The 72,089-nt window shown below is 40.9% G+C and overlaps 1 protein-coding gene across 1 annotated transcript; it reads right to left on the reverse strand.

The window, feature by feature from the left end:
* Positions 1 to 26,010: 26,010 nt before the first annotated feature.
* Positions 26,011 to 44,751, reverse strand: chst1 (carbohydrate (keratan sulfate Gal-6) sulfotransferase 1). The gene is made up of 2 exons (XM_061887401.1): positions 44,497 to 44,751; positions 26,011 to 27,717 (listed from the first exon to the last, which is right to left on the reverse strand). The coding sequence occupies exon 2, from the start codon at positions 27,669 to 27,671 to the stop codon at positions 26,394 to 26,396; it is 1,278 nt and encodes a 425-aa protein (XP_061743385.1). The 5' UTR covers positions 27,672 to 27,717; positions 44,497 to 44,751; the 3' UTR covers positions 26,011 to 26,393.
* Between the last annotated feature and the right edge of the window lie 27,338 nt (positions 44,752 to 72,089).

Here is a 72,089-nt window from a genome sequence, read left to right on the forward strand (position 1 = left end):
GGCGTTTCCTGGCCTCTGTTAAAAGTCGTGCTGCCGCGTTCTGGACTAACTTCCCCCCTTTTATACACTGTGAGGAATATAAGTCAATTGTGTGCGAGCCACGCACCTGATATCGCTCGTAGCCGGTAGCCTATCCCCTCGGTCATTGTCTCCGCCTCCTCGCCGCCATCTTGGGCCGGGCTCCAGCGTGGCCTGCCCCGCTCCGCCTCTACACAAGTTGCTTCTTGGCAAAAACTAAACGCTTATAATCACATCTTTAGTTTTTCTTTTCAAATAGCCAAATTTGTCCTGGTATCATCGTAAAGTAAAATGAAACCGACTGATCCTGTCACGTGTGGGTCGCATTTTAATGCGGGATGGTTCCTCCAACGCAAACATAGACACTCCGGACAACAACGTAAAGGTAAGAATGATTTAATAACAAAAACACTGGTACAAAAACAGACGAACAGAAACGCGTGGCGAAAGCACAGAAGCTAATGCTAACACTAGCACAGGATCAGGTGACAAGAAATCTAGTAAATACCAACAAAACGGTTGCATACCGCAAACAAGGGACCAAGACCGACTGACGGGACAAGGCAGGCTTAAATAAGAAAGCAATTAACAAAATCAGGTGTGCGTCTGAAACCCGCAGCAGGTGAAATTAATAAGTTACCATGGTGACCAAACTAACTCACAAGGTACATAAACAACAAAGGGAGTCCAAACTAACAGAAAAGAACTCAACTAAACATGATCCAGACTACGGATCATGACAGTACCCCCTCCTCAAGGACAGATACCAGATGTCCATAAACAAAAACAAGCAGGGTCAAGAGTCACGGGAGGGCGGAGGGAGGAATTGGCGGTGGGTCGCCAGGCCAAGTGTCCCCGAATCCACCGAGGCAAAGTCAAGTGGCGGCGGCGAGTGGAACGCCGCTGCAGCAGGCGAGGCGGGCGACCAGGGAGCGGCCACATCCGTGGTCGACGTGGAAGTTGGCACGTCGGCGCCGTCGTAACAGGCGTGGACGCAGCAGAAGACGAGCAGTCGACCAAGACCGACTGACGGGACAAGGCAGGCTTGAATAAGAAAGCATTTAACAAAAACCGGTGCGCGTCCGAAACCCGCAGCAGGTGAAATTAATACGTTACCATGGTGACCAAACTAACTCACAAGGTACATAAACGACAAAGACAGTCCAAACTAACAGAAAAGAACTCAACTAAACTTGATCCAGACTACGGATCATGACGGATCCAGAGATATCACAAAAAAAAAAAGTCTTGCTTCTTTTTCCAGGGTGACTATGAGCTCACGGCGGCTCATTTTTGTCCGCCTGTGCGTGTCCGCTAATCTCATTTTTTTGGTTTTTCCGGGCGCTGCCGAGGGGAGAAACAGCGGATGGAGCCGACAGCTGACCAGAGTGATGCGGGTGAGCACCACTCACCAAGCCCGTGTCACCATTACGTATACACACCTACACACTCCTTTGCACGTAGGCATGAACCACCAATACTTCCTCAGTGTGTGTGTGTGTGTGTGTGTGTGTAATAGAGTGCACAAGAGCGAGTGACCTATGCTTGCCAGTAGCAGATGTCGCTCCCAATTTGAAAGGACACCGTGCCATGTTTGTCCTCTAGAAATCTGTTATGCTGGACACTGTAAACCATGGGGGTCAAACTCTGGCCCGCGGGCCAAATCTGGCCCGCCGTGTAATTTAATTTGGCCCTTGAGGCAATATCAATTTAGCATTAGAGCTGGCCCACCGGTGTTATACAGCGTCGGTGCCGCTAATACTCATACTTGCCAACCCTCCTAATATTCCCGGTAGACTCCCAAAGTTCAGTGCCCCTCCCGAAAATCTCCCGGGGCAACCATTCTGCAGAATTTCTACTGATTTCCACCTGGACAACTATATTGGGGGCGTGCATTTAAGGCACTGCCTTTAGCGTTCTCTACAACCTGTCGTCAGGTCCGCTTTTCCTCCATACTAACAGCGTGTCACATAATATTTGTGGCTTTTACACACACACACACACACAAGTGAATGCAAGGCATACTTGGTCAACAGCCATACAGGTCACACTGAGGGTGGCCGTATCCATCCATCCATCATCTTCCGCTTATCCGAGGTCGGGTCGCGGGGGCAACAGCCTAAGCAGGGAAACCCAGACTTCCCTCTCCCCAGCCACTTCGTCTAGCTCTTCCCGGGGGATCCCGAGGCGTTCCCAGGCCAGCCGGGAGACATAGTCTTCCCAACGTGTCCTGGGTCTTCCCCGTGGCCTCCTACCGGTTGGACGTGCCCTAAACACCTCCCTAGGGAGGCGTTCGGGTGGCATCCTGACCAGATACCCGAACCACCTCATCTGGCTCCTCTTGATGTGGAGGAGCAGCGGCTTTACTTTGAGTTCCTCCCGGATGGCAGAGCTTCTCACCCTATCTCTAAGGGATAGACCCAAACTCACTTCGGCCGCTTGTACCCGTGATCTTATCCTTTCGGTCATGACCCAAAGCTCATGACCATAGGTGAGGATGGGAACGGAGATCGACCGGTAAATTGAGAGCTTTGCCTTCCGGCTCAGCTCCTTCTTCACCACAACGGATCGGTACAACGTCCGCATTACTGAAGACGCCGCACCGATCCGCCTGTCGATCTCACGATCCACTCTTCCCCCACTCGTGAACAAAACTCCTAGGTACTTGAACTCCTCCACTTGGGGCAGGGTCTCCTCCCCAACACGGAGATGGCATTCCACCCTTTTCCGGGCGAGAACCATGGACTCGGACTTGGAGGTGCTGATTCTCATTCCGGTCGCTTCACACTCGGCTGCGAACCGATCCAGCGAGAGCTGAAGATCCCGGTCAGATGAAGCCATCAGGACCACATCATCTGCAAAAAGCAGAGACCTAATCCTGCGGTCACCAAACCGGAACCCCTCAACGCCTTGACTGTGCCTAGAAATTCTGTCCATAAAAGTTATGAACAGATTCGGTGACAAAGGACAGCCTTGGCGGAGTCCAACCCTCACTGGAAATGTGTTCGACTTACTGCCGGCAATGCGGACCAAGCTCTGACACTGATCATACAGGGATCGGACCGCCACAATAAGACAGTCCGATACCCCATACTCTCTGAGCACTCCCCACAGGCCGTATGAACAACTTTTGTCATGAGGGCGGTTCTCCTGTCTTTTTTTTTCCCTCTTGTCTCTCCCTGGTCGTCAGGTGCAGGTGTGCTGTCAGCCCACCTGCACCTAATCCACGACCTGACTTAAGCCCTGGATCTCCACCCAGCCAGTGCCAGTTCGTCTGTTGCCTGTGGTACACTCTAACCTGAACGCTATCATTTTTGACCTCTGTCCTGAACCTTTTTTTGATTCCTTCCATTTTCTACCGCTTATTCCCTTTTGGGGTAGCGGGGGGCGCTGGCGCCTATCTCAGCTACAATCGGGCGGAAGGCGGGGTACACCCTGGACAAGTCGCCACCTCATCGCAGGGCCAACACAGATAAACAGACAACATTCACACTCACATTCACACACTAGGGACAATTTAGTGTTGCCAATCAACCTATCCCCAGGTGCATGTCTTTGGAAGTGGGAGGAAGCCGGAGTACCCGGAGGGAACCCACGCAGTCACGGGGAGAACATGCAAACTCCACACAGAAAGATCCCGAGCCTGGATTTGAACCCAGGACTGCAGGAACTTTCGTATTGTGAGGCAGACGCACTAACCCCTCTGCCACCGTGAAGCCTTTTTTTGATTCCTGTTTTTTGTATTTCCTCAGATGCTGAAGAGACTTTTGACCCCGCCTTCCTGGAGCTGAATTTTTTGTTACTCTTAAATTATTTCTCCAGTGATTTTTTTGTTATTAAATAGACTTTTTACTAATCCGCGATTGGATTCCTTCTTGAGACCGTAACAACTTTAGCAGTGTTATAAATATGCGCCACACTGTGAACCCACACCAAACAAGAATGACAAACACATTCGGAGTGAACATCCGCACTGTAACACGACAGAACAAATACCCAGAACCCCTTGCAGCACTAACTCTTCCGGGAAAACTTCCAGTAAACCGACCAATAATTAACGTTTTATTCATGCATTTTCTCTTGCTACTTCAAGGCTTGAATGTTCGGTTCATTCATCCATCCATCCATCCATTTTCTACCGCTTATTCCCTTTTGGGGTCGCGGGGGGCCCTGGCGCCTATCTCAGCTACAATCGGGCGGAAGGCGGGGTACACCCTGGACAAGTCGCCACCTCATCCCAGGTATGTAAGGCGATGAAAGTTAATGTTCCCAGACTGATGGACAGAAAGAAATTGACTTAAATAATGGCTGTGATAATTAGGAACAGGTGCGGGACTGAGGGCATGGACGTGACTAGGAGGGCAAGGTGAAAAGCAATGAGTTGTCATGGTAACAAAACAAACCAGGAAGTGAAAAAACGGAACAAGAGTCCAGAAAACCAAACAAAACATGATCAAACATAAAACCAGATTTACAGACGTGACATATATAACGAATCGGACCATCCGTTTTCTACCGCACCTGTTCAAGAAGTTGCGTTAATGGTAAGACGTTATTTATTTATTATTGGTTAGTGTGGAGCTTGCCCTCCTGGGGGTTCTTCAGACCCCCAAGCACCAACATGAGAGCCTGTTTCAGGGTTACAATATTGTTTTATTTTTCAATAAGTCTCTCATTTGCTTTCCAGCAATAGTATTTCCAGCCCCAACCCCCGTCTGTCCTCCTGGCTGCTGCTTTTAACAGAGCGACGGGTGATTAGATAACAAGGCCCAGCTGGGCCATCTACGTACCTGTCGCTGCAGGCCCGCAGGCCACTCCCCCCTCCACAGTTAGCTTCAGAATAACAATGTTACTACAAAGAATAAGAGACCTATATGTTGTTCTTACTTAAAAATGCACGTGTTTAGTTGTGTTCAGTGTTAAAAAAAAATATTATATGGCTCTTACGGAAATATATTTCAAAATATTTGGCTTTTTGGCTCTAAAGGCCAAAAAGGTTCCCGACCCCTGCTTTAAAGGAATACATGTTAGAGTGTGCATATTACAGAGAATATTTCATTTTTGAAAACGATCTCCAAGCTGCTCCGACCATTAAAGCGACCATGATTTCTTGGATCTTTTACTAACGACCCGACTGTTATGCCTCTCCTACAATGACCCGCTGACAGCTTCAATTAAGCTGCTCACAGCAAAGCTCGGCTCGCACATCCCCCCCAGCTGCCATTTTACCAGCAATCAAGTGGCAACGAGGCCAACGAGGACACTTGAACTCGGCGATACGTTACGGTTCTTTACTTGAATAGTTTTAACGATACTTCCTATTCATGACAATCAGCCAAATGACTAACAGGCCTCATCTGTGGCGAGATTCGGGACAATGAGGATACGAATGATACGCCGCCTTTGTCCAGCATGATGAGTTTTTAAAATCTCAGCCTTTTTTTTTTTTACAGCTAGATAGTATCGAACATATTTTATATCACAAGTTTTCTACGAGCACAATGTATTCGTGTTCATTTTAGAACACTCAATGAGAAGACCCTTATTGGTAGACTATTTTGGTTTTAAGGGTCTAAGTACAATATGTCAGCTTAGTTCCGGCTTTTTCTATTTCTTCATTTTCTCCTTTTTTGCCATGCGGTCACACGAGGTCAAGTTATTAAGTAGGCGTGTCCCGGGAAAAAAAAACAAAAAATAAATAAAATATATATATATATTAGAGATGAGCGGATAGGCAATTATATCATCCGCAACCACATCACTAAAGTTGTCATCCACCCGAACTAACATTTCATCAAAGCCACACCCACCCGCCTGTTGTTATATATCTAATTTAGACGATGCAAGGCATTAGTGAGGTTAGAAAGTGTAACTCCCTCCAAATAGCACAAACACAATGGACATCTTGAACTGATTTATTTGAAGGCTTACTTTCCCTTCAAATTCACCGTGAAAACTGTAATAAAATCTCTAATATATATACATATATATATATGCAAACGTTTTTATATGTATGGTAAATGGGTTGTACTTGAAAAGCGCTTTTCTACCTTCAACGTAGAAAAGCTGTCAGGTTCGTCCCTGACAGTTTGGTTATGTTTCAGTTTTTTCCTCTGCATTTGTCTTTGTTTCGTCTGTGTGTGTAGTATTTCCCGTCAGCGCTCTTATTTTGTCCGTTTCCTGTGTCTCTCTCCGAGCGATGTTTCCCCTCAGCTGTGGCTGAGTGGCACCTGGCCACACCTGGTGTCAATCAGCCCGCTGCTATTTTAACCTGCCTTCCCATCCAGTCTGTGCTGGATTATTGTCGCTCCTGTCGTGTTGTGTCTTGCCATTGCAGCGTAGCGGTAAGATATATTTCGGTAGATGTTTGTAGCTTACTGTCTTTTGTTCCCTGCTTCCGTTTTGTTTTCGTACTACAAGTAATGACTTCTGTTTCCTGCTAGCTCCCATGCTAGCTCTTTTAGTTTGTTATCCGCCTCGTGTGCGCTTTTTGCTAGTACCCTTTTTGTTTGTTTCTGTTCTAGTATTTTAATTAAATCATGTTTCCCTCCTCAATTCCTGCCTCCTTCTCTGCATTTGGGGGTTCGTCACAAACTAACTCTGACACAAACCGCTTTGAGACTATTTCCACATTTACACACACATTCACACACGGATGGCAGGAGCTGCCATGCAAGGCCCTAACCACAACCCATCAGGAGCAAGGGTGAAGTGTCGGTAGGGTTGGTAGAAGGTGGGGATCGAGCCAGGAACCCTCCGGTTGTTAACATGACCACTCTCCCAACCAAGCCACGCCGTTGGGAGGGTATATCTGTATCTGATTATCATGGCTATCAAGTTTTGTTTTTTTCCTGGCCCCGGACTGAAACTCCCCCATAGGAGTTTATTTTTGTTTACTTATTCCTCGCCCCCTTTTTTTAATGGGCGCCGACTTAGTGACGACCCATCAGCGTTTCGTTTCTGTCACCCTGTACAGTTAATGTATGTATGTATGTATGTATGTATTAGTGTTTGTTATGTTATGCAGAAGGGAGATGACGACACAGACACCAGGGCGTTTGTAGCTCTAAGATTCATTTTATATATAGACCACAAACATCCTTCCTTCCTTTTTTTTACTGCTTGTCCCTTTTGGGGTCACGGAGGGTAGCTGGAGCCTATCTCAGTTGCATTTGAGCGGTAGGCGGGGTACACCCTGGACAAGTCGCCACCTCATCGCAGGGCCAGACCATATATACAATTGAATGCACTACAAATTTTCAATTGAATGCACCACAAATACAAGATATTTGATGTTCAAACTCATAAACTTTATTTTTCTTTGCAAATAATAATTAACTTAGAATTTAATGGCTGCAACACGTGCCCAAGTAGTTGGGAAAGGGCATGTTCACCACTGTGTTACCTGTTCCCAATTAGCCTGCACACCTGTGGGGTGTTCCAAATAAGTGTTTGATGAGCATTCCTCAACTTTATCAGTATTTATTGCCACTTTTCCCAAATTCTTTGTTACGTGTTGCTGGCATCCAATCTTAAAGTTAATGATTATTTGGAAACGATTTTTTTTTATCAGTTTGAACATCAAATATGTTGTCTTTGTAGCATATTCAACTGAATATGTGTTGAAAATGATTTGCAAATCATTGTATTCCGTTTATATTTACATCTAACACAATTTCCCAACTCATATGGAAACGGGGTTTCTATACAATAATCACACAATACTAAATATACTAACTAAGGAAATGGAGCGTGACAAAATCCAAGATTGGGTATGGTGTAAGACAATGTTTGTAGATCAGCTGTTGAGTGTTACCATAAATGTTGAACGAGAGACAAGGAAGTCCAGCGGAGAGAGAAGTCTACAGGTCCGAATCCAAAGAGCGGGAAGTCAAGGATCAAGGGAGCCAGTCAGAAACCAGAGGGAGATCCAGGGAAAAGTGAGACGCACAGCTCACTTTCAAGGCGATGGATGGTATGTACGCGAACAGAAGGTTGTATTCCAACCTGGGATGGCAGGTTGTGCCGGCTTATGAAGGCAGCTCGCTCATCACGGACAGGCGCGCTGATTGCAGATTGTCTGCAGGTGCGAGGAGGCACGCCCGCAGCGGAGAGAGAGCGCCTGTGGGCGTGGCCCGCGGTGCGCCCGTCAGGACGCAAAAATGAGGGCGCATTGGAATGCACCCTGGCTGTGACAGTGTTGTCCTGATACCAATATTTTGGTACCGGTATCGGTACCAAAATGTACTTTTCCATTCTTTTCCAAATAAAGGGCACCACAAATAAATGGCATTATCTGCTTTTTTTTTTTTTTAACAAAAAAATCTTACGGTATATTAAACTAATGTTTATTTTGCTATTTTTTTCCTTAAATAAAATATTGAACATACAAGAAAACTTGTCTTTTAGTAGTAAGTACGCAAACAAAGGCTCCTAATTTAGTTTACTGACATATGCAGTAACATATTTTCTCATGTTCCATTTTATTATTTTGTCAACATTTTTAAGGACAAGTGGTAGAAAATGGATTATTAATCTACTTGTTCATTTACTGTTAATATCTGCTTACTTTCTCTTTTAACATGTTCTATCTACTGTTAAAATGTAATAATCACTTATTCTTCTGTTGTTTGATACTTTACATAGTTTTGGATGATACCACAAATTTGGGTATCAATCTGATACCACGTAGTTACAGGATCATACATTGGTCATATTCAAAGTCCTCATGTGTCCAGGGACATATTACCCAAGTTTATAAACATAATATACATTTTAAGAAAACATAAAAAAATATGTTGTGATGCTAAAACATATCGATGTAATCATAGTAGTAACGGCTAAATGCGCTCCTGTACTTGGTATCATTACAGTGGATGTCAGGTGTAGATCCACCCATGGCGTTTGTTTACATTGTGTTGCCTGTGAGCTACGGTGTGTAGTGAAGCGTGTTTAGCTATTTCTTATCTTGCAAGGATGATACTTGTAAGAAACGTACCGTATTTTTCGGACTATAAGTCGCAGTTTTTTAATAGTTTGGCCGGGGGTGAGACTTGGCCAAACTATTAAAAAAAACGCGACTTATAGTCTGAAAAATACGGTACTTTATTTGTCGCCATGGAGGCCAGGATTAGTGATTTAGAAGTAGCTAAAACACTGCCAACTGCGGCTGGACTTTAGCCGCTAGCTAGCTAGCCATGTCTTAAAGCACAAACAGTTTTTTTAGAACAAGATTTCTCAACGAGCTATTGCAAGGAATTTAGGGATTTTACCATCTACGGGCCATAAAATCATCAAAAAGTTCAGAAAATCTGGAAAAAATACTGCCCGTAAGCGATGATAACACGGATTTTGATCCCTCAGGCGGTACTGCATCAAAAATCGACAGCAGTGTGTAAAGGATATCACCACATCGGTTCAGGGACACTTCATAAAACCACTGTCAGTAACTACAGTTGGTCGCTACATCTGTAAGTGCAAGTTAAAACTCTACTATGCAAAGCCAAACCCATTTATCAACAATATCCTAAAACGCCGCCAGCTTGGATGGGCCCGAGCTCACCTAAGATGGACTGATGCAAAGTGGAAAAGTGTTCTGTGGTCTGACGAGTCCACATTTCAAATTATATTTGGAAACAGAGGAAGTGGTGTCCTCCAGAACAAAGAGCATAGAACAAAAATGATCATTCGGATTGTTATAGGCGCAAAGTTCAGAAGCCAGCATCTGTGATGGTATGGGGGTGTATTAGTGCCTAAGGCATGGGTAACTTACACATCTGTGAAGGTACCATTAATGCTGAATGGTCCATACAGGTTTTGGAGCAACATATGTTGTCATCCAAGCAACGTTATCATGGACGCCCCTGCTTATTTCAGCAAGACAAGTGTTATAACAGCGTGGCTTCGTAAAAAAAGAGTGCTGTTACTTTCCTGGCCCGCCTGCAGTCCAGACCTGTCTCCCATCGAAAATGTGTGGCGCATTATGAAGCGTAAAATACGACAGCGGAGACCCCGGACTGTTGAACGACTGAAGCTCTACATAAAACAAAAATGGGAAAGAATTCCACTTTCAAAGCTTCAACAATTAGTTTCCTCAGTTCCCAAACGTGTATTGAGTGTTGTTAAAAGAAAAGGTGATGTAACGCAGTAGTGAACATGCCCTTTCCCAACTACTTTAGGACGTGTGGAAGCCATGAAATTCTAAGTTAATTATTTTTTGCAAAGAAAAAACAAAGTTTATGAGTTTGAACATCAAATATCCTGTCTTTGCAGTGCATTCAATTGAATATGGGTTGAAACAGATTTGCAAATCATTGTATTTTGTTTATATTTACTTCTAACACAATTTCCCAACTCATATGGAAATGGGGTTTGTAGATGCTGTACAGTACTGAATATGATTCATTAATATCGCGGTATTATACCAATACTGGTATACCGTACAGCCGTAGTATGTATGTATGTACAGTATGTAAGTATGTATGTCTGCTAAAATGTAATTTAGCTGCACTTGTCCAATCACAATAAAGTGCTCTCCTATCCTATCCTATCCTTACAGTTTATTCATGAGCATGGTAGCCATCCCACTGACATTTCGAAACAACACTACAGAGTGTTGCTTAGATGTTAACGTGTATTTCAAGACATTTCAATTTGTGGAAACAACCAAAAATTCCACGACCGCCCTTGCAATAATTTTGCTGAAATGTTCTCAATTATCAAGAGATTCGTGACAATTGCCACTCCCCTTCACATTAAAGACAGAATAAGTCCATTCCAGACGATTACTATGAAAAACGTTAGGGCTTTTCATACTTACCATGGTTCTCTGTTTGACTCTTTTCACTTAATCCACATGATTCTTGCTGATACTGTATCGGATCAATATCGGTATCTGCCAGTGCCCCAATATCGGATTCTTAGTGGAAGTGGAAAGGTGGTATCAGGACAACCCTTGTTATAAGGTTGCATGACGAGTGGTTAAGACTGAAGGGCGTATGAGAGAGGCAAGGAAGGGGGAGGGGTGCTGGACGTTCTACCAGAGACTTATGAATTATTTACCCCTGACATCAGAGGGGTAAAAGCAAAGCCCAGAACCCCAGCAACAAAGGCGAGAGTGTGCTCAGCTCCCGCAGGAAATACGCACAGTGTGTAAGTGGGAGCTTCAAAAGGTGAGCAGGGTCCTAAACATGCTGACTGTGGGGGAGAACAGCATCTTTGGACTGGTCGCCATGTGACCAGAAGGCACATACTGACCAATACAGTAGAGTACAGTACAGTACAGTAAGTAAGTAATGGACCATAGGGCGAACCGGATTATCAGTCGCACTGCCGATTGAATGGCTCTGTTCAGGACTTTTTTCATACAAAAGGCGCATTAAAATGGTCATATTGTGATTTTTTTCTCTATGTAAAACCCTTCCTTGCGGTCTACGTAACATGTAATGGTGGTTCTTTGGTTAAAATGTTGCATGGATTATGTTTTACGGATCATCTTCCAGCCACTCAAGAAGATTTCAAATACAAGAATGTGCATGTGTGTGTGTGTATGTAAAAAAAAAAAAAAAAAAAAATATATATATATATATATATATATATATATATATATATATATATATATATATATTTATATATATATAATAAATAAATAAATGGGTTGTACTTGTATAGCGCTTTTCTACCTTCAAAGTACTCAAAGCGCTTTGACACTACTTCCACATTCACACACTGATGGCGGGAGCTGCCATGCAAGGCGCTAACCAGCACCCATCAGGAGCAAGGGTGAAGTGTCTTGCTCAGGACACAAATGACGTGACGAGGTTGGTACTAGGTGGGAATTGAACCAGGGACCCTCGGGTTGCACATGGCCATCACCCTGTTTAGTATTTGACGTCCTTAGTTCCTGGTGGCACTTCCCGTTTTGTTTCTGTTGCCTAGTTACGCATTTAGTGTCACCTGTCTCTTGTTTGTCGTCGCGCACCTGCTTCCTAATTTTCTGTCCCTACTTAACCCTGCCCTTTTTGTTCCTTCGTCCATATATATTTATATATATATATATATATGTATATGTCCAGGGTGTACCCGCCTTCCGCCTGATTGTAGCAGAGATAGGCACCAGCGCCCTCCGTGACCCCCAAAAGGGATAAACTGTTAGGGTTTGTTCTCTCGTGGATGCAGTTGGATTGGACACAGCGTAAAGGTAGGAATGATAATATAGTCAACACTACAAAAACAGACTACGAACAGAAAACACTTGCACAAGGCGCTAAAGAAAGAACAAACAGAACTAGCACGGGAGCTAGAAAGAACTGAAAGCGCTAGCATGTGAGCTAGGTAAACAAGCAGAGGAATAGCATGGAAGATAACGAATACAAAACGTTTTTTACCACAATCGGGGATAGCAACGTCACCTGTTGCATCGGACAGCAAACCAGACTGCGAGAGCGAATGAGCAAAAAGGGCAGGCTTAAATGGGGGAGATAATCACAGAGCAGTTGCGCGTAAAAAAAACACTAGACCGAGGCTATGGCAACGGAAACAACAAGGAAGTGCCACCAGGAACTAAGGAAGACAAAAACCAAACAGGATGTGATATACAAACAGAACAAAACGAGAGTATGTCATGATCCGAGCCGTGGATCATGACATAAGCGGTAGGAAATGGATGTGTATATATATATATATGTATATATATATATATATATATATATATATATATATATACACATCCATATATATATATACACATATGTATATATATATATATATATATATATATATATATATATACACATCCATATATATATATACACATCCATGGTAGGAAATGGATGTGTATATATATATATATATATATATATATATATATATATATATATATATATATATATATATATATATATAAATGTATATATATATATATATATATATATATATATATATATATATATATATATATATATATACACATCCCTTTTCTACCGCTTATGTCATATATATATATATATCCATCCATCCATCCATTTTCTACCGCTTATTCCCTTTTGGGGTCGCGGGGGGCGCTGGCGCCTATCTCAGCTACAATCGGGCGGAAGGCAGGGTACACCCTGGACAAGTCGCCACATCATCGTATATGTATATATATATATATATATATATATATATATATATATATATATATATATATATGTGTGTATATATATATATATAATATATATAATATATATATATATATATATATATATATATATATATATATATATATATATATATATATATATATATATAGATAGACACTAGACCGAGGCTATGGCAACGGAAAAATTAGGAAGTGCCACCAGGAACTAAGGAAGACAAAAACCAAACAGGATGTGACATACAAACAGAACAAAATGAGAGTATGTCATGATCCGAGCCGCGGATCATGACATAAGCGGTAGAAAATGGATGTATATATATATATATATATACATATATATATATATATATATATATATATATATATGTAGTTGTATATATATATATATATATATATATATATATATATATATGTATTTGTATATATATACTGTATACACATATATATTTGTATAGATACACGTGTGTTTATGTATGTATATATGTATATGTATATATATATATATATATATATATATATATATATATGTGTATGTATATATATATATATATATATATATATATATATACATACATATATAGACAGTATATATGTACAGTATCTTAAAACTAGATCTTGAAGAAAAGGCAAAATCAGCAGAAGATGCAAGCCAGGAAGGTTGTCACCCCCCATGAACTCAAGACAAAGACAGGACGAGCCACAGCATGGAAGAGATCATGGGGAGTCAAGGGACTGATTGGCTGACAACGCAGGAGCACCGCAGAATAATCAATAGAGATTAGTCACTTCCGTTAATAAACTAAACACCACAAAGCCTGCAAATGCAAATCCTCACACATGTGCTCAATCCTCGCTCTGCAAAAGAAACACTTTCATAAGGTGCAGCACTCTCAGCCCATCCAGTCATTTCATAGGAGAAGTGGAAGAAACTGAGCATGAGCGCTAAAGTAAAGGAAAAATCCCCCGAGACTTGGAGCAAAAATGGGGTGGACTATGGAAAAACAGAAGGAAGAGAGAACTTGCCTGCAGCCTCAACGCTGAGGAGGATCAAAAGGTTTGTGCTCTGCATCTCAACAGACATTGGGCCACCAATACTGATGAGCATCTATTCATAACCTGTATTGCTATTAAATTCATGGGCATCACGCGACCTGAATACCTATAATAATATAGAGTGTGCTGATGCGATAATGATACCAGCCCAATATCAACAGAAAAACAAGTATCGTAAATCTTCAATAAAAGGCTACGATACACGTCCTTAAATGTCCTCCAATAATCACACAAGCGTGGTCTTTTTTTGTATTTTAGTCAAGTCATTTACAAAAGGTCAACATGATAGGCTGTTAGCTACTAGGAGCTAGCTGCTACACAACAGCTAAGCACATAATAGCACACAAGCTAGACAAATAAAGTAAGTGTTCTTGATTTGACAATATAGTGGTCTAAAACATGACGTTTGTCAATACAAACACCTTTAAAACCTAATAGTTGCATACCACTTACAGATGCAAGGCAGAACCCCATCAGAACGTATCCAGTAACAAATGTGTCCGCATCATTCAACTTACTGCGTTAAGAGTTTAATTATTGTGTGCACTGTATACTTTAGTTCACAGTCCCTCCAGGAGATAAGGATGTTGAATATTGTGCCAATTCACTCAAATTCAAACAATCCCCATGAATTGTGCGTGATCGCACAATTGTGTCCCATCGGCATTATTTTTGCCGATTGAATTTGTCTCAAAAAGGCACATCTTGTTTGGAGCAGAAACACACACACAAAAAAAAAATATATATATATATGTGTGTGTGTATGACCAGCGCTGCCTGCAGGAGCAAAGGTCACCGCCTCAGTCCATGGTGTTGAGGGCAGAGCACCATCAGATCGCGAGACACAGCTAACAGGTGATTAGATTTCCCAGGTGGTTCGAGTTAATCTATTCATCTGCTGTCTTTAACAGTAAGCGGCCGGGAACAGGAGGAGGAAGAGGTGACGGAGGTTGACTGAAAAGTCACGTCCAGCTGTAGAAACTTTGAGAAATTATACTGTATGTACATTAAAACCTTGCTAAAAACACTGCACGCGTGTCTCCTGTGCCGTGTCTATACACAAACCCCGTTTCCATATGAGTTGAGAAATTGTGTTAGATGTAAATATTAACGGAATACAATGATTTGCAAATTTTTTTCAACCCATATTCTATTGAATGCACTACAAAGCCAAGATATTTGATGTTCGAACTCATTAACTGTATTTTTTTTTGCAATTAATAATTAACTTAGAATTTCATGGCTGCAACACGTGCCAAAGTAGTTGGGAAAGGGCATGTTCACCACTGTGTTACATCACCTTTTCTTTTAACAACACTCAATAAACGTTTGGGAACTGAGGAAACTAATTGTTGAAGCTTTGAAAGTGGAATTCTTTCCCATTCTTGTTTTATGTAGAGCTTTAGTCCCTCAACAGTCCGGGGTCCCCGCTGTCGTATTTTACGCTTCATAATGCGCCACACATTTTCGATGGGAGACAGGTCTGGACTGCAGGCGGGCCAGGAAAGTACCCACACTCTTTTTTTTATAAAACAACGCTGTTGTAACACGTGCTGAATGTGGCTTGGCATTGTCTTGCTGAAATAAGCAGGGGCGTCCATGAAAAAGACGGCGCTTGGATGGCAGCATATGTTGTTCCAAAACCCTGTATGTACCTTTCAGCATTAATGGTGCCTTCACAGATGTGTAAGTTACCCATGCCTTGGGCACTAATACACCCCCATACCATCACAGATGCTGGCTTTTGAACTTTATGTCGATAACAGTCTGGATGGTTCGCTTCCCCTTTGATCCGGATGACACGATGTTGAATATTTCCCAAAACAATTTGGAATGTGGACTCGTCAGACAACAGAACACTTTTCCGCTTTCCATTAGTCCATCTTAGATGATCTCTGGCCCAGAGAAGCCGGTGGCGTTTCTGGATGTTGTTGATAAACGGCCTTCGCTTTTCATAGTAGAGCTTTAACTTGCACTTACAGATTCAGCGACACACTGTATTTAGTGACAGTGGTTTTCTGAAGTGTTCCTGAGCCCATGTGGTGATATCCTTTAGAGATTGATGTCGGTTTTTGATACAGTGTCGTCCGAGGGATCGAAGGTCACGGTCATTCAGTGTTGCTTTCCGGCCATGCTGCTTACGTGGAGTGAGTTTTCTAGATTTTCTGAACCTTTTGATGATATTATGGACCGTATATGTGGAAATTCCTAAAATTCTTGCAATTGCATTTTGAGAAACGGTCAAAAGACTCCGGCCTATTACTGATTCCTAGAGCCCAAAAAAAGTCTGCGGGCTATAGAGCGTTTTCCGTTCGGGCTCCAGTTCTCTGGAATGCCCTCCCGGTAACAGTTCGAGATGCTACCTCAGTAGAAGCATTTAAGTCTCACCTTAAAACTCATCTGTATACTCTAGCCTTTAAATAGACCTCATTTTTAGACCAGTTGATCTGCCGCTTCTTTTCTTTTTTCTCCTATGTCCCCCTCTCCCTTGTGGAGGGGGTCCGGTCCGATGACCATGGATGAAGTACTGGCTGTCCAGAGTGGAGACCCAGGATGGACCGCTCGTCGGGACCCAGGATGGACCGCTCGCCTGTATCGGTTGGGGACATCTCTACACTGCTGATCCGCCTCCGCTTGAGATGGTTTCCTGTGGACGGGACTCTCGCTGCTGTCTTGGATCCGCTTTGAACTGAACTCTCGCGGCTGTGTTGGAGCCACTATGGATTGAACTTTCACAGTACCATGTTAGACCCGCTCGACATCTATTGCTTTCGGTCCCCTAGAGGGGGGGGGGGTTGCCCACATCTGAGGTCCTCTCCAAGGTTTCTCATAGTCACCAATGTCACTGGCGTCCCACTGGATGTGAATTCTCCCTGCCCACTGGGTGTGAGTTTTCCTTGCCCTTTTGTGGGTTCTTCCGAGGATGTTGTAGTCGTAATGATTTGTGCAGTCCTTTGAGACATTTGTGATTTGGGGTTATATAAATAAACATTGATTGACTGATTGATTGATAAACTGTTTGACTATTTGCTAACGCCTTTGTGGACAAAGGGGTGTACCTCGCCCCATCCTTTCTCGTGAAACACTGAGCATTTTTTGGGAAGCTGTTTTTATACCTAATCATGGCACCCACCTGTTCCCAATTAACCAAATAATGCATCATTTTAATAATAAAAAAGGAAAAAGCCATGACTGCGACGTAGCCCTCAACGAAAACAAGTTTGACATTCCTGGTACGGAACATTTTTCGCTCAGTTCTAAAAATGGAGAGTGAAATAAGCAGGGGCGTCCATGAAAAAGACGGGGCTTAGATTGCAGCATATGTTGTTCCAAAAACATGTATGTACCTTTCAGCATTAATGGTGCCTTCACAGATGTGTAAGTTACCCATGCCTTGGGCACTAATACACCCCCATACCATCACAGATGCTGGCTTTTGAACTTTGCGTGGATAAGAGTTTGGATGTTAGCTTCCCCTTTGGTCGGATGACACAATGTCGAATATTTCCAAAAACAATTTGAATCGTGGACTCGTTAGAACACAGAACACTTTTCCGCTTTCAATCAGTCCATCTTAGATGGTCTCGGGCCCAGAGAAGCCGGCGGCGTTTCTGGATGTTGTTGATAAATGGCCTTCGCTTTTCATAGTAGAGCTTTAACTTGCACTTACAGATTCAGCGACCAACTGTATTTAGTGAAAGTGGTTTTGTGAAGTGTTCCTGAGCCCATGTGGTGATATCCTTTCGAGATTGATGTCGGTTTTTGATACAGTGTCGTCTGAGGGATCGAAGGTCACGGTCATTCAATGTTGGTTTCCGACCATGCTGCTTACGTGGAGTGAGTTTTCTAGATTTTCTGAACCTTTTGATGATATTATGGACCGTAGATGTGGAAATTCCTAAAATTCTTGCAATTGCATTTTGAGAAACGTTCAAAAGACTCCGGCTTATTAGTGATTCCTAGAGCCCAAAACAAGTCTGCGGGCTATAGAGCGTTTTCCGTTCGGGCTCCAGTACTCTGGAATGCCCTCCCGGTAACAGCTCGAGATGCTACCTCAGTAGAAGCATTTAAGTCTCACCTTAAAACTCATCTGTATGCTCTAGCCTTTAAATAGACCTCCTTTTTAGACCAGTTGATCTGCCGCTTCTTTTCTTTTTTCTCCTATGTCCCCCCCTCCCTTGTGGAGGGGGTCCGGTCCGATGGCCATGGATGAAGTACTGGCTGTCCAGAGTCGAGACCCAGGATGGACCGCTCGTCGGGACCCAGGATGGACCGCTCGCCTGTATCGGTTGGGGACATCTCTACGCTGCTGATCCGCCTCCGCTTGAGATGGTTTCCTGTGGACGGGACTCTCGCTGCTGTCTTGGATCCGCTTTGAACTGAACTCTCGCGGCTGTGTTGGAGCCACTATGGATTGAACTTTCACAGTATCATGTTAGACCCGCTCGACATCCATTGCTTTCGGTCCCCTAGAGGGGGGGGGGTTGCCCACATTTGAGGTCCTCTCCAAGGTTTCTCATAGTCAGCATTGTCACTGGCGTCCCACTGGATGTGAATTCTCCCTGCCCACTGGGTGTGAGTTTTCCTTGCCCTTTTGTGGGTTCTTCCGAGGATGTTGTAGTCGTAATGATTTGTGCAGTCCTTTGAGACATTTGTGATTTGGGGCTATATAAATAAACATTGATTGATTGATAAACTGTTGGACTATTTGCTAACCCCTTTGTGGACAAAGGGGTGTACCTCGCCCCATCCTTTCTCGTGAAACACTGAGCATTTTTCGGGAAGCTGTTTTTATACCTAATCATGGCACCCACCTGTTCCCAATTAACCAATTAATGCATCATTTTAATAATATAAAAATTTAAAAAAGCCATGACTGTGACGTAGCCCTCAATGAAAACAAGTTTGACACCCCTGGTACGGAACATTTTTCGCTCAGTTCTAAAAATGGAGAGTGAAATAAGCAGGGGCGTCCATGAAAAAGACGGCGCTTAGATGGCAGCATATGTTGTTTCAAAACCTGTATGTACCTTTCAGCATTAATGGTGCCTTCACAGATGTGTAAGTTACCCATGCCTTGGGCACTAATACACCCCCATACCATCACAGATGCTGGCTTTTGAACTTTGCGTGGATAAGAGTTTGGATGTTCGCTTCCCCTTTGGTCGGATGACACGATGTCGAATATTTCCGAAAACAATTTGAACCGTGGACTCGTTAGAACACAGAACACTTTTCCGCTTTCAATCAGTCCATCTTAGATGATCTCGGGCCCAGAGAAGCCGGTGGCGTTTCTGGATGTTGTTGATAAATGGCCTTCGCTTTTCATAGTAGAGCTATAACTTGCACTTACAGATTCAGTGACAAACTGTATTTAGTGACAGTGGTTTTCTAAAGTGTTCCTGAGCCCATGTGGTGATATCCTTTAGAGATTGAGGTCGGTTTTTGATACAGTGCCGTCTGAGGGATCGAAGGTCACGGTCATTCAATGTTGCTTTCCGGCCATGCTGCTTACGTGGAGTGATTTCTCTAGATTTTCTGAACCTTTTGATGATATTATGGACCGTAGATGTGGAAATTCCTAAAATTCTTGCAATTGCATTTTGAGAAACGTTCAAAAGACTCCGGCTTATTAGTGATTCCTAGAGCCCAAAACAAGTCTGCGGGCTATAGAGCGTTTTCCGTTCGGGCTCCAGTACTCTGGAATGCCCTCCCGGTAACAGTTTGAGATGCTACCTCAGTAGAAGAATTTAAGTCTCATCTTAAAACTCATCTGTATACTCTAGCCTTTAAATATACCTCCTTTTTAGACCAGTTGATCTGCCGCTTCTTTTCTTTTTTCTCCTATGTCCCCCCCTCCCTTGTGGAGGGGGTCCGGTCCGATGGCCATGGATGAAGTACTGGCTGTCCAGAGTCGAGACCCAGGATGGACCGCTCGTCGGGACCCAGGATGGACCGCTCGCCTGTGTATCGGTTGGGGACATCTCTACGTTGCTGATCCGCCTCCGCTTGAGATGGTTTCCTGTGGACGGGACTCTGGCTGCTGTCTTGGATCCGCTTGAACTGAACTCTCGCGGCTGTGTTGGAGCCACTATGGATTGAACTTTCACAGTATCATGTTAGACCTGCTCGACATCCATTGCTTTCGGTCCCCTAGAGGGGGGGGGTTGCCCACATCTGAGGTCCTCTCCAAGGTTTCACATAGTCAGCATTGTCACTGGCGTCCCACCGGATGTGAATTCTCCCTGCCCACTGGGTGTGAGTTTTCCTTGCCCTTTTGTGGGTTCTTCCGAGGATGTTGTAGTCGTAATGATTTGTGCAGTCCTTTGAGACATTTGTGATTTGGGGCTATATAAATAAACATTGATTGATTGATTGATTGATAAAGTGTTGGACTATTTGCTAACGCCTTTGTGGACAAAGGGGTGTACCTCGCCCCATCATTTCTCGTGAAACACTGAGCATTTTTTGGGAAGCTGTTTTTATACCTAATCATGGCACCCACCTGTTCCCAATTAACCAATTAATGCATCATTTTAATAATAAAAAAGGAAAAAGCCATGACTGCGACGTAGCCCTCAACGAAAACAAGTTTGACATTCCTGGTACGGAACATTTTTCGCTCAGTTCTAAAAATGGAGAGTGAAATAAGCAGGGGCGTCCATGAAAAAGACGGCGCTTAGATGGCAGCATATGTTGTTCCAAAACCTGTATGTACCTTTCAGCATTAATGGTGCCTTCACAGATGTGTAAGTTACCCATGCCTTGGGCACTAATGCACCCCCATACCATCACAGATGCCGGCTTTTGAACTTTGCGTGGATAAGAGTTTGGATGTTCGCTTCCCCTTTGGTCGGATGACACTATGTCGAATATTTCCAAAAACAATTTGAATCGTGGACTCGTTAGAACACAGAACACTTTCAATCAGTCCATCTTAGATTATCTCGGGCCCAGAGAAGCCGGCGGCGTTTCTGGATGTTGTTGATAAATGGCCTTCGCTTTTCATAGTAGAGCTTTAACTTGCACTTACAGATTCAGCGATAAACTGTATTTAGTGACAGTGGTTTTCTGAAGTGTTCCTGAGCCCATGTGGTGATATCCTTTCGAGATTGATGTTGGTTTTTGATACAGTGTCGTCTGAGGGATCGAAGGTCACGGTCATTCAATGTTGGTTTCCGACCATGCTGCTTACATGGAGTGAGTTCTCTAGATTTTCTGAACCTTTTGATGATATTAGGGACCGTAGATGTGGAAATTCCTAAAATTCTTGCAATTGCATTTTGAGAAACGTTCAATAGACTCCGGTTTATTAGTGATTCCTAGAGCCCCAAAAAAGTCTGCGGGCTATAGAGCGTTTTCCGTTCGGGCTCCAGTACTCTGGAATGCCCTCCCGGTAACAGCTCGAGATGCTACCTCAGTAGAAGCATTTAAGTCTCACCTTAAAACTCATCTGTATACTCTAGCCTTTAAATAGACCTCCTTTTTAGACCAGTTGATCTGCCGCTTCTTTTGTTTTTTCTCCTATGTCCCCCCCTCCCTTGTGGAGGTGGTCCGGTCCGATGACCATGGATGAAGTACTGGCTGTCCAGAATCGAGACCCAGGATGGACCGCTCGTCGGGACCCAGGATGGACCGCTCGCCTGGGACATCTCTACGCTGCTGATCCGCCTCCGCTTGAGATGGTTTCCTGTGGACGGGACTCTCGCTGCTGTCTTGGATCCACTTTGAACTGAACTCTCGCGGCTGTGTTGGAGCCACTATGGATTGAACTTTCACAGTATCATGTTAGACCCGCTCGACATCCATTGCTTTCGGTCCCCTAGAGGGGGGGGGGGGTTGCCCACATCTGAGGTCCTCTCCAAGGTTTCTCATAGTCATTATTGTCACTGGCGTCCCACTGGATGTGAATTCTCCCTGCCCACTGGGTGTGAGTTTTCCTTGCCCTTTTGTGGGTTCTTCCGAGGATGTTGTAGTCGTAATGATTTGTGCAGTCCTTTGAGACATTTGTGATTTGGGGCTATATAAATAAACATTGATTGATTGATTGATTGATAAACTGTTTGACTATTTGCTAACGCCTTTGTGGACAAAGGGGTGTACCTCGCCCCATCCTTTCTCGTGAAACACTGAGCATTTTTTGGGAAGCTGTTTTTATACCTAATCATGGCACCCACCTGTTCCCAATTAACCAATTAATGCATCATTTTAATAATATAAAAAATTTAAAAAGCCATGACTGTGACGTAGCCCTCAATGAAAACAAGTTTGACACTCCTGGTACGGAACATTTTTCGCTCAGTTCTAAAAATGGAGAGTGAAATAAGCAGGGGCGTCCATGAAAAAGACGGCGCTTAGATGGCAGCATATGTTGTTTCAAAACCTGCATGTACCTTTCAGCATTAATGGTGCCTTCACAGATGTGTAAGTTACCCATGCCTTGGGCACTAATGCACCCCCATACCATCACAGATGCTGGCTTTTGAACTTTGCGTGGATAAGAGTTTGGATGTTCGCTTCCCCTTTGGTCGGATGACACGATGTCGAATATTTCCGAAAACAATTTGAATCGTGGACTCGTTAGACCAGAGAACAGTTTTTCACTTTGCATCAGATGTAGCGACAAACTGTATTTAGTGACAGTGGTTTTCTGAAGTGTTCCTGAGCCCATGTGGTGATATCCTTTAGAGATTGATGTCGGTTTTTGATACAATGTCATCTGAGGGATCAAAAGTTACGGTCATTCAGTGTTGGTTTCCAAGTGGAGTGATTTCTCCAGATTCTCTGAACCTTTTGATGATATTATGGACCGTAGATGTTGAAATCCCTAAATTTCCTGCAATTGCACTTTGAGAAACGTTGTTCTTAAACTTTTGACTATTTGCTCACGCAGTTGTGGACAAAGTGGTGTACCTCGCCCCATCCTTTCTTGTGAGAGACTGATAATTTTTTGGGAAGCTGTTTTTATACCCAAACATGGCACCCACCTGTTCCCAATTAGCCTGCACACCTGCGGGACGTTCCAAATAAGTGTTTGATGAGCATTCCTCAACTTTATCAGTGTTTATTGCCACCTTTCCCAACTTCTTTGTCACGTGTTGCTGGCATCAAATTCTAAAGTCAATGACTATTTGAAAAAACATTTTTTTTATCAGTTTGAACATCAGAAATGTTGTCTTTGTAGCATGTTTAACTGAATATGGGTTGAAAATGATTTGCAAATTATTGTATTCCATTTATATTTACATCAAACACAAGTTCCCAACTCATATGGAAACGAGGTTTGTATATCAATACTTTCAAATGATATTTATTTAATTTAAATCAGATCAATTATTGCCTGCATGCATCATTTTATTAAAAAAAAAGGAAAAAGCCATGACTGCGACGTAGCCCTCAATGAAAACCAGTTCGACACCCTTGGTACGGAACATTTTTCGCTCAGTTCTAAAAATGGAGAGCGACCGACGGGCTTGTTTTATAAGACGGGGCTGTGATAAGAAGTGTCTGTTTTCACTCAAGCCGGAGCTAATCTAAGATAAAAAGACAACAACAACAACAACAACAACACATGTATATTGGATCATGTTTTGGCAGCTGCCCAGTGGATTCTGGGTTGTCTTACGTAAGAAGATGGATGCAAGACCACGACATGCACTTTACCCAGGCTTCCACCTTCCCTCCCCCCCCTTTCTCCGGCGTTGCAGGGTCCAACGGCATCACCACTGCCAATAAAACGATCAAAGGATTTATCTCAGATGAAAAGTCATTAGTCTCATGGTCGTTTTAAATGTGAGGCGACGCTCCGTCGGATAAAAGCATCACACGGTCCTAAAAAAAAAAAAGAAAAAAATTGGTTTCCCGAAGGGATTTGCGAGAGAATTATGTTGGGAAAAAAAGCTCCGTCGGAATATCAGTTGATCTGTTTTACGGAGGGGTAAACAAATCGGTATGTTAGCTATTTATCTGGCAATTTGATTGACCAGGAGTGGGAAGAAATAAACACAGTGCTTCTTCAGATTGTGTCAATTAGGAATGAGCGCCCGCATGAATACCAACATCCATGTTCAACGTGCCATAATCGTCTTGGAAAATGTGACTTAATCTCTAAATACCCACTGAGTGGAGATTTCGCAATTAGCTCCCATCAGCGCGTTTGTTTGACGCAGACGGACGTAAATCTTCCCATGAAACACATTTTTTTTGGTACTTTACCTCAGAGCCTATTCGTTTTTGCACTGCATTTGACGTACGGAGGGTCGGGTGGGACACATTTAAATGAATCAATTCAATTGTAAATAATTACTTAAATGTGCCAAAAAATGATAATATTCCTTTTAATAGAGTCGGATACAAATAAGGCAACAAGGGCACACTTCTCTTTTGTAGAGTAAATCTGCACGTGATTTGCCTGAGTAGTTGGACAGGACAAACAAATACATAAATGAATAAAATAATTGGAATTAAATAGAAGCATGTTTCATTAAATGTGTCATTAATTTGTTTGTTAAGCATATTCTAATTATATTATTTTCATCATTTAATTAACTATCTCATGAAGTATTAAATCATTTCACAATTAAATGCTTATTTATAATTTGAATCAAATACATAAATGTGTGATGAAATTTGTAAAACTTTTTTTATGTACTTATTTAAAAATGTCAATTGTTGATTTCATGATTTAAAGAAGCACGAGGTAACTTTTAAACCTTCATAAAATATTTTTCAAACTTTTGTCCTTAGGGGGTCTGTGTTGCTTTCATATATATATATATATATATATATATATATATATATATATATATAGATATAATACCTGACGATTGAGGGAACCCCTCATGAAACAGTTCTGTAGAGATGAATTAGTCTTGTGCTTGTTCCCATATATATATATATATATATATATATATATATATATAGATAATTATATATATATATATGTATGTATATGTATATATATATATATATATATAGATGGATAAATATATATATATATATATATGTATGTATTTATATATATAGTTATATATATTATATACTGTATATATATATGTATATATATATAAAAATATATTCCAAGTGCAACAATGTCACATTATTGATGGAAAAATGCATCTTTAGATAATATGATTTGCCTGAGCAACTAGGAGATATCGAGAGTAACAAGCGGTAGAAAATGGATTACAAAGGACAGATAAAAAAATAAAAAAATAATACAGTTAATTTTAATAAAAACTAACAAACAAACAAAATGTATATATATGTATATATATATATATATATATATATATACTGTATATATATATATATATATATATATATATATATATTCTTTTGTTTGTTTGTATATATATATATATATATATATATATATATATATATATAGTTTTGTTGTTGTTTTTCATCTGTCCTTTTTAATCAACTTTCTACCACTTGTTGCTCTCGGTATAACAATTTTTATATATGGACTACAAAAAAAATAATAATTGCAATCCAAAAAATATGTACATATTTATTTATTTTTTTTAAACTTGGGACTTCCTGCCGGCCGGATTTTGGACGGGCCGTAGATTGGGGACCGCTGATTTAAAGGAATCGTGAAATAATGGATTGAATCAGGAAATATTCAATTCAACAATAAAATAATTAAAAAACATTTGAAAATAAATTACATAGTTAATTGCATATTTTTGTATTTAATTTGATTTATGTGTTTCTATAAGATGTATTTGTTTATTTAATTTGTCCATACTGAGGTGTCTCCATTTTCCTGTTACATGCAAAGAAACTCCAGAAAGTCCGACTGCAACATTCACTATTTATTGCACAGTTTTGTCATTCCTAGTAAAATAAACATGACCCATTCCAATTGACAACCAATTTTTTTTTTTTTTTGAAGGTTTCGATGAAAGAACTACTTGCATCCACAAAACGAGTAAAAACAGCGTCCTGTTCTCTTCATGGGGGAAAAAACATAAAGGACACATTTGTAAACTAGCTTGTTTGATTCCTTTTAGGTGTGCTGTTCGTAACATTTAGGGGGATCATCCACAGGTCCCGGCTCCGTGCATTCAAATTTTCATTTAGTGCAAATTTTGAAGAGACGTAATGAAAGAAACAACCATGAAAGGCAACAATTATATAAATATATCAAAAAATAGCCTGTAGAGAACTATCTTTGTTACAAAAAAGGTGCAAAGGTTTTGTCCTGCACCAGGGAGATAGACACGTTTTTCAGTTCTTCCACCGACCTCACAGTCTTGTATCCCAGTTGGTGGAGAACCTTCTGGCACACAGTCTGCGTGTACTCCACCATGTCGTAAGACAGTTTCAAGCGCCAACTCTCCGCGTTAGCGGCGGAGTCTCGTATCGTCCCAAATTTGTGTTTCGCCGACGGCTCGTTGCTTCCGCGAGTGTTGGCGTGTATCCAGTCTTCCACGTTCTTATCCATGGGCAGCCCCAGATAGTCGTAGATCTCCTTCGTCTTCTGGAGTGGACTTTTCGCCAGATCTTCGTAGCGAACCAACATGTATTTTCCCTTCAGCCAATACGGATGGCTTAGACCCGTCGAAACGGAGCTTCGGTAGTCTTCACAGACAACGGTGAGCTGACTCAAGTCAAGATTATAAGGCTTTCGTCCCGTGGCCCTCCAGATACGCCACAGTCGGTACGTATCCCGGAATGTCTCAATCCGGGATGATAGGATTCCACGAGGGTCTCTGACGAGCTGGATGACTTTGATATTCAGTCGAGGATCCTCCAACAAGGCGCGGAGATCCCCGATCTCTGGCACTCGGACAATCTTGATGGCCACGTGTTGTTTCTCCCGACAGGCCTCGGTGGCCGAAGTCATGTTTAGAAGTGAGCATTTCTTCACGCAGTCCCCTTCGTCCACGTTCAGATCAGCAGGGCCAAACGCATCGCAGACAGGTTGCTGGCACAACGCTCGACTGGCGCCACGGCGGAACAGCTTGTCCGTAGTATGGTTAGTGGGTGTCGGTTTGATGTAGCTCTCAAGGAAATACAGGTCGCAGCCGTACAAGCTTCTCAAGAGGTCTCGACTAGCGCCCAGCATTACTCGGCGGTCCGCGGTGTTGTGGCTGTGGGACAGACGGGGGATCAGTGTTGTCTGGACGTGATAAAGAGGCTCGAACAGGTAGAAAACCTCCTGGTGTTGGTTGAGAAGCTGGCCGACAAAGGAGGACCCGCTGCGAGTGGTGGCCAAAACCAGGACGTGTGTTTTCCGGGTGGCGTTTAAGTAAACGTAAGGGTAGTCTTCGCAACCGGCTGACCCCCGCTCAAAGGGCGGATCGGTCTCCGGATCCCCCAGACCGCAGTTCTGCGGACTGGGCAAGGTGCACAGCTGGAAGGGCTTGGAAGTGAGCGTACGGATGGCCGTGTACTGGATGGCGATGGAGGCCAAGGCCAGCAGGATCACTGCCTTCCAGGAACATTGCATGGCGGAACCACTTCATTTAGACACAGGGGTCCATGCCAGCTCCTCCCTGGGAACACACAATCAACAAAGACATTTGTTCCTTTTCAAATGACCTAATAACTGTTTTTTTAAATTATTGAAATCACATTCAGTAGAAATGAAAAGTAGCAGACATGCGTGTGATTAGAATTGAAGGTTACTCAACAATGGACCAAACATTCCGCCTTTTCAGACGTTTTATTTCGTGCATCTGAATAAGTGGCGCTTGGCAAACTCATTACAACAGAAATGTGAATCTGAAAAGAAATCCATCCATCCATCCATCCATCATCTTCCGCTTATCCGAGGTCGGGTCGCGAGGGCAGCAGCCTAAGTAGGGAAACCCAGACTTCCCTCTCTCCAGCCACTTCGTCTAGCTCTTCCCGGGGGATCCCAAGGAGTTCCCAGGCCAGCCGGGAGACATAGTCTTCCCAATGTGTCCTGGGTCTTCCCCGTGGCCTCCTACCGGTTGGACGTGCCCTAAACACCTCCCTAGGGAGGCGTTCGGGTGGCATCCTGACCAGATGCCCGAACCACCTCATCTGGCTCCTCTCGATGTGGAGGAGCAGCGGCTTTACGTTGAGCTCCTCCCGGATGGCAGAGCTTCTCACCCTATCTCTAAGGGAGAGCCCCGCCACCCGGCGGAGGAAACTCATTTCGGCCGCTTGTACCCGTGATCTTGTCCTTTCGGTCATGACCCAAAGCTCATGACCATAGGTGAGGATGGGAACGTAGATCGACCGGTAAATTGAGAGCTTTGCCTTCCGGCTCAGCTCCTTCTTCACCACAACGGATCGATACAACGTCCGCATTACTGAAGACGCCGCACCGATCCGCCTGTCGATCTCACGATCCACTCTTCCCCCACTCGTGAACAAGACTCCTAGGTACTTGAACTCCTCCACTTGGGGCAGGGTCTCCTCCCCAACCCGGAGACGGCACTCCACCCAATCTGAAAAGAAATCACTCTTATTTAATAAAGTGCATAATACCTAAAAAGACGTGGGAAAACACAGCAGTATGTTTGTTTACGTTGCACTTCTTGTATGATTTGGTGATCGACAAAACATTTTAGTCCAATTTTTTGATCACACAGCCAAAAACTTTGCCTATTAGAGCAACTTTGGGATGTTTTTTTCTTAGTTTGCTCACACATTTCGTTTTTTCAGCCAAACTTTTGAAGCTGCGGTTGCGTATTTGGGCTTGCTTTTCTGTGCCCGGAATAAAGCAAAACTACAATACGACTGTGGAGAGGCAGAGCCCTGCGATGAGGTGGCGACTTGTCCAGGGTGTACCTCGCCTTCCGCACGATTGTAGCTGAGATAGGCGCCAGCGCCCCCCGCGACCCCAAAAGGGAATAAGCGGTAGAAAATGGATGGATGGAGAGGCAGAAACGACGGTTCGACAGAAAGGCAGGGCACGCTGGAGCCTGGCCCAAGATGGCGGCGAGGAGGCGGCAACGGCGAGCGAGAGGCGAAGCGGGGCGCACCGGGAGCGAAGCCTCAGTACAGATCAAGTGCGTAGATCACGCACCTGGGGACAACCATGCAATCCTCTCGCCCTGGTTAAAAGGGCGGCAGCCGTGAACGTCGGGGACAGAGGCGGAGAGACTGGAAGAAGCAGGAGTGAGTGCAGCTGACGCAAAGCTAGAGAGGAGGAGACGAGCGAGGGGAAAAGAGGAGTGGAAAGGCGACCTGGACTGCGGTGTTAATTGAAAAATAAACAAAGTCAAACGGCTCGAAGTCATGTCCTTCCTTGGTGGTCCATGGAACCCGCAAGGCGACAGCTTGAGACCGTCGTTTTCGATGCAGTGTTTGAGTTTGAGTTTATTTCGAAACATGCATGCATACAACATGATATATGGCAATTTTCAGTTTTTCCATTCAACATGTTCGAAAAGGAGTCGGAAGAAGCAGAGCTTATTTGATCCTACACCTTTTCCTTTACATAGCAGTTGCAAAAACCTTTGTTCACTTCCTGTTCTCAATGTATTCACAATATACTCAAGAACTAATAACATTCAAAATAAATGAATAAATAAATGATAATTATTATTTGAAAATAAATAATAATTCATAATCATATGGTGAGATGAATTAGATTGTCTAGAAAATGTGTAAACACTTTTAATTTAAAGAATTTCTTAAAGCGGGTTATATTAGTACATTGTTTAATTTCTTTGCTCAATCCAGTGGTGTCAAACGTACGGCCCGAGGGCCGGATCAGGCCCACGAACAGGTTTTATCCGGCCTGTGGGATGAGTTTGTAAAGTATAAAAATTAACCTGAAATTTTTGAATGAAAGACACAGCTGTTTTAAACGTGTATTTTGATTTTGATACAATTTTTGTATCTTGATTGATTGAAAATGAACACTAATGAGTTGACTGATGAACATTATCACAAATTTGATTCAAACAATATAAATAACGTCGAATAAAGTATATATACTATTAAAAGCAACATTTAATTGTAAAAAAACCCAAAAACATTATGATTTGTACAATTTCAGAATGTGCTTATTTTTAAACAAAGAAAACAATCTGAAGTTGTCTTTATTTTTAAGTTATCGTGCCGGGATTTCACCAGTCCGGCCCACTTGGGAGTATATTTTTTTCTACTAAAATCACTTTGACACCCCTGACTTAATCCAATCCATAATTTAATTCCATATACTGATAGACTGAAAGTCTTAAGTGTTGTACATTGCATTTTTCTCTAATATTATAATTTCTGTTTCTTGGTTATCCCGACACCCCTGGTCCACTTGGCATGCCTCTAAAAACACTCGAGCCCGGACTGATAAAGAAACACAATGTGAGACATAGTTGCAGTAAGTGGGGTAAACATAATAAAAACATTATTTACAATATAGATGGCAATTACTCTGTTTTGCAAGAAAAAGTGCAATTAATCTGTTGATTATGCTGATGACACCCAACTCTACATGCCCCTAAAGCTGACCAACACGCCGGATTGTAGTCAGCTGGAGGCGTGTCTTAATGAAATTAAACAATGGATGTCCGCTAACTTTTTGCAACTCAACGCCAAAAAACCGGAAATGCTGATTATCGGTCCTGCTGGACACCGACCTCTATTTAATAATACAACTCTAACATTTGACAACCAAACAATTAAACAAGGCGACACGGTAAAGAATCTGGGTGTTATCTTCGACCCAACTCTCTCCTTTGAGGCACACATTAAAAGCGTTACTAAAACGGCCTTCTTTCATCTCCGTAATATCGCTAAAATTCGCTCCATTCTGTCCACTAAAGACGCTGAGATCATTATCCATGCGTTTGTTACGTCTCGCCTCGACTACTGTAACGTATTATTTTCGGGTCTCCCCATGTCTAGCATTAAAAGATTACAGTTGGTACAAAATGCGGCTGCTAGACTTTTGACAAGAACAAGAAAGTTTGATCACATTACGCCTGTACTGGCTCACCTGCACTGGCTTCCTGTGCACTTAAGATGTGACTTTAAGGTTTTACTACTTACGTATAAAATACTACACGGTCTAGCTCCATCCTATCTTGCCGATTGTATTGTACCATATGTCCCGGCAAGAAATCTGCGTTCAAAGGACTCCGGCTTATTAGTGATTCCCAAAGCCCAAAAAAAGTCTGCGGGCTATAGAGCGTTTTCTTTTCGGGCTCCAGTAATCTGGAATGCCCTCCCGGTAACAGTTTGAGATGCTACCTCAGTAGAAGCATTTAAGTCTCACCTTAAAACTCATTTGTATACTCTAGCCTTTAAATAGACTCCCTATTTAGACCAGCTGATCTGCCGTTTCTTTTCTTTTTCTCCTATGTCCCACTCTCCCTTGTGGAAGGGGTCCGGTCCGATCCGGTGGCCATGTACTGCTTGCCTGTGTATCGGCTGGGGACATCTCTGCGCTGCTGATCCGCCTCCGCTTGGGATGGTTTCCTGCTGGCTCCGCTGTGAGCGGGACTCTCGCTGCTGTGTTGGATCCGCTTTGGACTGGACTCTCGCGACTGTGTTGGATCCATTATGGATTGAACTTTCACAGTATCATGTTAGACCCGCTCGACATCCATTGCTTTCCTCCTCTCCAAGGTTCTCATAGTCATCATTGTCACCGACGTCCCACTGGGTGTGAGTTTTCCTTGCCCTTATGTGGGCCTACCGAGGATGTCGTAGTGGTTTGTGCAGCCCTTTGAGACACTAGTGATTTAGGGCTATATAAGTAAACATTGATTGATTGATTGATTAATAATTGATAAGGCAGGTCATATGAAATGTACATAGTCCAAGCCCCTTTCTGCTCTGTTACTGATATCATTACACTAACAAATATCCCCAGGTTTTAAATATGCTAGCCCTTTTTTTTTGCACTAAAAAGGAGGAACAATATACAACATATTTTCCCATGACTGTTTTGATACAACACATCACACACAAGAGACAAAACCAATTGAAAGAGCTAAAAATAGTCAGTAATGCAGCTTGTCACACATCAATCGGTGTTATTGACCATTTTGGTGAAGCTTACTGGATCAATAACAAGAGACAATGATGACATAATACACCCGGCACAATCCTCTGCATGAATTTATGATGCAATGAGAAAAGAACTGTTCACACTGTCAAATTGCAATAAATGGTATGGCCTAATGAAAAACACACTCTTTTATCCAAATACTTTAAATTAGTCAACATTTTTATATTTTGCTTGGTATAAATTATATATATATATATATATATATATATATATATATATATATATATATATCAATCAATCAATCAATCAATGTTTACTTATGCAGCCCTAAATCATTAGTGTCTCAAAGGGCTGCACAAACCACTACGACATCCTCAGTAGGCCCACATAAGGGCGAGGAAAACTCACACCCAGTGGGACGTCGGTGACAATGATGAATATGAGAACCTTGGAGAGGAGGAAAGCAATGGATGTCGAGCGGGTCTAACATGATACTGTGAAAGTTCAATCCATAATGGATCCAACACAGTCACGAGAGTCCAGTCCAAAGCGGATCCAACACAGCAGCGAGAGTCCCGTCCACAGCGGAGCCAGCAGGAAACCATCCCAAGCGGAGGCGGATCAGCAGCGCAGAGATGTCCCCAGCCGATACACAGGCAAGCAGTACATGGCCACCGGATCGGACCGGACCCCCTCTACAAGGGAGAGTGGGACATAGGAGAAAAAGAAAAGAAACGGCAGATCAACTGGTCTAAAAAGGGACTCTATAAAAGGCTAGAGTATAAAAATGAGTTTTAAGGTGAGACTTAAATGCTTCTACTGAGGTGGCATCTCGAACTGTTACCGGGAGGGCATTCCAGAGTACTGGAGCCCGAACGGAAAACGCTCCATAGCCCGCAGACTTTTTTTGGGCTTTGGGAATCACTAATAAGCCGGAGTCCTTTGAACGCAGATTTCTTGCCGGGACATATGGTACAATACAATCGGCAAGATAGGATGGAGCTAGACCGTGTAGTATTTTATACGTAAGTAGTAAAACCTTAAAGTCACATCTTAAGTGCACAGGAAGCCAGTGCAGGTGAGCCAGTACAGGCGTAATGTGATCAAACTTTCTTGTTCTTGTCAAAAGTCTAGCAGCCGCATTTTGTACCAACTGTAATCTTTTAATGCTAGACATGGGGAGACCCGAAAATAATACGTTACAGTAATCGAGACGAGACGTAACAAACGCATGGATAATGATCTCGGCGTCTTTAGTGGACAGAATGGAGCTCATTTTAGCGATATTACGGAGATGAAAGAAGGCCGTTTTAGTAACGCTTTTAATGTGTGACTCAAAAGAGAGAGTTGGGTCGAAGATAATACCCAGATTCTTTACCGTGTCGCCTTGTTTAATTGTTTGGTTGTCAAATGTTAGAGTTGTATTATTAAATAGAGGTCGGTGTCTAGCAGGACCGATAATCAGCATTTCCGTTTTTTGGGCGTTGAGTTGCAAAAAATTACCGGACATCCATTGTTTAATTTCATTAAGACACGCCTCCAGCTGACTACAATCCGGCGTGTTGGTCAGCTTTAGGGGCATGTAGAGTTGGGTGTCATCAGCATAACAGTGAAAGCTAACACCGTATTTGCGTATGATGTCACCTAGCGGCAGCATGTAGATGCTGAAGCTGAAGCTGACAGCCAGTATATATATATATATATATATACTGGCTGTCTTGAGTTTCCAATAATTTGTACAACTCTTACAATTATTGTGATAGAGTGATTGGAACACATACTTGTTAGTCACAAAACATATTCATGAAGTTTGGTTCTTTTATGAATTCATTATGGGTCTACTGTAAATGTGACCAAACCTGCTGGGTCAAAAGTATACTTACAGCAATGTTAATATTTGGTTACATGTCTGTTAGAATAATTGTGTTTCCATGAGTTCCCGGCGAGTAGACAAAAGCTGTCTTTGATCTTACCAAGCAAAAGGCTTGTAAAACTCCACTGTGTATGATGGGAAGCGACATGAAAGTGTTGTTTTCTTTGATTTTATTGTATTCCACAGAACAGCTTGCCTTGACCCGCGATCTACAAAGCGAAGAGGAAGCAGGACCTGACGCAAGCTCCAGGCATCTTTTCTTTGAACTGTTTTGTGGCAGAGGGGTTAGTGCGTCTGCCTCACAATACGAAGGTCCTGCACTCCTGGGTTCAAATCCAGGCTCTGGATCTTTCTGTGTGGCGTTTGCATGTTCTCCCGTGAATGCGTGGGTTCCCTCCGGGTACTCCGGCTTCCTCCCACTTCCAAAGACATGCACCTGGGGATAGGTTGATTGGCAACACTAAATTGGCCCTAGTGTTTGAATGTGAGTGTGAATGTTGTCCGTCTATCTGTGTTGGCCCTGTGATGAGGTGGCGATTTGTCCAGGGTGTACCCCGCCTTCCGCCCGATTGTAGCTGAGATAGGCGCCAGCGCCCCCCGCGACCCCGAAAGGGAATAAGCGGTAGAAATGGATGGATGGATGGATGGATGGATGTTTTGTGACCGCGGGCGAGGGCTGTATACCACCCCCTCTCCCCTTAGAAACAGCTGTTGCCATGTAATAGGGGAAAGTCCAAATAAAAGGGGAGGTGTAGAATTCTCTTGTCAGAGCGTGGGACGACACTGTGCAAGGGTACAGATCTACGTGCTCTCATTGAGCTAAATTGAATCCTGTCTCTGTTTAATTCCTTGCTTCTTGTCTGTTTAATAGATGTCATCGATACTTGAACCTGACATGTCCCTTGTCAAGTTTCACTGCAAGCTTCTGGTTGAAATTTTGACCACTCCCCCTGACAAAATTGGTGCAGTTCAGCTAAATTTGTTGGTTTTCTGACATGGACTTGTTTCTTCAGCATTGTCCACACGTTTAAGTCAGGACTTTGGGAAGGCCAATAATTCTAGCCTGACTTAGCCATTCCTTTACCACTTTTGACATGTGTTTGAGGTCATTGTCCTGTTGGTACACCCAACTGCGCCCAAGACCCAACCTTCGGGCTGAGGGTTTTAGACTTGGACTTAGACTTAGACTACCTTTTTATTGTCATTCAGTTTTGAACTTTTGGTAGTGAAGGACAAAAAAAAGGTAATAAAGTGCAGATAAATAAATAGATTACTGTACAGATAAATATATTGCACTTTTGCATATGCATCCAGGTTTGTGGATGTATGTTATCATTTATTTTTATTCCAGCAGGTTTTTTAGGTTGTCCTGAAGAATTTAGAAGTAATCCTCCTTTTTCATTATTTAATTTTTGTTTTATCTTACATCACATGGTCAAAGATAAGAACTTCTGCAGGAAAGTTCTGTGGTCCGATGAAACAAAAATTTAGCTGTTTGGCCACAATACCCAGCAATATGTTTTTTATCCCAGGAACACCACACCTACCGTCAAGCATGGTGGTGGTAGTATTATGCTCTCGGCCTGTTTTACTGTCAAAGGAACTGGTGCTTCACAGAGAGTAAACGGGACAATGGAAAAGGAGGATTACCTCCATATTCTTCAGGACAACCTAAAATCATCAGCCCTGAGGTTGGGTCTTGGGCGCAATTGGGTGTTCTAACAAGACAATGACCCCTAACAGTCATCAACAGTGGTAAAGGAATGGCTAAATCAAGCTAGAATTAAAGTTCTAGAATGGCCTTCCCAAAGTCCTGACTCAAACATGTGGACAATGCTGAAGAAACAAGTCCATGTCAGAAAAAGAACAAAGTTAGCTGAACTGCACACAATTTTGTCAAGAGGAGAGGTCGAAAATTCAACATTTCTGTATGTATCAGCAGATTTGGTCACATTTTCAGTAAACCCATAATAAATTAATTAAAGAACCAAACTTTATGAATGTTTTTTTTTTTTTGACCAACAAGTATGCGCTCCAATTACTCTATCACAAAAAACTCTGGCAACTTTCTTCCACAATCGAGTGCCTAAACAAAGTGTCTCGTGCATTTGTGACTCGCTTTCTGTCCGTCTGTATAACTGAAAACTTAAGACAGAGTACAGTTAAAAATAAAATGGCGTTTGTGTTTGTTTATATTTTTGAAGGGACACATAGGATGCTGTGTAAATATGTCGAATCATAGGAAGGATGCTCATTTCTATCCGCAGTCCCTCAACATAAAAACAATATTAAGGCTGCAACTTTTAATTGGATTATAGAAAAAAAGTTGATGCATTTTTTGTTTAAAAGCGTTACTAAAACGGCCTTCTTTCATCTCCGTAATATCGCAAAAATTCGCTCCATTTTTCCCACTAACGACGCGGAGATCATTATCCATGCGTTTGTTACGTCTCGTCTCGATTACTGTAACGTATTATTTTCGGGTCTCCCCATGTCTAGCATTAAAAGATTACAGTTGGTACAAAATGCGGCTGCTAGACTTTTGACAAGAACAAGAAAGTTTGATCACATTACACCTGTACTGGCTCACCTGCACTGGCTTCCTGTGCACTTAAGATGTGACTTTAAGGTTTTACTACTTACGTATAAAATAGTACACGGTCTAGCTCCATCCTATCTTGCCAATTGTATTGTACCATATGTCCCGGCAAGGATTCTGCGTTCAAAAGACTCCGGCTTATTAGTGATTCCTAGAGCCCCAAAAAAGTCTGCGGGCTACAGAGCGTTTTCCGTTCGGGCTCCAGTACTCTGGAGTGCTTTGCTGGTAACAGTTCGAGATGCTACCTCAGTAGAAGCATTTAAGTCTCACCTTAAAACTCATTTGTATACTCTAGCCTTTAAATAGACCTCCTTTTTAGACCAGTTGATCTGCCGCTTCTTTTCTTTTTCTCCTCTGTCCCCCCCTCCCTTGTGGAGGGGGTCCGGTCCGATGGCCATGGATGAAGTACTGGCTGTTCAGAGTCGGGACCCAGGATGGACCGCTCGCCTGTGTATCGATTGGGGACATCTCTACGCTGCTGATCCGACTCCGCTTGGGATGGTTTCCTGTGGACGGGACTCTCGCTGCTGTCTTGGATCCGCTTTGAACTGAACTCTCGCGGCTGTGTTGGAGCCACTATGGATTGAACGTTCACAGTATCATGTTAGACCCGCTCGACATCCATTGCTTTCAGTCCCCTAGAGGGGGTTGGGGTTGCCCACTTCTGAGGTCCTCTCCAAGGTTCTCATAGTCATCATTGTCACTGGCGTCCCACTGGGTGTGAGTTCTCCTTGCCCTTATGTGGGTTCTTCCGAGGATGTCGTAGTGGTTTGTACAGTCCTTTGAGACATTTGTGATTTAGGGCTACATGAATAAACATTGATTGATTGGTTGATTGATACTTTTATTATTAGATTGCACAGTACAGTACATATTCCGTACAATTGACCACTAAATGGTAACACCCGAATACATTTTTCAACTTGTTAAAGTCGGGGTCCACGTTAGTCAATTCATGAAGCTCTCTGCATACTGTACGTGGGCTAATTGGAAGGTCACATGAAGTTCGGAGCTCTGTAGCAACTGACCGTGCAGAAAGTCTTTGCACGATGCGCTTCAGCATCCGCTGACCCCTCTCTGTCAGTTTACGTGGCCTACCACTTAGTGGCTGACTTGCTGTTGTTCCCCAAACTCTTCACTTTTCTTATAATAAACAGCCTGTATCCTTATTTCAGAGAAAACAGCTGAAATCAATAAACAATTGTTTGCCTATTTAAAGATCCAGGCACTCAATGTGGTCCAGATTTGTATCAGTTTATATTAATGGACACTCATTTAACGATTATTTGAAGCAACAAAACAAAAAGCTTTTTTTCAAGTTGAATATTGTTTCAGCCGTATAACAAAGTACAAAGTCGGCGTCCACGTGGCTTCTTCTCCAAAAAGAGTCCAAAATAAAGTTAAAAAAATAATGTTCACTTATCCATTTCATCCATCATGCATATGTTTTTGTGCATTATTTTCAGCATGTAAAAGTACAGCTGCTGATGAATTTCGTACAATCAATAGATTAGTTTGTTCGATTAATCGAGTACCGTATTTTCCGGACCATAGGGCGCACCGCCGATGAATGGTCTATTTTTGATTTTTTTTTTTTCATTTATAGGGCACATTAAAAGAGTCGTATTATTATAAAAAAAAAATTCTAAATGGAAAACATTTTCTTGTGCTCTGCATAACATGTCATGGTGGTTCTTTGGTCAAAATATTGTATGGATTATGTTTTACAGATCATCTTCAAGCCGCTTCCTGACAGTCGCTTCCGGTTGCATCGTTTTGTGGGCGGGTTTTATTTACGTGGCTCACATTTTCCAGCGTTTTCTCCCCGTCATCTTTGTTGTAGCGGGGTAGCGTGCAAGGACGAGAGTGGAAGAAGTGTCAAAAGATGGAGCTAACTGTTTTAATGACATTCAGACTTTACTTCAATCAATAACGGAGCAGCATATTTTCATCCGGAAACAACCACACCGGAAATGTGTCCCGCGAAAAAACGTCCGACCGGAACTTTAATAACCAAAATTTCTTGAGTGGATAATGTAAACTCACTACACCGGTATGTTTTAGGGCTTTCATGGCGAGTTTTTTGACAGAGATAAGTAAGAACTTTACACTACTTTATATTAGAAATGGCAACAGCGGAGGATGAATGTCCCATAACAAAAAGATAGAGAAAAATAAGAAGTTTATTGACTACAGAAAAATAAGAAGTTTATTGACTATAGGGTTTCCAGGATTTACGCAGATACAGATCAGCAGGTACCAGAAGGTAAGAAAAGTTGCTCTTAAATAATATTGTGAAAGAAAACACACACACCATAATAAGCGGTTTAGCTCGGTTGGTAGAGCGGCCGTGCCAGCAGGTTCGATTCCCGCATCCGCCATCCTAGTCACTGCCGTTGTGTCCTTGGGCAAGACACTTTACCCACCTGCTCCCAGTCCCACCCACACTGGTTTGAATGTAATTTAGATATTGGGTTTCACTATGTAAAGCGCTTTGAGTCACTAGAGAAAAAGCGCTATATAAATATAATTCACATTCGCAATACTTGTATGTTTAATCCGCCGTCAATCCATCACGCGGTGCATCTTCATAGCTTACCAAAGTAGTACTCAAACATTTTGATAGATTTTTCAGCGCCGTGTGTAAAGTTCTATATTTTCAATGGAACATTTAAAAAGTTGGTGTTGTTTACTTGAGACCCATCATAGTGCAGCCTACACTTATCTCTTATGTTTGACTGCCATCTACCGGTCAAACTCGTTATTACACCGTGTACCAAATAAAATAACTTTGAGGTAGGTTAGCTCAACCAAACTTATTCCTTACATTAGATGCACCGGGTTATAAGGCGCACTGTCGAGTTTTGAGAAAAATATATATATATATTTTAAGTGCGCCGTGTTTTCACCAGTCCGGCCCCCACCGGGAGTAGGTTTTTCTCCATGTGGCCCCCGATCTAAAATGAGTTCGACACCCCTGAAGTAATGTCAATTATGAATGAACAGGAGTAGAAACTAATAAAATAAATAAAACTGAACAACTTTTGACGTGCACTCAATTAAAACATGTTTAAAATTGTTCCGTGACGACATTATGACTCTAAAACTGCATTTTTGTCCAAGTACTAGTCATTTTTTTAAGTTTATTAAAATTGCGCAAGCGCAAATAATCAGTGATAATCAGTTAATCCAAATTCAAAACAAATCACATTGATTTCTGCATGCAAAACTATACTTATTCCCTGTAAAATGTGTTTTTGAGTTACTATTTTAAGGTTCCTTCAGAAAGCACTCGTCAGAACCACATTTCCACAACATTGTCTCCCATTTGCAGCCTCACTTTCTGTCAAGTCCACATGTGTGCGCCGAGCATCACGACGGCCTGACCGAAAAATGCAAATACAGAGGCGGTGACCTTTGCTCCTGCAGGCAGCGCTGGCCACATCTCCCTCCACAATCGCCATTTTGCATTAAAAAGTACTATTTTACGAGAAAATATTGCAATATTACAGAAACAGAAAGAAATGACGAATTGTTCCCAATTTTATAAGAAAGAGTCGACACGTGAGAAAGAGACTGACTTTAGTTTTTTTTTTAAATTTTTTTTATTTATTTTTTACTTCAAGTTATTATGTCTCTATAAACAAATCTTTTTTTAAGTTTATTAGAATTGCACAAGTGAATAATCAGTGATAATCAGTTCTTCCAAAAGCTAAACTACACTTTTTCCCTGTAAAATGTGTGTTTGGGTTACTTTTTCCGGGTTCCTTCAGAACGCACTCATAAAACCCACATATCCACAACAGTGTCTCCCATTTGCAGCCTCACTTTCTGTCAAGTCCACATGTGTGCACCAGCACCACAATGGCCTGACCGAAAAATGCAATTACAGAGGCGGTGACCTTTGCTCCTGCAGGCAGCGCTGGCCACATCTCCCTCCACAATCGCCATTGTACATTAAAAAGTACAAATTTTATTTAAAAAAGTACAAATTTTACGAGAAAATATTGCAATATTATAGAAACAGAAAAAAATGACGAATTGTTCCCAATTTTATAAGAAAGAGTCGACACGTGAGAAAGAGACTGACTTTAGTTAATTTATTTTTAATTGTTTTTTTAATAATTTACTTCAAGTTACTATGTCTCTATATAGAAATATATATTTAAGTATATTAAAATTGCACAAGTTAATAATCAGTGATAATCAGTTCATCCAGATGCACAACTACACTTTTTCCCTGTAAAATGTGTTTTTGGGTTACTTTATCCGGGTTCCTTCAGAACACACTCATAAAACCCACATTTCCACAACATTGTCTCCCATTTACAGCCTCACTTTCTGTCAAGTCCACATGTGTGCGCCGAGCACCACGATGGCCTGACCGAAAAATGCAATTACAGAGGCGGTGACCTTTGGTCCTGCAGGCAGCGCTGGCCACATCTCCCTCCACAATCGCCATTTTGCATTAAAAAGTACTTTTTTACGAGAAAATATTGCAATATTACAGAAACAGAAAGAAATGACGAATTGTTCCCAATTTTATAAGAAAGAGTCGACACGTGAGAAAGAGACTGACTTTAGTTTTTATTTTTTATTTTTTTTATTTATTTTTTACTTCAAGTTATTATGTCTCTATAAAAAAATCTTTTTTTAAGTTTATTAGAATTGCACAAGTGAATAATCAGTGATAATCAGTTCGTCCAAATGCAAAACTACACTTTTTCCCTGTAAAATGTGTTTTGGGGTTACTTTTTCTGGGGTCCTTCAGAACACACTCATAAAACCCACATTTCCACAAAATTGTCTCCCATTTGCAGCCTCACTTTCTGTCAAGTCCACATGTGTGCGCCGAGCACCACGATGGCCTGACCGAAAAATGCAATTACAGAGGCGGTGACCTTCGCTCCTGCAGGCAGCGCTGGCCACATCTCCCTCCACAGTCGCCAATTGTGCATTAAAAATAAACTATTTTACGAGAAAATATTGCAATATTACAGAAACGGAAAGAAATGACGAATTGTTCCCAATTTTATAAGAAAGAGTCGACACGTGAGAAAGAGACTGACTTTAGTTATTTAAAAAAAATATATTTTTTAATTATTTACTTAAAGTTCTTATGTCTCTATATACAAATCTTTTTTTAAGTATATTAAAATTGCACAAGTGAATAATCAGTGATAATCAGTTCGTCCAAATGCAAAACTACACTTTTTCCCTATAAAATGTGTTTTTGGGGTTACTTTTTCTGGGTTCCTTCAGAACACACTCCTAAAACCCACATTTCCACAACATTCTCTCCCATTTGCAGCCTCACTTTCTGTCAAGTCCACATGTGTACACAGAGCACCACGATGGCCTGACCGAAAAATGCAATTACAGAGGCGGTGGCCTTTGCTCCTGCAGGCAGCGCTGGCCACATCTCCCTCCACAATTGCCATTTTGCATTAAAAAGTACTATTTTACGAGAAAATATTGCAATATTACAGAAACAGAAAGAAATGACGAATTGCTCCCAATTTTATAAGAAAGAGTCGACACGTGAGAACGAGACTGACTTTAGTTTTTTTTTTTTTTTTTTTTTTTATTATTTACTTCAAGTTATTATGTCTCTACATACAAATCTTTTTTTTAAGTTTATTAGAATTGCACGAATGAATAATGACTGATAATCAGTTCATCCAAATGCAAAACTACACATTTTCCCTGTAAAATGTGTTTTTGGGTTACTATTTTCGGGCTCCTTCAGAACACACTCCTAAAACCCACATTTCCACAACATTGTCTCCCATTTGCAGCCTCACTTTCTGTCAAGTCCACATGTGTGCGCCGAGCACCACGATGGCCTGACCGAAAAATGCAATTACAGAGGCGGTGACCTTCGCTCCTGCAGGCAGCGCTGGCCACATCTCCCTCCACAGTCGCCATTGTGCATTAAAAATAAACTATTTTACGAGAAAATATTGCAATATTACAGAAACGGAAAGAAATGACGAATTGTTCCCAATTTTATAAGAAAGAGTCGACACGTGAGAAAGAGACTGACTTTAGTTATTTAAAAAAAATATATTTTTTAATTATTTACTTAAAGTTCTTATGTCTCTATATACAAATCTTTTTTTAAGTATATTAAAATTGCACAAGTGAATAATCAGTGATAATCAGTTCGTCCAAATGCAAAACTACACTTTTTCCCTATAAAATGTGTTTTTGGGGTTACTTTTTCTGGGTTCCTTCAGAACACACTCCTAAAACCCACATTTCCACAACATTCTCTCCCATTTGCAGCCTCACTTTCTGTCAAGTCCACATGTGTACACAGAGCACCACGATGGCCTGACCGAAAAATGCAATTACAGAGGCGGTGGCCTTTGCTCCTGCAGGCAGCGCTGGCCACATCTCCCTCCACAATTGCCATTTTGCATTAAAAAGTACTATTTTACGAGAAAATATTGCAATATTACAGAAACAGAAAGAAATGACGAATTGCTCCCAATTTTATAAGAAAGAGTCGACACGTGAGAACGAGACTGACTTTAGTTTTTTTTTTTTTTTTTTTTTTTATTATTTACTTCAAGTTATTATGTCTCTACATACAAATCTTTTTTTTAAGTTTATTAGAATTGCACGAATGAATAATGACTGATAATCAGTTCATCCAAATGCAAAACTACACATTTTCCCTGTAAAATGTGTTTTTGGGTTACTATTTTCGGGCTCCTTCAGAACACACTCCTAAAACCCACATTTCCACAACATTGTCTCCCATTTGCAGCCTCACTTTCTGTCAAGTCCACATGTGTACACAGAGCACCACAATGGCCCGACCGAAAAATGCAATTACAGAGGCGGTGACCTTTGCTCCTGCAGGCAGCGCTGGCCACATCTCCCTCCACAGTCGCCATTTTGCATTAAAACGTACTATTTTACGAGAAAATATTGCAATATTACAGAAACAGAAAGAAATGACGAATTGTTCCCAATTTTTTAAGAAAAAGTCGACACGTGAGAACGAGACTGACTTTAGTTTTTTTTTTTATTTTTTTTTTATTATTTACTTCAAGTTATTATGTCTCTACATACAAATCTTTTTTTTAAGTTTATTAGAATTGCACGAGTGAATAATCACTGATAATCAGTTCATCCAAATGCAAAACTACACATTTTCCCTGTAAAATGTGTTTTTGGGTTACTTTTCTTGGGTTCCTTCAAAACACACCAATAAAACCCACATTTCCACAACATTGTCTCCCATTTCTGTCAAGTCCACATGTGTGTGCGCCGAGCATCACGACGGGCTGACCGTAGAGTGCAATTACTCGACTCCACTACGGTGCTTACACCAAATGAGAAGAAAGCTGCACAAATAATGTCACATCAAAAGAGACGGGATGCTGCAAGTGGGGGAAAAATAACAAGCAAAAAAATAAAAAAATAAAATACAATTTCCAGAACAGCGAATCACAAGCTCGCCCATGCAGGAAGCTTTGATGATGTACAGTAAATAAAGCCTCTCATCATCTGACAGCATTAAATATGTCCGCTCCAACAGAGAACACATTGTGCAAAACCCACTTGAATAACTTGCATGTATTAATAACAAACACTGACGAATATGCTTGTTTATTCCCCCTCCTTGTTTATGAACAGTTTGCCTGCTGTAACTGTAAATGACACCAAGCTTGCACATGGTAGAAAATGCACATGTGCAAGCTCCATTTTTTTTTTTTTTTTTGCATGCAGACCGCAGTGAACAGGTTGAGCTTGCTGATGAGCTGATGCGAGATGGAGGCGACCTCAGCAACGGCAAGTGATGACTGACGTTAAAATCCAGCATTAATATGACATATATCCTCCTCCATTGTTACCTGGTTGGTGGCGGGAGTGTTCTCATCATGCCTCCCCCTGGTTTGCCTTTTCTTTTTTCTTTTTTTGTTACTCCTCCAACGGATGAGAAATAGCCGCACGGCGTCGATGCCGGGTGGTGAGGTCCGACGCAGGATTCATCGGAGGAGCTCGGGGAGGAGAGGCGGGGATGTGTGCGGCTGCAACCACGCAGTCGGGCGAGTGCGGGAGAGAAAAGGAGGCAGCCTTCCTCCTTTTTGTGATGCGTGTGTGTGAGGTACATAAGGACCGATTGTCTGGACCACCCAGACCCCTCCCCTTTCTTTCCACCTGCTTCTCTCTCTCTCTCTCTCCCTCTCACAAACACACACGCACACACATCATCATCATCATCATGGTCTGTACTCGCCTGCCACATAACACTACACCCCCCCCCCCCCCCCCCACCACCCCCCTCGCATCTCTCCCATCCATCCATCCAATGGCATCGAGGCATCATCCCATCACCAATCACATACTTTTAAATAGTTTCTGGTGTGAAAGTACATCATTTTTTTGTCGTGTCCTGCTTTCCCAACTGCAAGATGTGCTGTATCTCATATCCAGTTTGTGTCATCAGAATGCAATGTCTCAACTGCACTTTATTTGGGAATTTTGTCCATTATTCACAATATCTATGTATGACAACAACACATACACACACACACACGCTTGTATTTGTCACCTCCTTAAGATCTCCGAAAAAAGGCCGACCTCTAGTACTATAATAAAAGTCGTAATTTTGCTAAACGCAAGTCAAAATTTGTGCAATATTATGACAAAAGTTGGAAGTTTACTCAATAACAGTCGCAAATTTACAAGAAAAGCTTGACGTTTGGGCAATTTTATAAAAAGGGTCGTAATTTTACTCAACAAAAATAAAAATTTGTGCAATATTATGACAAAAGTTGGAAGTTTACTCAATAACAGTCGCACATTGACAAGAAAAGCTTGACATTTGGGCAATTTTATGAAAAGGGTCGTAATTTTACTCAACACAACTAACAATTGTAACTTTTCAAATTTTTCAAATGTACAATTTGAGTTACAAACTTTAAACATTTTGGAAATATCATGATAATAAAAGGAATTTTACTCAGCAAAATTATGACACAAGTCCTAATTTTACTCCAAAAAATGTGTCACTATTTTACAAGACCAACACAAAAATGGGTAATATTGTGATGAAAGTCAGAATTTTATAAGACAAATGTCGCGAGTTTGCGTTAAAAAGTTATAATTTTACATTAAAAAAGTTATAATTTTACGAAAAAATGTTGCAATATTACAGAAACTGAAAGAAATGAGAAAATGTTCCCAATTTTATAAGAAAAAGTCGACACATGACAGATTATTATTATTTTTTTTAATATTTTTTTAAATTATTACTTACTTTAAGTTATTATGCTCTATAGACATATTTATTTTATTGTTTTTAATTAATTTTGGCCAAAGGGGGCGCATTTCAATTTCTTATTCACACTTGTTATTTCATATGTTGACCAGAGGAAAGAGGAGCACTTTTAAAATTGACAGTCAATTTGAAAAATCTCTCCGTTTTGGGACTACCCTCATTTTTGATAGATTTCACCACCAGGGGTGCAAATGAGACATTCTCTATTAGATGCAATGGTTTTCCGTATTGGGATCATGATTTATGTCCTAACTTGTTCACCGGTCCTCAAATGGAAGCTACCTTTACTTGTTGATGTCTCAAGAAGGGTAGACATACAAGAACACACACACACACACGCTTGTATTTGTTACCTTCTTAAGAACTACGAAAAAGGCCGACGTCTAGTACTATAATAAATGTGGTAATTTGGCTCAACGCATGTAAAAACTTGTGCAATATTATGATAAAAGTTGGAATTATACTCAATAACTGTCGCAAATTTACAAGAAAAACTTGAAATGTGGGCAATTTTATGAAAAGGGTCGTCATTTTACCCGACAAAAGCCACACATGTAACTTTTCAAATTTTTCCAAGTTAAAATTTGAGTTACAAGCTTTAAAAATGTTGGCAATATCCTGATAATAATCTGAATTTTACTCTGCAAAATTATGACACAAGTCCTAATTTTACTCCAAAAAATGTCACTATATTACAAGACCAACAAAAAAATGGTTAATATTGTGATGAAAGTCAGAATTTTATATGACAAATGTCGCCATTTCGCATCAAAAATTAATTTTACATAAAAAAGTACTAATTTTACAAGAAAATATTGCAATATTACAGAAACTGAAATAAATGAGAAGTTGTTCCCAATTGTATGAGAAAAAGTCGACACGCGACATAGAGCCTGCCTTTAGCTAATTTATTTTTGACTTTTTAGTTTTTAATTGTTTTTTAATGATTATTTACTTCAAGTTATTATGTCTCTTTATACATTGTATTTTTAATTAATTTTGGCCAAAGGGGGCGCATTTCAATTTCTTACACACACTTGTTATTTCATATGTTGACCAGAGGGCGAGAACTTTTAAAACCGACACAGTCAATTTGAAAAATCCCTCCTTTTTAGGACCACCCTCATTTTGATAGATTTCACCACCAGGGGTGCAAATGAGACATTCTCTATTAGATGCAACGGTTTTCCGTATTGGGATCATGATTTATGTCCTAACTTGTTCACCGGTCCTCATATGGAAGGTACCTCTCCTTGTTGATGTCTCAAAAAGGGTAGACACACACACACAAACACACACACACACACACACACACACACACACACACACACACACACACGCTTGTATTTTTCCGTAATGGGACCAAGATTTATGTCCTAACTTGTTCACCGGTCCTCATATGGAAGGTACCTCTCCTTGTTGATGTCTCAAAAAGGGTAGACACACACACACAAACACACACACACACACACACACACACACACACACACGCTTGTATTTTTCCGTAATGGGACCAAGATTTATGTCCTAACTTGTTCACCGGTCCTCATATGGAAGGTACTTTTCCTTGTTGATGTCTCAAGAAGGGTAGACATACAAGAACACAAGAACACACACACACACACACACACACGCTTGTATTTGTTACCTTCTTAAGAACTACGAAAAAGGCCGACCTCTAGTACTATAATAAATGTGGTAATTTGGCTCAACGCATGTCAAAACTTGTGCAATATTATGATAAAAGTTGGAATTATACTCAATAACTGTTGCAAATTTACAAGAAAAACTTGAAATGTGGGCAATTTTATGAAAAGAGTCGTCATTTTACCCGACAAAAGCCACACATGTAACTTTTCAAATTTTTCCAAGTTAAAATTTGAGTTACGAACTTTAAAATATTTGTCAATATTATAAAAATAATCTTAATTTTACTCAATTATGACACAAGTCATAATTTTACTCCAAAAAATGTGTCACTATTTTATAAGACCAACCAAAAAAATGGGTAATATTGTGATGAAAGTCAGAATTGTATAAGAGAAATATCGCCATTTTGCGTTAAAAAGAAATAATTTTACATAAAAAAGTGATACTTTTACGAGAACATTTTGCAATATTACAGAAACTGAAAGAAATGAGAAAATGTTCCCAATTTTATAAGAAAAAGTCAACACATGTCAAAGAGATATTATTTTTTTTAATTGTTTTTTAATTATTACTTACTTTAAGTTATTATGCTCTATAGACATATTTATTTGATTGTTTTTAATACATTTTTGGGAAGGGGGCGGATTTCAATTTCTTATTCACACTTGTTATTTCATATGTTGACCAGAGGAAAGAGGAGCACTTTTAAAATTGACAGTCAATTTGAAAAATCTCTCCGTTTTGGGACTACCCTCATTTTGATAGATTTCACCACCAGGGGTGCAAATGAGACATTCTCTATTAGATGCAATGGTTTTCCGTATTGGGACCATGATTTATGTCCTAACTTGTTCACCGGTCCTCATAGGAGAGGTGCATTTCCTTGTTGATGTCTCAAAAAGGGTAAAACACACACACACAGACACAAACACACACACACACACACACACACGCTTGTATTTGTTACCCTCTTAAGAACTACGAAAAAGGCCGACCTCTAGTACTATAATAAAAGTTGTAATTTTGCTCAAAACCTGTGCAATATTATGATAAAAGTTGGAAATGTACTCAATAACAGTCACACATTGACAAGAAAAATTTGACATTTGCGGAATTTTATGAAAAGGGTCGTAATTTTACTCAACAAAACTAACAATTGTAACTTTTCTAATTTTTGAAATTTACAATTTGAGTTACAAACTTTAAACATTTTGGCAATATCATGATAATAAAATTAATTTTACTCAGCAAAATTATGACACAAGTCATTATTTTACTCCAAAAAAATGTCACTATATTACAAGACCAACAAAAAAATGGTTAATATTGTGATGAAAGTCAGAATTTTATATGACAAATGTCGCGAGTTTGCGTTAAAAATTAATAATTTTACATTAAAAAAGTTATAATTTTACGAAAAAATTTCGCAATATTACAGAAACTGAAAAAAATGAGAAACTGTTCCCAATTTTATAAGAAAAAGTCGACACATGACAGATTATTATTATTTTTTTTTTATAGTTTTTTAAATTATTACTTACTTTAAGTTATTATGCTCTATAGACATATTTATTTTATTGTTTTTAATTAATTTTGGCCATAGGGGGCCTATTTCAATTTCTTATACACACTTGTTATTTCATATGTTGACCAGAGGGAGGGGAGCACATTTAAAACCGACACAGTCAATTGGAAAAATCTCTCCGTTTTGGGACCACCCTCATTTTGATAGATTTCACCACCAGGGGTGCAAATGAGACATTCTCTATTAGATGCAATGGTTTTCCAGTATTGGGACCATGATTTATGTCCTAACTTGTTCACCGGTCCTCATAGGGGAGGTACCTTTCCTTGTTGATGTCTTAAGAAGGGTAGACATACAAGAACACAAAAACACACACACACACACACACACACACACACACACACACACACACACGCTTGTATGTGTTACCTTCTTAAGAACTACAAAAAAGGCCGACCTCTAGTATTATAATAAATGTCGTAATTTGGCTCAACGCATGTCAAAACTTGTGCAATATTATGATAAAAGTTGGAATTATTACTCAATAACTGTCGCAAATTTACAAGAAAAGCTTGAAATGTGGGCAATTTTATGAAAAGGGTCGTAATTTTACCCGACAAAAGCCACACATCAAATTTTTCCAAGTTAAAATTTGAGTTACAAACTTTTAAACATTTTGGCAATATCATGATAATAAAAGGAATTTTACTCAGCAAAATTATGACACAAGTCCTAATTTTATTCCCCAAAAATGTATCACTATTTTACAAGACCAACACAAAAATGGGTAATATTGTGATGAAAGTCTGAATTTTATTTGACAAATGACGCCATTTTGCGTTAAAAAGTAATAATTTTACATTAAAAAAGTCACACTTTTACGAGAGAATTTTGCAATATTACAGAAACTGAAAGAAATTAGAAGTTGTTCCCAATTTTATAAGAAAAAGTCAACACATGACAAAGAGATATTATTTTTTTAATTGTTTTTTAATTATTACTTACTTTAAGTTATTATGCTCTAAAGACATATTTATTTTATTGTTTTTAATTAATTTTGGCCATAGGGGGCGCATTTCCATTTCTTATTCACACTTGTTATTTCATATGTTGACCAGAGGAAAGAGGAGCACTTTTAAAATTGACAGTCAATTTGAAAAATCCTGCGATGAGGTGGCGACTTGTCCAGGGTGTACCCCGCCTTCCGCCCGATTGTAGCTGAGATAGGCGCCAGCGCCCCCCGCGACCCCAAAAAGGGAATAAGCGGTAGAAAATGGATGGAATTTGAAAAATCTCTCCGTTTTGGGACTACCCTCATTTTGATAGATTTCACCACCAGGGGTGCAAATGAGACATTCTCTATTAGATGCAATGGTTTTCCGTATTGGGACCATGATTTATGTCCTAACTTGTTCACCGGTCCTCATAGGGGGGGTACCTTTTCTTGTTGATGTCTCAAGAAGGGTAGACATACAAGAACACAAACACACACACACACCCACATGCACACACACACACACACACACATGCTTGTATTTGTTACCTTCTTAAGACCTACGAAAAAGGCCGACCTCTAGTACTATAATAAAAGTTGTAATTTTGCTCAAAACCTGGGCAATATTATGATAAAAGTTGGAAATTTACTCAATAACCGTCGCACATTGACAAAAAAAATTTGACATTTGGGCAATTTTATGAAAAGGGTTGTAATTTTACTCGACAAAAAGTCAAAATTGTAACTTTTCTAATTTTGCAAATATACAATTTGAATTACAAACTTTAAATATTTTGGCAATATCATGATAATAAAAGGAATTTTATTCAGCAAAATTATGACACGAGTCATAATTTCACTCCAAAAAAATGTCACTATTTTACAAGAACAAATAAAAAATTGGCAGTATTGTGATGGAAGTCAGAATTTTATATGACAAATGTAGCCATTTTGCGTAAAAAAGAAATAATTTTACATAAAAAAGTCATACTTTTACGAGAAAAGATTGCAATATTACAGAAACTGAAAGAAATGAGAAAATGTTCCCAATTTTATAAGAAAAAGTCAACACATGACGAAGAGATATTATTTTTTTAATTGTTTTTTAATTATTACTTACTTTAAGTTATTATGCTCTATAGACATATTTATTTGACTGTTTTTAATAAATTTTTGGGAAGGGGGCGCATTTCAATTTCTTATTCACACTTGTTATTTCATATGTTGACCAGAGGAAAGAGGAGCACTTTTAAAATTGACAGTCAATTTGAAAAATCTCTCCGTTTTGGGACTACCCTCATTTTGATAGATTTCACCACCAGGGGTGCAAATGAGACATTCTCTATTAGATGCAATGGTTTTCCGTATTGGGATCATGATTTATGTCCTAACTTGTTCACCGGTCCTCATAGGGGAGGTACCTTTTCTTGTTGATGTCTCAAGAAGGGTAGACATACAAGAACACAAGAACACACACACACACACACACACACGCTTGTGTGTGTTACCTTCTTAAGAACTACGAAAAAGGCCGACCTCTAATACTATAATAAAAGTTGTAATTTTGCTCAAAACTTGTGCAATATTATGATAAAAGTTGGAAATTTACTCAATAACAGTCGCACACTGACAAGAAAAGCTTGACATTTGGGCAATTTTATGAAAAGGGTCGTAATTTTACTCAACAAAACTAACAATTGTGACTTTTCTAATTTTTGAAATGTACAATTTGAGTTACAAACTTTAAACATTTTGGCAAAATCATCATAATAAAAGGAATTTTACTCAGCAAAATTATGACACAAGTCATAATTTTACTCCAAAAAAATGTCACTATATTACAAGACCAACAAAAAAATGGTTAATATTGTGATGAAAGTCAAAATTTTATATGACAAATGTCGCCATTTCGCATCAAAAAGTAATTTTACATTAAAAAAAGTACTAATTTTACGAGAAAATATTGCAATATTACAGAAACTGAAATAAATGAGAAGTTGTTCCCAATTGTATGAGAAAAAGTCGACACGCGACAAAGAGCCTGCCTTTAGCTAATTTATTTATTTTTGACTTTTTGGTTTTTAAATTGTTTTTAATCTTTATTTACTTCAAGTTATTATGTCTCTATATACATTTTTTTGTTTAAATTAATTTTGGCCAAAGGGAACGCATTTCAATTTCGTATACACACTTGTTATTTCGTATGTTGACCAGAGGGAGGGAAGTACTTTTAAAACCGACACAGTCAATTTGAAAAATCCCTCCTTTTTAGGACCTCCCTCATTTTGATAAATTTCACCACCAGGGGTGCAAATGAGTAATTCACTATTAGTTAGATGCAATGGTTTTTCCATATTGGGACCATGATTTATGTCCTAACTTGTTCACCGCTCCTCATATGGAAGGTACTTTTCCTTGTTAATGTCTCAAAAACGGTAGACACACACACACACACACACACACACACACACACGCTTGTATTTGTTACCTTCTTAAGACTTCCGAAAAAGGCCGACCTCTAGTACTATAATAAAAGTTGTAATTTTGCTCAAAACTTGTGCAATATCATGATAAAAGTTGGAAATTTTACTCAATAACAGTCGCACACTGACAAGAAAAGCTTGACATCTGGGCAATTTTATGAAAAGGGTCGTAATTTTACTCGACAAAAGCCACACATGTAACTTTTCAAATTTTTCCAAGTTAAAATTTGAGTTACAAACTTTAAACATTTTGACAATATCATGATAATAAAATCAATTTTACTCAGCAAAATTATGACACAAGTCCTAATTTTACTCCAAAAAAATGTCACTATTTTACAAGACCAACACAAAAATGGGTAATATTGTGATGAAAGTCAGAATTTTATAAGACAAATGTCGCGAGTTTGCGTTAAAAAGTTATAATTTTACATTAAAAAAGTTATAATTTTACGAAAAAATTTTGCAATATTACAGAAACTGAAAGAAATGAGAAAATGTTCCCAATTTTATAAGAAAAAGTCAACACATGACAGATTATTATTATTTTTTTTAATAGTTTTTTAAATTATTACTTACTTTAAGTTATTATGCTCTATAGACATATTTATTTGACTGTTTTTAATTATTTTTGGCCATAGGGGGCGCATTTCAATTTCTTACACACACTTGTTATTTCATATGTTGACCAGAGGGCGAGCACTTTTAAAACCGACACAGTCAATTTTAAAAATCCCTTCTTTTTAGGACCACCCTCATTTTGATAGATTTCACCACCAGGGGTGCAAATGAGACATTCTCTATTAGATGCAATGGTTTTCCAGTATTGGGACCATGATTTATGTCCTAACTTGTTCACCGGTCCTCATATGGAAGGTACCTTTACTTGTTGATGTCTCAAAAAGGGTAGACACACACACACACACACACACACACACACACACACACACACACACACACACACACACACACACACACACGCTTGTATTTTTCCGTAATGGGACCAAGATTTATGTCCTAACTTGTTCACCGGTCCTCATATGGAAGGTACCTTTACTTGTTGATGTCTCAAGAAGGGTAGACATACAAGAACACAAGAACACACACACACACACACACACACACGCTTGTATTTGTTACCTTCTTAAGAACTACGAAAAAGGCCGACCTCTAGTACTATAATAAATGTCGTAATTTTGCTCAACGCATGTCAAAACTTGTGCAATATTATGATAAAAGTTGGAATTATCCTCAATAACTGTTGCAAATTTACAAGAAAAACTTGAAATGTGGGCAATTTTATGAAAAGAGTCGTAATTGTACTCGACAAAAGCCACACATGTAACTTTTCAAATTTTTCCAAGTTAAAATTTGAGTTACTTTAAAATATTTGGCAATATTATGATGATAATCTGAATTTTACTCAATTATGACACAAGTCATAATTTTACTCCAAAAAAATGTCACTATTTTACAAGACCAACACAAAAATGGGTAATATTGTGATGAAAGTCAGAATTTTATATGACAAATGTTGCCATTTTGCATAAAAAAGTAATAATTTTACATAAAAAAGTCATACTTTTACGAGAAAATATTGCAATATTACAGAAACTGAATAAAAATTGAAAATATTCCCAATTTTATAAGAATAAGTCGACACGTGACAAAAAGATATTATTATTTTTTGTTTTTAATTGTTTTATAATTATTACTTACTTTAAGTTATTATGCTCTATAGACATATTTATTTTATTGTTTTTAATTAATCTTGGCCATAGGGGGCGCATTTCAACTTCTTATACACACTTGTTATTTCATATGTTGACCAGAGGGCGAGCACTTTTAAAACCAACACAGTCAATTTGAAAAATCCCTTCTTTTTAGGACCACCCTCATTTTGATAGATTTCACCACCAGGGGTGCAAATGAGACATTCTCTATTAGATGCAATGGTTTCCCGTATTGGGACCATGATTTATGTCCTAATCTGTTCACCGGTCCTCATATGGAAGGTACCTTTACTTGTTGATGTCTCAAGAAGGGTGGAAATACAAGAACACAAGAACACACACACACACACACACACACACACCATCATCATCATCATCATGGTGTGACGCTTTGCTGGCATCGTGGTGTAGTTTTTGTTCTCTCGTTAATGCAGTTTGAATGAATTTAGGTAAGAATGAAGGTAAGAATGATGATTTATTTCTACTATAAAACAGACTGAGAACAAAAAAACTTGCACAAAGGCACTATAGACAAAACCAACAGAAAGCGCTAGCACGCGAGCTAGGGACAAGCCAAAGAATAGCATGGAAGCTAAAGTACACAAAAGTCTTTACCACAATGCGGGATAGCGACGTCACCTCTTGCATGAAAAGCAAATGAGAATCCGAGACCGAATTAAAAAAAAAAGGGCAGTCTTAAATAGAAGGCAGTGCGTGTGTATAACAAAAGGCAGGTGACACAAATGGGTTACTATGACAACGGAAACAAAACAGGAAGTGCCACCAGGAACTAAGGAGTCAAATACTACAAGGATGGAATACAAAACAGAACAAAACCAGAATACTCGGATCATGACACATGTTCTGTACTCGCCTGCCACATAACACTACACCCCCGCCCACCACTCCCCCTCGCCTCTCTCCATCCATCCGTCCAATGGCATCGAGGCATCCTCCCATCACCAATCGCATACTTTTAAATAGTTTCTGGTGTGAAAGTACATCATCTTTTTGTCGTGTCCTGCTTTCCCAACTGCAAGATGTGCTGTATCTCATATCCAGTTTGTGTCATCAGAATGCAATGTCTCTACTGTACTTTATTTTGGAAATGTGTCTATTATTCAAAATCTCTACGTCTTACAACACACACACACACTCTTGTATTTGTTACCTTCTTAATACCTCCAAAAAATGCCTACCTCTAGTATTATGATAAAAGTTTCGTTTTTGACCATTCCATCCATCCATCATCTTCCGCTTATCCGAGGTCGGGTCGCGGGGGCAACAGCCTAAGCAGGGAAACCCAGACTTCCCTCTCCCCAGCCACTTCGTCTAGCTCTTCCCGGGGGATCCCGAGGTGTTCCCAGGCCAGCCGGGAGACATAGTCTTCCCAACGTGTCCTGGGTCTTCCCCGTGGCCTCCTACCAGTTGGACGTGCCCTAAACACCTCCCTAGGGAGGCGTTCGGGTGGCATCCTGACCAGATGCCCGAACCACCTCATCTGGCTCCTCTCGATGTGGAGGAGCAGCGGCTTTACTTTGAGTTCCTCCCGGATGGCAGAGCTTCTCACCCGTGGCGCAGTGGTAGAGTGGCCGTGCGCAACCCGAGGGGCCCTGGTTCAAATCCCACCTAGTACCAACCTCGTCACGTCCGTTGTGTCCTGATCAAGACACTTCACCCTTGCTCCTGATGGGTGCTGGTTGGCGCCTTGCATGGCAGCTCCCTCCATCAGTGTGTGAATGTGTGTGTGAATGGGTAAATGTGGAAGTAGTGTCAAAGCGCTTTGAGTACCTTGAAGGTAGAAAAGCGCTATACAAGTACAACCCATTTAACCCATTTATCTCTAAGGGAGAGACCGGCCGCTTGTACCCGTGATCTTATCCTTTCGGTCATGACCCAAAGCTCATGACCATAGGTGAGGATGGGAACGTAGATCGACCGGTAAATTGAGAGCTTTGCCTTCCGGCTCAGCTCCTTCTTCACCACAACGGATCGATACAACGTCCGCATTACTGAAGACGCCGCACCGATCCGCCTGTCGATCTCACGATCCACTCTTCCCTCACTCGTGAACAAGACTCCTAGGTACTTGAACTCCTCCACTTGGGGCAGGGTCTCCTCCCCAACCCGGAGATGGCATTCCACCCTTTTCCGGGCGAGAATCCATGGACTCTGACTTGGAGGTGCTGATCCCCATTCCGGCTGCGAACCGACCCAGCGAGAGTTGAAGATCCTGGTCAGATGAAGCCATCAGGACCACATCATCTGCAAAAAGCAGAGACCTAATCCTGCGGTCACCAAACCGGAACCCCTCAACGCCTTGACTGCGCCTAGAAATTCTGTCCATAAAAGTTATGAACAGAATCGGTGACAAAGGACAGCCTTGACCATTCCAAGTGACAAAATTGGTGCAGTTCAGCTAAATGTGTTTTTTTTATGACATTGACTTGTTTCTTCAGCATTGTCCACATGTACTTTGGGAAGGCCTTTCTAAAACCTTAAGTTTAGCCTGATTTAGCCATTCCTTTACAACTTTTTACATGTGTTTGGAGTCATTGTCCTGTTGGAACACCCAACTGTGCCCAAGACCCAACCCCCGGGCTGATGAGTCTAGCTTGTCCTGAAGAATTTGGAGGTAATCCTCCTTTTTCATTGCCCCATTTACTCTCTGTAAAACACTAGTTCCATAGGTAGCAAAACAGGCCCAGAGCATATTACCACCACCACCATGCTTGACAGTAGGTTTGGTGTTCCTGGGATTAAAGACCTCACCTTTTCTCCTACAAACATATTGCTGGGTAATGTGGTCAAACAGCTCAATTTTTGTATCTTCTTATGAAAACAAAACTGGCATTTTAATTGCAAGAATTGTTTTGTTTAATTTACATTACTTTTACAACATTATATTGTTACTAGAAAAACAGTATTTTTATTCTAGCAACTTAGCTGTCAGTTTTTCTCCCGTAAAAACGAATGTACCGTCCGTCCATTTACAGTAATACACCGTTAAAAAAACTGGAAGCTCACTCAACAGAATTTTAACACAAAAAACCCCCAAAAAACATTAGTTTTTTTTCAATTCACAGCATTATGCTTTTGTCAGGAAGTATTTGTTGTTGAACCCCAAGATGCAGAGACGGAGGCAGGCATAGAATATGAAAACATGATTTAATTAAAATTAAACAAGAACAAACAAAAAGCACGCACGTGGGCGGAATAACAAACTAAGGGAGCTAGCACTGGAAGCTAAAAACAAAAAGAAACTTTAACATGGAAGCTAGTGGATAGCAAACAGAAAAACTGGAAATAACTAATGCTAACAGAAACAGCTTACCGCTACGACGACCAGGACAAAATGTAGCATGACAGGTAGTAGCTGCAACAAAACGACACGACAGATAGCACGACAAGAGCAACATATGGCAACGACAAGTCCGAATGACAACACAATGATCCAGCAACTGACACAAGACAAAGCAGGTACAAATAGGAGCGGGCTGATTGGCAACAGGTGTGGCCAGGTGCCAATCAGCTGCAGCTGAGGAGGAACACAGCACTCAGGGAACAAGACAGGAAGCTGACAAAATAAGAGCACTAGACAGGAACTAAAGACAGGAGATACTAAACACAGAAGAAACAGACAAATGCAGAGGAAAAAAAACTAAAACATAGACAAACTGTCAGGGGAAAGCCTGACAGCTGTAAAGAACAACGTAAAATTTATTGTCGTTTTTATTAATTTGATGGGTAGTTTGCGATAAAGTTAAGTGTTTTTATTTAGACAAAAACATGTTTTGAAGGTATGATAATATACTGTAACATTTGTTGCAATATTGGATACTATTAAAGTTTCTAAATTATTCAATTCCAAGCAGTACGTATATTTTTTTTCTGTCAAAAAGGAAAAAATAACCAATGACATTTAGTTACAAAATATTGAGTACTTTATTGACGCCTATCATGTCCAGGTGTTTGCGGGCCAGATCTGGCCCCCGGGCCTTGAGTTTGACACCTTTGCCTTAGATCAGTGGTCCCCAACCACTGGGTCGCGGCCCGGTACCGGCCGTGGCCCGATTGGTACCGGGCCGCAGAGGAATTTTTTATTCATTTTTTTTTTTTTTTTTTTAATTAAATCAACATAAAAAACACAATATACACTTACAATTAGTGCACCAACCACAAAAACCTCCCTTTTTCATGACAAAAACATCCCTTTTTAATGACAAAGGAAAAATAAAGAAAAAGGACCCCCCCCCCACGCCGGGCCGCGGGACAAATTATTAAGCGTTGACCGGTTCGCGGATACAAAAAGGCTGGGGACCACTGCCTTAGATCAGTGGTCCCCAACCGATTGGTACCAGGCCCCAGAACAGGTTTTTATTCATTATTATTAAAAGAAAAAAAAATAAATGAATAAAAATGTATTAAATCAACATAAAAAACACAATATACACTTACAATTAGTGCACCTACCACAAAAACCTCCCTTTTTCATGACAAAGAAAAAAAAAAAAAGGATATTCCCCCCCACCCCGGGCCGCGGGACACATTTTTAAGTGTTGACCGGTCGGCGGCCCGGTAAAAAAAAAAAAAAAAAGTTTTTTAATAAAATCAACATAATAAACACAATATACACTTACAATTAGTGCACCATCCACAAAAGCCTCCCTTTTTCATGACAAAGAAAAAAAATAAAAATAAAAACAATAAAAAGGATCCCCCCCACCCCGGGCCGCAGGACAAATTTTTAAGCGTTGACCGGTCCGCGGATATAAAAAGGTTGGGGACCACTGCCTTAGATCAGTGGTCCCCAACCACCGGCCTGCGTGGCCCGATTGGTACCGGGCCCCAGAAGAATTTTTTATTCATCTTAATTAAAAAAAATAAATAAAAAAAATGTTTTTTTAATTAAATCAACATAATAAACACAATATACACTTACAATTAGTGCATCAACCACAAAAACCTCCCTTTTTCATGACAAAAACGTCCCTTTTTAATGACAAAGGAAAAAAGAAAAAAAGGATCCCCCCCCCACCCCGAGACAAATTATTAAGCGTTGACTGGTCCGCGGATACAAAAAGTTTGGGGACCACTGCCTTAGATCAGTGGTCCCCAACCGATTGGTACCAGGCCCCAGAACATTTTTTATTCATTTTTATTAAAAAAAAAAAATATATATATATATATATATATTTTTTTTTTTTAATTAAATCAACATAAAAAACACAATATACACTTACAATTAGTGCACCATCCACAAAAACCTCCCTTTTTCATGACAAAAACGTCCCTTTTTAATGACAAAGGAAAAAAGAAAAAAAGGATCCCCCCTCCACCCCGAGACAAATTATTAAGCGTTGACTGGTCCGCGGATACAAAAAGTTTGGGGACCACTGCCTTAGATCAGTGGTCCCCAACCGATTGGTACCAGGCCCCAGAACATTTTTTATTCATTTTTATTAAAAAAAAAAATAAAAAAATTTTTTTTTTTTTTTTTTTAATTAAATAAACATAAAAACACACAATATACACTTACAATTAGTGCACCATCCACAAAAACCTCCCTTTTTCATGACAAAGGAAAAAAGAAAAAAAGGATCCCCCCCCCACCCCGAGACAAATTATTAAGCGTTGACTGGTCCGCGGATACAAAAAGGTTGGGGACCACTGCCTTAGATCAGTGGTCCCCAACCACCGGGCCGCGGCCCGGTAAAAAAAAAAAAAAAAATGTTTTTTTAATTAAATCAACATAATAAACACCATATACACTTACAATTAGTGCACCTACCACAAAAACCTCCCTTTTTCATGACAAGGAAAAAAAAAAAAAAAGGATCCCCCCCCCAACCCCGGGCCGCGGGACAAATTTTTAAGTGTTGACCGGTCCGCGGATACAAAAAGGTTGGGGACCACTGCCTTAGATCAGTGGTCCCCTGGACAAGTCGCCACCTCATCGCAGGGCCAACACAGATAGACAGACAACATTCACACTCACATTCACACACTAGGGACCATTTAGTGTTGCCAATCAACCTATCCCCAGGTGCATGTCTTTGGAAGTGGGAGGAAGCCGGAGTACCCGGAGGGAACCCACGCATTCACGGGGAGAACATGCAAACTCCACACAGAAAGATCCCGAGCCTGGATTTGAATCCAGGACTGCAGGACCTTCGTATTGTGAGGCAGACGCACTAACCCCTCTGCCACCGTGAAGCGCCCGTGAACCTCCCTTTTTCATGACAAAGAAAAAAAAAAAAAAAAAAAAAAAGGACCCCCCCGCCCCCACACACACACCCCCCGGGCCGCGGGACAAATCATTAAGTGTTGACCGGTCCGTGGATACAAAAAGGTTGGGGACCACTGCCTTAGATGACCCGTTGCAAGTTTAAATGGAACTGGATCTTTTGTTTGCTTTATGCAAATGTTAGTTTTTTTACTATATAAAACAAAATGGACACACACACACACACACACACACACACAAACAAACTCTCTCACTAGCACAGGCTGACTTTAATAACAAACCTTCCTACCTCTGACACCGACTTGCTCCGGCGATGACTCGGCTCACATCGGTGGTGGTTGCAGACGTCTTTGGTCTTGTCCTGAGACCCACCTGCGGGGCTTGGGCGCTATCCTTTCCATTCAGTGTGCACTTGTCTTCCTCCACTTCCCTTCTCGTATCGCTAACAGCGATCACACATCAATCAACGTCTATTAAAATGTATCCTTTACCCCTGCACGAATAAGTCCAATTATTCCTTTCACGGCTTAACGTCTGATTCTCGGACCCGCTCGGATTTAAAGAAATGATATGCCCCCATACTTTTGGGCTTCTACTCCGTGCAAAGGCAGCGGGAAGTGAGGTCCAGCATGAAATATCCACTTTGGTGTTGTCGATACCTTTTTTAAAAGTATGTCTTTATACGAGTGTACGGATCCACTCCATCACGTTCATCTATCGTTTGATGATATCTCACCCGTATAGTCCCCCTTTAAACCTTTGTAATACTCTAGCGTCTGTGCAGCCGCTGCCAAATGAAAAATGATCTATTGGATGCCCCCCCCCCCCCCCACCCCCCCACAGAGTTCAAATCCACAATCGCCTCAAGGTCATGTGGCTGCAAACCCGATATTGGAGACTCCAACCCCGGATTTCCAATGTATGAATAGTCGATACGTGTCCGTTCTACTCAATGTGCGAGACAGCTTTGTTTCTGTTTGAATGATTGATTGATTGATTGATTGATACTTTTATTAGTAGATTGCACAGTACAGTACATATTCCGTACAATTGATCACTAAATAGTAACACCCGAGTAAGTTATTCAACTTGTTTAAGTCGGGGTCCACGTTAATCAATTCATGGTAATTGTCTTTAAATGGAGATTCTGTATTGCGGAAACGCATGATAACATGAGTTTGGAGAAAAATGAGTGTTTCCATGGCCGCATACTTGCCAACCCTCCCGATTTTCCCGGGAGACTCCTGAATAGCGTCCTCTCTCACCTGAAAAGGAGAGTATTATATACGACTCCGTTATCCATAGGTTTTGTAACGCTTGGCTGGCATTCGTTCTTTGGTGGAATGCAGTCGGGCTCGGACCCGGCGTGAGAAATACTGATTTATTGATAAATAAAACAGACTAAGAAACAGAAAAAATTTGCACTAGGCACAAAAAGCAAAACAAAAACTACTAGCATGGGAGCTAGAGGAAAACAAAGGCCTAGCGCGACATGGGAATCAGAGTCGTTACTGCGTGTAACGCAAACTAGGAAGCGAGAATGGATGAACGGAAACGGCAGGTTTAAATAAGGACGGTGATTAGCAAAAACAGGTGTGAGTCAGGAAACTGTGGCAGGTGAAAATAATAAGCAACCGTGGTGACGGAAACAAACAGGGACTGAGGAAGTAAAACACTAACAGAATCCATCCATCCATTTCCTACCGCTTATTCCCTTTTTGGGGTCGCGCCTATCTCAGATACAATCGGGCGGAAGGCGACGTACACCCTGGACAAGTCGCCACCTCATCGCAGACACTAACAGAATATGATACAAAAACGGAACAAACTAGAATGTGGTATGATCCGGGCAGCGGATCATAACAGGTTTATCCATAACCCATAAAGTAGGCATGTTGATAAACTGACACGCAACATCCGGATTCCCATCACGCATTGCTTCAAAACTACGGCAAGTAGTAATGTCCAAAAACATAACAGCACAGACGAAGCAGAAGAACGAAGAAGAGACAGTCATGGCGACGATGAGTAAGAAAAAGAAGTACACTTGCAAGTTCCAGAATGATTGGAAAAAATATTTTCAGTTCATCCAGGACAGCTCGAAGGGGAAGGCTAATGCTGCCTGCGAATTTTGGAGATCGGACTTCACCATTGAACACGGTGGCCGAAAGGATATACTCATTCATGAACAGATTATTTATATATACGATCCTAAATTTTAGTTTAGTGCGGTAGCATCGCTAACCCAACAAGGGACCCCTTCCAGTAGCTCCACCCATTCAGTGGATGACTTTAAGCAATTCTTTAATAAGAAAATTGAAGTCATTAGAAAGGAGATTAAAGACAATGCGTCCCAGCTACAACTGGGTTCTATTAACACGGATACGATTGTATATACGGCGGATACTGCAAATATCCAAAATAGTTTCTCTCGTTTTGAGGAAATAACATTAGAGGAATTGTTACAACTTGTAAATGGAATAAAACAAACAACATGTTTACTTGACCCACTTCCTGGGAACCTTTGAAGGAGCTTTTTGTATTATTAGGTCCATCAGTGCTAAATATTATAAACTTATCACTTTCCTCGGGCACTGTTCCCCTAGCATTAAAAAAACAACGGTTATTGATCCTCTCCTTAAAAGACCTAGCCTCGATCCTGACCTCATGGTAAACTACCAACCGGTATCTCACCTTCCCTTTATTTTCAAAAATCCTCGAAAGAATTGTTGCAGGGCAGCTAAATGAACACTTAGCGTCTAACAATCTATGTGAAACCTTTCAATCCGGTTTCAGGGCAAATCACTCAACGGAGACAGCCCTCCCTAAAATTACTAATTTGCTAACGATGGATTCTGATGCGTCATCTATGTTGATGCTCCTCGATCTTAGCGCTGCTTTCGATACCGTCGATCATAATATTTTATTACAGCATATCAAAACACGAGTTGGTATAGCAGACTTAGCCCTGTCTTAGTTTAACTGTTATCTTACTGACAGGATGCAGTGTGTCTCCCATAACAATGTGACCTCGGACTACGTTAAGGTAACTTGTGGCGTTCTCAAGGGTTCGGTCCTTGGCCGTGCACTCTTTAGCATCTACATGATGCCGATAGGTGACATCATATGCAAATACGGTGTTAGCTTTCACTGTTATGCTGATGACACCCAACTCTACATGCCCCTAAAGCTGACCAACACGCCGGACTGTAGTCAGCTGGAGGCGTGTCTTAATGAAATTAAACAATGGATGTCCGCTAACTTTTTGCAACTCAACGCCAAAAAAACGTAAATGCTGATTATCGGTCCTGCTAGACACCGACCTCTATTTAATAATACAACTTTAACATTTGACAACCAAACAATTAAACAAGGCGACACGGTAAAGAATCTGGGTATTATCTTCGACCCAACTCTCTCCTTTGAGGCACACATTAAAAGCGTTACTAAAACGGCCTTCTTTCATTTCTGTAAAATCGCTAAAATTCGCTCCATTTTGTCCACTAAAGACGCCGAGATCATTATCCATGCGTTTGTTACGTCTCGCCTTGATTACTGTAACGTATTATTTTCGGGTCTCCCCATGTCTAGCATTAAAAGATTACAGTTGGTACAAAATGCGGCTGCTAGACTTTTGACAAGAACAAGAAAGTTTGATCACATTACACCTGTACTGGCTCACCTGCACTGGCTTCCTGTGCACTTAAGATGTGACTTTAAGGTTTTACTACTTACGTATAAAATACTACACGGTCTAGCTCCATCCTATCTTGCCGATTGTATTGTACCATATGTCCCGGCAAGAAATCTGTGTTCAAAGGACTCCGGCTTATTAGTGATTCCCAGAGCCCAAAAAAAGTCTGCGGGCTATAGAAAGTTTTCTGTCCGGGCTCCAGTACTCTGGAATGCCCTCCCGGTAACAGTTCAAGATGCTACCTCAGTAGAAGCATTTAAGTCTCATCTTAAAACTCCAGCCTTTAAATAAACCCCCTTTTTTAGACCAGTTGATCTGCCGTTTCTTTTCTTTTTTTCTCCCATATCCCCCCCTCCCTTGTGAAAGGGTTCCAGTCCGGTGGCCATGGATGAAATACTGGCTGTCCAAAATCGGGACCCAGGATGGACCGCTCGTCCAGAGTCGGGACCCAAGATGAACCACTCGCCTATGCATCGGTTAGGGACATCTCTGCGCTGCTGATCCGCCTCCGCTTGGAATGGTTCCCTGATGGCTACACTTTGGATGGGACTCTCGCTACTACATTGGATCCACTTTGGATTTGATTCTCACGGTTACTTTAGATCCACTATGGATTGGACTTTCACAATACCATGTAAGATCCGCTCGACATCCATTGCTTTCGGTCCCCTGGGGGAGGGGGTTGGGGGTTGCCCACATATGTGGTCCTCTCCAAGGTTTCTCATAGTCATCATGGTCGACGTCCCACTGGGGTGAGTTTTTCCTTGCCCTTATGTGGGCCCTACCGAAGATGTCGTTGTGGTTTATGCAGCCCTTAGAGGCACTTGTGATTTAGGGCTATATAAATCAATCATCATCAATCAATGTTTACTTATACAGCCCTAAATCACTAGTGTCTCAAAGGGCTGCACAAACCACTACGACATCCTCGGTAGGCCCACATAAGGGCAAGGAAAACTCACACCCAGTGGGACATCGGTGACAATAATGACTATGAGAACCTTAGAGAGGAGGAAAGCAATGGATGTCGAGCGGGTCTAACATGATACTGTGAAAGTTCAATCCATAATGGATCCAACACAGCAGCGAGAGTCCCGTTCACAGCGGAGCCAGCAGGAAACCATCCCAAGCGGAGGCGCATCAGCAGCGCAGAGATGTCCCCAGCCGATACACAGGCAAGCAGTACATGGCCACCGGATCGGACCGGACCCCCTCCACAAGGGAGAGTGGGACATAGAAGAAAAAGAAAAGAAACGGCAGATCAACTGGTCTAAAAAGGGAGTCTATTTAAAGGCTAGAGTATACAGATGAGTTTTAAGGTGAGACTTAAATGCTTCTACTGAGGTGGCATCTTGAACTGTTACCGGGAGGGCATTCCAGAGTACTGGAGCCCGAACGGAAAACGCTCTATAGCCCGCAGACTTTTTTTGGGCTTTGGGAATCACTAATAAGCCGGAGTCCTTTGAACGCAGATTTCTTGCCGGGACATATGGTACAATACAATCGGCAAGATAGGATGGAGCTAGACCGTGTAGTATTTTATACGTAATTAGTAAAACCTTAAAGTCACATCTTAAGTGCACAGGAAGCCAGTGCAGGTGAGCCAGTACATAAATAAACATTGATTGATTGAATGATTGAATAAAACATCCATCCATCCATTTTCTTGTCCCTTTTTGAGGTCGCGGGCGGTGCAATGCAAAAATAAAAACATTTCTTATTAGTCACATGTTTTAATTAGCTTTCTCGGGTGTGAAGTGACCTATCTTGTATTCTTAAGTCTTCTCCAGCATACTGTTAACATGCAGATAACTTTTCATGCAATTACCGTCACATTATAATACAATTAAAGTCTCATTCGTTTAACCTTTACCTCGACGCTGCCTCATGTTGCTGGGGGGGGGGGGGGCAGGAAAGGCCCCGCATGTGTTTGAAGCGATGCCAAAGGGAGGCCGATGAGGCAGCCGCTCAAGCTCTGATTCCGTGGAGGTCCCCGGAGCATTGATGTGAATGAACCCAGCTTGTGGGAGTCATGTCGGGGGACAGGCGAGCACATGGAAGCCCAACATCTGCTGCGGCATGATAGCCTCTCTCTGCATTATTATGTGCTCATTATTATGTTAGCCATTTTTCATTCCTCACGTCAAGCAATACAAACATTTTTTGTCTTACATGTATTTTCTATTAAGTTTCGGATGCCAGTTGAGGTATCGAATAGCATTTTAAATTCTTAAAAGGGAACATTATCAGCAGACCTATGTAAGCGTCAATATATACCTTGATGGTGCAGAAAAAAGACCATCTATTTTTTTAACCGATTTCCGAACTCTAAATGGGTGCATTTTTGGCGAATTAAACGCCTTTCTGTTTATCGCGCTGGAGGCGATGACGTCAGAATGTGACGTCGCCGAGGTAACACACCCGCCATTTTCATTTTCAACACATTGCAAACACCGGGTCTCAGCTCTGTTATTTTCCGTTTTTTTGACTATTTTTTTGGAACCTTGGAGACATCATGCCTCGTCGGTGTGTTGTCGGAGGGTGTAACAACACTAACAGGGAGGGATTCAAGTTGCACCACTGGCCCGAAGATGCCAAAGTGTCTGCCGCCAGACCCCCATTGAATGTGCCAGAGTGTCTCCACATTTGACCGGCGATGCTAAGGCAGACATGACACAGAGATGTATGGATAACCTGCAGATGCATTTGCAACGATAAAGTCAACGAAATCACAAAGGTGAGTTTTGTTGATGTAGACTCCCAGCTAATCGATGCTAACATGCTATTTACCGGCGGTGCTAAAGCAGACATGGCACAGAGATGTATGGATAACCTGTAGATGCATTTGCAACGATAGTCAACGAAATCACAAACGTGAGTTTTGTTGATGTTGACTGCCAGCTAATCGATGCTAACATGTTACGCTAATCGATGCTAACATGCTATTTACCGGCGGTGCTAAAGCAGACATGGCACAGAGATGTATGGATAACCTGCAGATGCATTTGCAACGATAAAGTCAACGAAATCACAAAGGTGAGTTTTGTTGATTTTGACTGCCAGCTAATCGATGCTAACATGCTACGCTAATCGATGCTAACATGCTATTTACCGGCGGTACTAAAGCAGACATGGCACAGAGATGTATGGATAACCTGCAGATGCATTTGCAACGATAGTCAACGAAATCACAAAGGTGAGTTTTGTTGATGTTGACTGCCAGCTAATCGATGCTAACATGCTACGCTAATCGATGCTAACATGCTATTTACCGGCAGTGCTAAGGCAGACATGGCACAGATATGTATTAATAACCTGCAGATGCATTTGCAACGATTAAGTCAACGAAATCACAAAGGTGAGTTTTGTTGATGTTGACTGCCAGCTAATCGATGCTAACATGCTACGCTAATCGATGCTAACATGCTATTTACCGGCGGTGCTAAAGCAGACATGGCACAGAGATGTATGGATAACCTGCAGATGCATTTGCGACGATAAAGTCAACGAAATCACAAAGGTGAGTTTTGTTGATGTTGACTGCCAGCTAATCGATGCTAACATGCTACGCTAATCGATGCTAACATGCTATTTACCGGCGGTGCTAAAGCAGACATGGCACAGAGATGTATGGATAACCTGCAGATGGATTTGCAACGATAAAGTCAACGAAATCACAAAGGTGAGTTTTGTTGATGTTGACTGCCAACTAATCGATGCTAACATGCTACGCTAATCGATGCTAACATGCTATTTACCGGCGGTGCTAAGGCAGACATGGCACAGAGATGTATGGATAACCTGTAGATGCATTTCCAACGATAGTCAACGAAATCACAAAGGTGAGTTTTGTTGATGTTGACTGCCAGCTAATCGATGCTAACATGCTATGCTAATCGATGCTAACATGCTATTTACCGGCGGTGCTAAAGCAGACATGGCACAGAGATGTATGGATAACCTACAGATGCATTTGCAACGATAAAGTCAACGAAATCACAAAGGTGAGTTTTGTTGATGTTGACTGCCAGCTAATCGATGCTAACATGCTACGCTAATCGATGCTAACATGCTATTTACCGGCGGTGCTAAGGCAGACATGGCACAGAGATGTATGGATAACCTGTAGATGCATTTGCAACTATATTACGTTTCCTTCCACCCACATTTAATGCGAAACAAACACTTACCAATCGACGGATTTAAGTTGCTCCAGTGTCAAAAGATGCGAAAGTCCTGATCGTTTGGTCCGCACATTTTACCGGCGATGCTAACGCTGCTATTTCGGCCATGCTATGGCTATGAATAGCGTCAATAGCTATCCGCTCAATAGCTTCAGTTTCTTCTTCAATATTTTCATACTCCAACCATCCGTTTCAATACATGCGTAATCTGTTGAATCGCTTAAGTCGCTGAAATCCGAGTTTGAATCCGAGCTAATGTCACTATATCTTGCTGTGGTATTCCCATTGTTTGTTTACATTGGCAGCACTGTATGACGTCACAGGGAAATGGCCAGTGTCTTCGCAGAGAGCCGAAAAAAAAGGAACTTTAAAGCTTTATTTAGGGATATTCCGAGATCGGTAAAATTTTGAAAAAAACTTCAAAAAATACAACAAGCCACTGGGAACTGATTTTTATTGATTTTAACCCTTTTGAAATTGTGATAATGTTCCCCTTTAATTATAACGGGAACACTAAATTGGCCCTAGTGTGTGAATGTGAGTGTGAATGTTGTCTGTCTATCTGTGTTGGCCCTGCGATGAGGTGGCGACTTGTCCAGGGTGTACCCTGCCTTCCACCCGATTGTAGCTGAGATAGGCGCCAGCGCCCCCCGCGACCCCGAAAGGGAATAAGCGGTAGAAAATAGATGGATGGACAATCTGTTGAAAAGAATGCGATCGTTGTTTGCAGTGCAGAGTTTTGCCGTGACAATAAATCCTTACATTTCCGGGGTGTAAGCCCCACCGATCTAATTTATGGACACATTTCATTTTATACATATTGGCCCATAAGTCTATAAGAAGCAGCAGGTGTACACATTAAAACATGAAATATTTACACATGCACTTGTTTTTGGGCTGCGTTGTGTGCATTTTGTTGTTTCTTCTCCACGATGAGGGTGAGTCCATAACGCTCTAAATGGTTGACGCGAACAAATTTATTTACTGGAATGGACCCAGGCTGTCTTTAATTACATCGAAGTAGAATAGCTGCTATCCATACATGCACAATATGTATGATTTAATACTCTTTTCTTGTTCTCACGTTTTTTTTTAGTACCTGTATGTAAAAATACAAATAAATATTCTCCTCCTCGGCTTCACATATTGGCCCACAAGTCTATAAGCAGCAGCAGGTGTACACATTAAAACATGCAATATTTACACAGACACTTATTTTTGGGCTGCGTTGTGTGCATTTTGTTGTTTCTTCTCCACAATGAGGGTGAGTCCATAACGCTCTAAATGGTTGACGCGAACAGATTTATTTACTGGAATGGACTCAGGCTGTCTTTAATTACATCGAAGTGGAGTGGCTGCTATCTATACATGCACAATATGTATTATTTAATACTCTTTTCTTGTTGTACTCACGTTTTTTTTCAGTTGCTGTATATAAAAATACAAATAAATATTCTCCTCCTCAGGCGGGTCAGCTTTTTTTTTCGGGGCCGGTTTGATCATCTTTCGTTGTGTGCATTTCGTCGTTTCTTCTCCACAATGAGGGTGAGTCCATAAGGCTTTAAATGGTTGACGCGAACAGATTTATTTACTGGAATGGACTCAGGCTGTCTTTAATTACATCGAAGTGGAGAAGCTGCTATCTATACATGCACAATATGTATTATTTAATACTCTTTTCTTGTTGTTCTCACGTTTTTTTTCAGTTGCTGTATATAAAAATACAAATAAATATTCTCCTTCTCAGAGGGGTCAGCTTTTTTTTTCGGGGCCGGTTTGATCATCTTTCGTTGTGTGCATTTTGTTGTTTCTTCTCCACAATGAGGGTGAGTCCATAACGCTCTAAATGGTTGACGCGAACAGATTTATTTACTGGAATGGACTCAGGCTGTCTTTAATTACATCGAAGTGGAGTAGCTGCTATCTATACATGCACAACATGTATTGTTTAATACTTTTTTCTAGTTGTTCTCACGTTTTATTTCAGTTGCTGTATATAAAAATACAAATAAATATTCTCCTCCTCAGGCGGGTCAGCTTTTTTTTTCGGGGCCGGTTTGATCATCTTTCGTTGTGTGCATTTCGTCGTTTCTTCTCCACAATGAGGGTGAGTCCATAAGGCTTTAAATGGTTGACGCGAACAGATTTATTTACTGGAATGGACTCAGGCTGTCTTTAATTACATCGAAGTGGAGTGGCTGCTATCCATACATGCACAATATGTATTATTTAATACTCTTTTCTTGTTGTTCTCACGTTTTTTTTCAGTTGCTGTATATAAAAACACAAATAAATATTCTCCTTCTCATGCCGACTAGTTTTTTTTTCGGGGCCAGTTCGATTATCTTTTGTTGTGTGCATTTTGTCGTGCCATCTCCACGATGAGGGTGAGTCCATAATGCTGAAAATGGTTGAGGCGAATAGATTTAGTTACTGGAATGCTCTCAGGGTGTTTTTAATTACATCGAAGCGAAAAAGCTGGTATCTATACATGCACAATAAGTATTATGTATTACTCTTTTGTAGTTGTTCTCATGTAAAAGAATATTCTCATCCTCATGCCAGCCAGCCTTTTTCGGGGCCGGTTTGATCTTCTTCCGTTGTGGGGCTGCATTGTGTGCATTTTGTTGTTTTTTTCTCCACCATAAGTTACATTTAAAGTGGAGTAGCTGCTATCTAAACACGCGGAATATGTATTATTTATTGCTCGTTTCTGTTTGTTCTCACATTTTATTTTGGTCGCTGTATGTTAAAATATAAAAAAAATATCCTCCTGCTCTTTTCGGGGCCAGTTTGATCTTCCTCCCTTGTGGAGCTGCGTTGTGTGCATTTTGTTGTTTCTTCTCCACGATGAGGGTGAGTCCATAATGCTCTAAATGGTTGACGCGAACAGATTTATTTACTGGAATCGACTCAGGTTGTATTTAATTACATCAGAGTTGTTTTCACGTTTTATTTCGGTTGCTGTATTTAAGTATCTGTACTGCAACTGCATCATTTCCCTATCAGCGGATGAATAAAATCTTCCTATACTACCCCGATGTGTTTTGGTGACACCTAGTGGTCAAAATAATACCATACTCTCATGATGAAATGGAATGATCCAGACACTTTTGTCACTGAATACTTTCTATTAAGCATGTGTCTTGGAGACTTTGTCCATGTAAGTGTTATGCAACTGAGATTATGTTATGCTTGTTTATATTGACAAGTGTCATGTTTTAGACTGCAGTAGTGTTTAATGAAGGATGCTTATCATGTATGTCTAGCTTGTGTGCTATTGTGTGCTTAGCCTTTGTGTAACTGCTAGCTCCTACTAGCCTATAAACTACCATGTTTACCTTTTGTATGTATTTTATTGGATACCTGAATGCATGAAGGACAAGCTACACATTTTACAAAATAAGCATATCCAGCAAGTAGCAGTGTTGTTAAGTGATGAACAAGAAATATAAGCTACAAACATAATAAAACGTTCACTTACTGTACAACGTCTGCTGTCACTGGGATGCCTATTTATGGGATTTTCATATGACCCAGTTTAGATGAAGAATTAATCGTAATCCTTATGCAGGTAAAAAAAAATATGTTTACTTTTTGTATTTATTTTACTTAAGTACAAGATAAGACCAGCATTGTGTGCTTATTGGAGG

This window comes from Nerophis ophidion, linkage group LG25 (assembly GCF_033978795.1).
Source record: "Nerophis ophidion isolate RoL-2023_Sa linkage group LG25, RoL_Noph_v1.0, whole genome shotgun sequence".
NCBI classification, from domain to species: domain Eukaryota; kingdom Metazoa; phylum Chordata; class Actinopteri; order Syngnathiformes; family Syngnathidae; genus Nerophis; species Nerophis ophidion.

What these genes read in the sequence shown, in the direction of transcription:
- chst1 (XM_061887401.1), bottom strand. Translation starts at nt 27,671, where the DNA reads ATGCAATGTTCCTGGAAGGCAGTGATCCTGCTGGCCTTGGCCTCCATC.